The sequence below is a fragment of the Saccopteryx bilineata genome, chromosome 6 (genome assembly GCF_036850765.1).
Source record: "Saccopteryx bilineata isolate mSacBil1 chromosome 6, mSacBil1_pri_phased_curated, whole genome shotgun sequence".
Lineage (NCBI taxonomy): Eukaryota > Metazoa > Chordata > Mammalia > Chiroptera > Emballonuridae > Saccopteryx > Saccopteryx bilineata.
Genome location: NC_089495.1, coordinates 209,721,204 through 209,789,975, shown reverse-complemented (window position 1 = coordinate 209,789,975; position 68,772 = coordinate 209,721,204). Strand labels below are relative to the sequence as shown.

Sequence of the window (68,772 nt, the reverse complement as noted above, 5' to 3'; positions counted from 1 at the left end):
ACAGCAGACGCCTGGCTTGCCCCCCCCCCAAGATCAGGTTGGGCTTTTCAATTAGCCCCAAGTGCCCTTAATATATATATATATATACACACACACACACACACACACACACACACACATTCGTCTCCCAAGACCAAGCTGAGTGACAAAATACAGAAGTGCTTAAAAACCAGACATCATGCTCTCAAACTTCTAGGGCCAAGTGTCACCGTCCCATAACAGAGAAAGCTGCCACCCAGCTCGGCCCCGCGTGGCCATGCCCTCGGTGGCTCCTGGGCCCTGTGTCTGCCCAGGACGGTGGGGGAGGGAGGTGCCGTGGCCGGGGGGCTGAAAGCAGACATTCCCATCACAGCTCAGCCTGGGGGGGGGGGTCATGGTCCAGAGACACCGAGGCACCCAGGCTCCCAGCCCCTCTGAGCCCGAGCGGCGGAGGAGGAAGAAGGCTGTGTCTCCTGCCATCGACAAAGCCAGTATTTATTGAGTGCTTGCTGTATACTGGGCACTTTGCGTTCAGGGCTGCCCAGTGTCTCCGCAACAAGCCCGTGACCGGCTCCGGCGTCAGGCACAGGGGACGAGGACCAGTGGGGACCAGCGGGTGTCAGGACTGAGGCTCCTCCGTGGCTCCCGGAGCTCACGGCTGCCCCCCCCTCAATGGGCCCCCCCTCAATGGGCCTCCCCACCCCCGCTGGCTTCCTGAGCACCAGCGAGCTGGGTATTGACCAACGCAGACTGGACATTGATTGGCTGAAAGGCGAAACCTGAAATAGTCTTCGATGCCAGTAAACAGAATTTTTACTTATTTAGGCAGCTCATCTCTGGTTGCCTCCCAGGAAGTTGTGGGGGGGAGGGGCTCTGATTCGTTTATAGCCAAGCCGAGCGTCCCTGGCAGTCCGTGCTGGCCCAGCGAGGGGGCCTGGTCCCAGGGCCCCAGTGGTCAGGGCAGCCGGTGTGGGACGTGGGACGTGGGACGTGGGACGGGACCCGGTCCCGAGGCAGCTGCAGAAAGGCCACCAGCTCTGCGTCCCAGCGATCCCGGCTGGCCCTGCCCTTTCCTCACCAGGAGTCCCCAGGCGGGTCGTGTAGGCCTCCTCGCACCTCCCCTGTGACTCGGGGATGGGGACCATGGTGATGTCCGCCCGGCTGAGTGACAGCGGGCGTCGCTTGGAGAAGCTTCCGGTTTGGGACGTCTGCTCAGCCCAGGACGGCCATTACTTGGGAAATAAAACCTCCAGCAGAACTCAGAAGTCCCCGAGATTGTGTCCCTGTGCAGCCCAGGGGTTCCTCCCGGTCATCCCGGGCGGCTCTCTCACGGGAACCCTGAGCACGCAGGGGCACGGCTGGCCGCAGGGTCAGCACGCTCAACCCCTCAGCCGGGCAGTGGACAGCGTCCGAGGCCCCTCACAGGCCGGTGTTCATACCTGCTGCAGACGGGGTGGTTTCTGGGGTGCTCAGAGCTGGCCAGGAGCGAGGGCGCCCGGCTCAGGGCCACAGACATCTACAAAACAACAGGAAACTTTGAGGCTCAGGGAACAGATGAGGGAGGGGTAGCCGGGGCGGGGGGTCAGGCGGGGTTGTAGGCAGGGTAAGAAGTCTGATTTCACCCTAAGGTGCGGGGACCTCTGGGTGTATGGACCTAAGAGCTGAGCCCAGAGGAGGCTGGGAGGTGGGTGTCAGGGACTGGTGGGAGCCTCTGCTGCATCCCAGCCTCCCCCACCCCCCAGGAGTGGTGGCCCCCTCCTCCCCCACCCCATCCTCCATTCACCGAGGCCTGGACGGGGGCTCTAAACCCCTCAAGTGCCCACAGAAGTGCCAGGTCTAAAAACCAGAAGGTGTCTCCTTCCTCCACCCCTGTGTCCGGCACCCAAGCATCCCCTGGGTCCAGGACCCCATGCTCCCCCCCCCCAGGGCCCCAGATGCCAGCCGGCCAGGGAGCAGCTCTGCCCACACACCTCCAACTCATTAGGGCCAGCCGACATTTCTCCTGGAAATAATTAACTTTGACATCACAGAGGGCATTTCCCGTTGTGCCAAGGTCATCCCAAGGCTGGCCACGGCCTTTCTGTCCCTGTGGTCCCTCCCCGGTCCGCAGCAGTGACGAATGGGGTGTCCGAGTCCAGGCTGCGTCACGGAGGAGACAAAGCTGCTTTTCCTGCAGAAATAGCTCCTGGTGCCCTGTCAGCTGCAGACGGCCAGGCCGGGGCACTGGCTGCAGGGCTGGGGGACAGGTGAGCAGAGCGGCCTCTGGCTCTACGCCCCGAGAGGCCCTAGGAGCTGCCGGCGTGGGGGTCTCCTCAGGGGGAGGTGTCCCATAACTCCCTTGGGGATTACCATCAGGGTTGTCCGCCCCTGCCCTTTAAGCACATGCTTGTCCCCCAGTCACTTGAGCATGGGAGGCTGGGAGCCGGCAGTCAGTGGGGTGAACGGAGGAGCCACGGGGTGCCGTGTCCTCAGCTGCAAACCGGGTGGCAGTGCAGTGACCACAGGCTGCCCGAGGCTGCAGTGAGGCAGTGTGTGTGGTCACCGCGCACACACACACACACACACACGTGATCACTAGGTCGTGAGGGTCCCGGGACCGCCAGACTCAGCCCCACAGACGGGGGGCTTCAACAACAGGAATGGATCTCCTCTCTGTTCCGGATGCCGGACGTCACCAACACAGGTGTCCACAGGGCGGGTCCCTCCTGAGAGGGGGCGTGTGCTCGGGCCTCTCTCAGCCCCCGCGGGAGGCTGGCATCTCTGGGGTCCCTTGCCCCATCGACACATTGCCCTGTCTCTGCCTCCATCTTTCCCCTGTGTGTGCGCACCTGTCCCAAAGTCTTGTCTTGTTACCAGGACACCGGTCGTGTTGGGCTAGGCCCACCCCACCCCAGGGTGACCTCCCCTGAACTAATTACTGAGGTGACCAACTTTTACACAGTGAGAAGGAGGACAAAAATAAATGGAAGAAAACAGTATCGTAAATAAAAGAAACATTTGATTCATTCCACAAGAATACACTGTAATATGATCAATTCATAATAAAAAAACATTTGTAACATTTTATATTGTCATTATGCTTACAGGCCCGTTAATTTTTAGTAATAACTGTAAGAAAAAAGGCACCCTTTTAGATACAAACACGTCACATCACACGCAACGGGTCGACTGGGCATCGATTGAACACGGACATTTACAGATGAGTCTTCCAATATCAGGTAGGAGGACACTTTTCGAGGGAGGACGGAACTTAGAAAAGAAAGACTGTCTTCCCTAATGGAGGGCGATCGGTCACCTTATAATTACGCCTTCAACAACCCTATTTCTAACTAAGATCACGTTCTGAGGTCCTGGGGGTCAGTTAGGACTTCAGCCCATGAATTTTGGGTGTGGGTCCCCACAGCATGAGGACTTAGAGTGCCTTACAAGCTGATTGCCACACAAGACCCACACACAGGGGGGTTTCTTGCAGCTTTATTCGGAATTCCCCAAAACTAGGAAGCAACCAAGCCGTCCGTTCACAGCCGGATGGGTCAGCGGCGGTCCAGACAGTGGAATGTTATTCAGCGCGGAAAAGAAACGAGCTGTCTAGTCATGAGAACTCGTGGAGGGAGGGACCTGCGATACATACGATAAGGGACAGAAGCCACTCTGCAGAGGCTACACACTGCGTGATTCCAACTCGGTGACGTCCTGGAAAAGGCAGAACACCATGGAGACGGTGAACAGAGCTGTGGGCTCCAGGGTTTGGGGTGGGGGTTGGGGTGAGTAGGGGAGCACAGAGAGTTTTTAAGGCCGTGAGACCACTCTGGGCGACGCTGTCACATGACATTGCACATCAGGCAGGCGAATGATTAGACGGGTGAGGTGAGTACCCGTCCTGGCACAGGCATCCGGCAGCACCAGGTCCTACAAGGCTGCGCCCCGCTGGGTGGCAGACAGACAGGCGTTTGCAGGCTCGGAGCTGCCACACTGTTGAGAGGATGAGGAAGCCCCCCAGTGCCTCCCCGGGGTGCTCCTACGGGGACTGGCCCAGGGCACCTTGATCCCAACCATTGGAGCTATGTAACAGGGGGGCCGCACATGGCTCCCACACTTCCTGGGGCCTCCTGGGGCTCAGCTTGGGGCAGGGCCATTGTGGCACCTCTGTCTGCGAGGTAGCCTGTCCTGGACCAGGAGAACCACCCCACCCGCTGGTTCCAAGTGAGGGATGCAGCCGTCAGCGGTCAAATCCGACAGGCCCAGTGCCCGTCCTGCGCCCGTTCTGGGTCCCGTGCCCAGCTGGCCCTGCTCCCCTCGGGGTTGGAACCGGAGGATCCCCGGTCAGTGGCGTGCACGGCGGCCTGGCCACCTGCTTTGCTGTCCGTGGAGCCCTGAGCACAGCTGCAGGGGCGCTCGCGAGGAGAAGGGCGGCTTGCCTTCAGTCCTGCCTGTCCCTAGACCACGGTGTCCTGCCAGCCGTCCCGCCTGTCCCGACAACTGGGCCAGCAGCTGCCCAGGGCTTCTGCGTGCCGTGGGGGGGAGGCCCCGCAGGACACCCGGGCCCCACAGCTCTGAGTAGCCCTCCCTCAGGGTCCTGGGCACAGGCCGCACTCCTAGAGACAGTGGGGAGGGCTGCTCAGGGGCCCCGAGACACACCCCCACCCCATCACTCAGCAAACGTCATTGCACCAGCTTTGCCGAGCCGTGATGTACGGCAGCAAACCGGAAATGTGGGGTTCTTCGGGACCCTGGGAGCCCTGAGGGGGCCGGGTCATTCCTGCCTGAGAGAAGCTTCCAGTCTGGCAGGCTCCCTAACCAGAAGCCTGCAGCCAAGGCTCATCCTCTGTGCGCCTGCTCTGGCCTGCGAGGGTCAGTGTCCGGAGTTCCCAGGACCCCCCAGCAGGCGCCAGTGTGCGGAGCGGAGAGCCCACAGTCCCGAGGTGGCTAGATGGTAGAGCTAGGTGGCTAGATAGTCCCACGGCTAGATGCCCCCTGTTCTCCACAAGCCCCGCCGCTCCCTGATGCCTCACACCAGCCAGCTCACTCGGTCGTGTCCCACCGGCCCCTCCAGCGTCTGCAGGGTCCGATCGGGGCCCAGCCCAGGGCCCAGAGCGGGTTAGGCTCAGGAGGGCCCGGTTTGGGTCTGGCCACCAGGGTGGGGGATGGAGGAGGAGCTGGGCACCTGCTCCCTCTCCACACACCGGCCTGGACATTCACGCTCGGGACACGGGCCTGGGATGGGCGGGGTTGGCGTGGACACCCCAAACTCAGAGTAGGGGCAGCACCCGCCCATGACCTCTGCCCGGCGGGGCATCACAAGCCCACACTGACAGCCAGGGATCGGACCCCAGGATTGGGATCAAGATAAATTAAGTAGGAATGGTTTTCCTTCGCAGAGATAAGATAAATATTTACAGATTTGCTCTTAACTTGGGGGGGGGGAGGTCACAGTTTACGGCTGCCGTTATGCCAGGGGCTCAATGAAGTTATCGGTCACTTGCGACATTAACGCAGCACCTTTGAAGTCAACGGGCCCACGGCATAAGAAATCCTGAGTCCTCATCTGACTGTGCCTGTGGCCCCCAAGCCCCGGAGCCTGCATGGGGCCCACCCAGGTGGGCACGTGGGCCCGCTGGGGAGGAGTCCACTCAGCCCCCAGTCCCTCCGTGTCAGCCCGCTGGGGAGGGGTCCACTCAGGCCCCAGTCCCTCCCTGTCAGCCTGCTGGGGAGGGGTCCACTCAGCCCCCAGTCCCTCCGGGTCAGCCCGCTGGGGAGGGGTCCACTCAGCCCCCAGTCCCTCCCTGTCAGCCCGTTGGGGAGGGGTCCACTCAGCCCCCAGTGCCTCCGTGTCAGCCCGTTGGGGAGGGGTCCACTCAGCCCCCAGTCCCTCCCTGTCAGCCCGCTGGGGAGGGGTCCACTCAGCCCCCAGTCCCTCCCTGTCAGCCCGTTGGGGAAGGGTCCACTCAGCCCCCAGTCCTTCCAGGTCAGCCCGTTGGGGAGGGGTCCACTCAGCCCCCAGTCCCTCCGGGTCAGCCCGTTGGGGAGGGGTCCACTCAGCCCCCAGTCCCTCCCTGTCAGCCCGTTGGGGAGGGGTCCACTCAGCCCCCAGTCCCTCCGGGTCAGCCCGTTGGGGAGGGGTCCACTCAGCCCCCAGTCCCTCCCTGTCAGCCCGTTGGGGAGGGGTCCACTCAGCCCCCAGTCCCTCCGGGTCAGCCCACTGGGGAGGGGTCCACTCAGCCCCCAGTCCCTCCGGGTCAGCCCGTTGGGGAGGGGTCCACTCAGCCCCCAGTCCCTCCGTGTCAGCCCGCTGGGGAGGGGTCCACTCAGCCCCCCAGTCCCTCCCTGTCAGCCCGTTGGGGAGGGGTCCACTCAGCCCCCAGTCCCTCCGGGTCAGCCCGCTGGGGAGGGGTCCACTCAGCCCCCCAGTCCCTCCGGGTCAGCCCGCTGGGGAGGGGTCCACTCAACCCCCCAGTCCCTCCAGGTCAGCCCGCTGGGGAGGGGTCCACTCAGCCCCCAGTGCCTCCGTGTCAGCCCGTTGGGGAGGGGTCCACTCAGCCCCCAGTCCCTCCCTGTCAGCCCGCTGGGGAGGGGTCCACTCAGCCCCCAGTCCCTCCCTGTCAGCCCGTTGGGGAAGGGTCCACTCAGCCCCCAGTCCCTCCCTGTCAGCCCGTTGGGGAGGGGTCCACTCAGCCCCCAGTCCCTCCGGGTCAGCCCACTGGGGAGGGGTCCACTCAGCCCCCAGTCCCTCCGGGTCAGCCCGTTGGGGAGGGGTCCACTCAGCCCCCAGTCCCTCCGTGTCAGCCCGCTGGGGAGGGGTCCACTCAGCCCCCCAGTCCCTCCGTGTCAGCCCGCTGGGGAGGGGTCCACTCAACCCCCCAGTCCCTCCAGGTCAGCCCGCTGGGGAGGGGTCCACTCAGCCCCCAGTCCCTCCGGGTCAGCCCGTTGGGGAGGGGTCCACTCAGCCCCCCAGTCCCTCCGGGTCAGCCCGCTGGGGAGGGGTCCACTCAACCCCCCAGTCCCTCCAGGTCAGCCCGCTGGGGAGGGGTCCACTCAGCCCCCAGTGCCTCCGTGTCAGCCCGTTGGGGAGGGGTCCACTCAGCCCCCAGTCCCTCCCTGTCAGCCCGCTGGGGAGGGGTCCACTCAGCCCCCAGTCCCTCCCTGTCAGCCCGTTGGGGAGGGGTCCACTCAGCCCCCCAGTCCCTCCCTGTCAGCCCGCACCATGCTCTGTGCTCCGTGCTTCAGGTTGCTCTTCAGGTTTGTAGAAAGCATTTTCCTGTCCCTGTGGGGTTTTCTCATTTCCACCTGCAGGAATCTCCTTCTGCTTCCCCGGCCACGGGCTTTGGTCTGACGGTGAGCGGTCGACGAGCCCGTGTGATGCGTACAGGTCTGCAAAAGCCGTGTCCCCTCCCAACTCACTGCCCACTCCAGTGACCAACAAGGCTCAAGATGATAAGGAAACAAACATAAAACCTTTCTCATCTGAGGCCATTAGATTGGGGGGGGGCGTGTTTGTTACTGAGCCTGACCCCACCTGTCCTGACTGAGACACTTTAGCTACGGCTCCTCTGTCCCCTGGCGTGGCTCCAGGCGTGCCAGGAAGCCACCTCTGTGGTTGAACGGCCGGGTTCCCTGTCCTGATGGGACTCCCGTTCTGTGGGGAGCAGGCAGGCAGCAAGCACATGAGCAGTGAATGTAAATTTCACCTGCCGGTGATCGGATAGGGAAAAACTGAAGGCCGAGAGAAGGGTCGTGATGCCCGGACGGGGGACTCGTCTAAACAAGGTGGTCTGAGACGCCTTCGGGGCTGAGGAGCCAGAGAGACTGAGTGACGTGGGACCTGGTTTTCCACCTCCAGGGAAGGGTCCGTTTGAGGGTCTGATGAAGCTCTCGTCATCTCCCCCAAATCAGCCATGGGCTCGATGTCTCGATGACTCGGTGGGGGTCACGACCCTGTGGCACCTCCCTCGGGCAGCACCCCTCGTGGGCCAGCGACGAGGACACAGCTCTCTCGCCACTTTGGGCACATCCCGAGTGCACGCTTCAGGAGACAGGGGGTCCTCTCAGGCCACAGTGCTGCCCCCAGCCTCCGGGGTCCCAGCCCCCAGCCCCCAGCCCTCCCCCACGCCCCCCACGCCCCGGCCGCCAGGCGTGACTTCAGAGTTATATTAAGGGCCAGCGGCGGCGGCAGGAACGGGCGTCTGTAACCAGATAAGAGCAGCAGGACGCGCTTGTCGGAGGAGACGGATTTATCCCGCCCCGGTCAGCTGATGGGATTCGGTTACAGCCCTCAGCAGCCCGGCCAGTGCAAGCCGAGTGTGTCCACGCAGGGGCAGCTGCAGGCATTGATCAGGAGAGCAGGTTCCTTCTAGAAATGCACTCACCACACTCAGGTTAAAAATAGCCACTCGTCAGGGCACCGAGTGCGGTGGTCGGATCTCTGAGCAGCTCTGAGCAGCTCTGCTTGGGCTGGGGGGGGCCCGGGGGGGATCGTAGCACCTGACAGGCTGCGGCCCGGTCAGTGGCACACCCTCCACCCACACCCAGACCCGGGAGGGACGCCAGGACGCATCCTGACCGGAGCTCTGCACCACCACCAGCCCCAACATGACAGTGCTTGAATGGCCACACTCTTCAGGAGGAGGACGGTGCCTCCCCGGCAGAGGCAAGGGACGGTCACCTCGGGCCCCTCCCAGACATGACAGACTGGCCACCCCCTGCTCAGAACGCTGCCACCCTGACCCTCTGTTATCCTCAAGGTCACAGCCAGCAAGAGGCCACTGTGGTCTGGGACCCAGGCATCCTCCGTCTCTGGCCAGCCAGCCAGCCAGGAATGTCCTCTGGTCATTTCTTGCTGTGCCCTGGGGCTGGCCAGCCTGTCCATGGCAGCGGGAAGGGGCGGCTGTTTTTGGGAAGCCTGTCGTGTGTGCACTGTCTCCACAGGGGAGGGAGGGGCAGAGGTCTCGTCACTGCTATTTAAAGGCCAGGAAGGGACAGGTGCAGGGAGGAGACAGGGTATTCAAGCTGGATGCAGGGGGGGTGTCCCTGGACACTCCTGCATGCCCCACAGTGGAGCCTAGTGGTTTGACCGTGTGCTGTAGCAGGAGGGGCAGGGACCTCGGTGCCACTGTGAGGTGCCCCAGACTGGGCTGGGGTTTGGGCTGCAGCCCCGGGGACAGCTGACCCTTCCTGGGTTAGCACCTGCACAAGAAGCTGAGTCAGGCCTGCAGGTGGAGCTGGCCAGGCCGGCCTGGATGGAGGCCCAGAAGCAGTTTTCAGGCCCCTGAAACGTCCGGAAACACTTGCTCCTGACATCAGGGAACACTCACAACGGGATGGTAGCCTTTCCACTAAGAAACTGTCATCACCATCATGGTGGCCAGAGATTCCCTCCTCAGACCCTCCTGGGGAAGGTTGGGGCCTTACCACACTGGCCAAGTCGTTAATCTGGGTCATTTATTGGTCTTCTTATCCTTAAAATAGGGGGTGATAGCACTCCTTGCATGCAGCCAGGCTGAATGAAGCCCACAGGCACCGGTAAACTGTGGCTGCCACAGGCCCCTGAGAGACAGAAGAGGCTGGTTTAATTCTTACTAAAGTGTAAATGACTTCTAGCATTCCCTCCCCCTCCTCAGTAAAAAGCTACCAGGGACGGAGGTAGAGCAGAGAGAGGCTCCGGGGAGGCTGCCACCCAGGCACCGTGGGCTTCACCCACAAACCCCAGTGCGTCTGGCTCTCAGACCCACACTAGCCCCCGACTCGGACTGACCGGCTCAAGGCAGAGAAAGAAGCTGAGGGTCTGACCTCAGGAACCCCCACCCCCAGGTGCTCAGCTCGACGGTGTCTGCTGCTGATGTTTTCGTGGGGTGGGGGGTGGGAGGGGGCTTGGAAAGTGGCCCCTGCCCCACAGGGCTGCTCCAGCCAGAGGAGAAGCGTCTCAGGACCGGCTCCCGCGCACAGGTGAGGGCGCCAGAGGAGAAGCGTCTCAGGACCAGCACAGGTGAGGGCGCCAGAGGGGAAGGGTCTCAGGACCAGCACAGGTGAGGGCGCCAGAGGAGAAGGGTCTCAGGACCAGCACAGGTGAGGGCGCCAGAGGAGAAGCGTCTCAGGACCAGCACAGGTGAGGGCGCCAGAGGGGAAGGGTCTCAGGACCAGCACAGGTGAGGGCGCCAGAGGGGAAGGGTCTCAGGACCAGCACAGGTGAGGGCGCCAGAGGAGAAGGGTCTCAGGACCAGCACAGGTGAGGGCGCCAGAGGAGAAGGGTCTCAGGACCAGCGCAGGTGAGGGCGCCAGAGGAGAAGCGTCTCAGGACCAGCACAGGTGAGGGCGCCAGAGGGGAAGGGTCTCAGGACCAGCACAGGTGAGGGCGCCAGAGGAGAAGCATCTCAGGACCAGCTCTGCGCACAGGTGAGGGCGCCAGAGGAGAAGCGTCTCAGGACCAGCACAGGTGAGGGCGCCAGAGGAGAAGCGTCTCAGGACCAGCACAGGTGAGGGCGCCAGAGGAGAAGCGTCTCAGGACCAGCTCTGCGCACAGGTGAGGGCGCCAGAGGAGAAGGGTCTCGGGACCAGCACAGGTGAGGGCGCCAGAGGAGAAGGGTCTCAGGACCAGCTCTGCGCACAGGTGAGGGCGCCAGAGGAGAAGTGTCTCGGGACCAGCACAGGTGAGGGCGCCAGAGGAGAAGGGTCTCAGGACCAGCACAGGTGAGGGCGCCAGAGGAGAAGGGTCTCAGGACCAGCACAGGTGAGGGCGCCAGAGGAGAAGCGTCTCAGGACCAGCACAGGTGAGGGCGCCAGAGGAGAAGCGTCTCGGGACCAGCACAGGTGAGGGCGCCAGAGGAGAAGCGTCTCAGGACCAGCACAGGTGAGGGCGTCAGAGGGGAAGCGTCTCAGGACCAGCTCTGCGCACAGGTGAGGGCGCCAGAGGAGAAGCGTCTCAGGACCAGCACAGGTGAGGGCGCCAGAGGGGAAGGGTCTCAGGACCAGCACAGGTGAGGGCGCCAGAGGAGAAGCGTCTCAGGACCAGCTCTGCGCACAGGTGAGGGCGCCAGAGGAGAAGCGTCTCAGGACCAGCACAGGTGAGGGCGTCAGAGGGGAAGCGTCTCAGGACCAGCTCTGCGCACAGGTGAGGGCGCCAGAGGAGAAGCGTCTCAGGACCAGCACAGGTGAGGGCGCCAGAGGGGAAGGGTCTCAGGACCAGCACAGGTGAGGGCGCCAGAGGAGAAGCGTCTCAGGACCAGCACAGGTGAGGGCGCCAGAGGGGAAGGGTCTCAGGACCAGCACAGGTGAGGGCGCCAGAGGGGAAGGGTCTCAGGACCAGCGCAGGTGAGGGCGCCAGAGGAGAAGGGTCTCAGGACCAGCGCAGGTGAGGGCGCCAGAGGAGAAGCGTCTCAGGACCAGCACAGGTGAGGGCGCCAGAGGAGAAGCGTCTCAGGACCAGCTCTGCGCACAGGTGAGGGCGCCAGAGGAGAAGCGTCTCAGGACCAGCACAGGTGAGGGCGCCAGAGGGGAAGCGTCTCAGGACCAGCACAGGTGAGGGCGCCAGAGGGGAAGGGTCTCAGGACCAGCACAGGTGAGGGCGCCAGAGGGGAAGGGTCTCAGGACCAGCACAGGTGAGGGCGCCAGAGGAGAAGGGTCTCAGGACCAGCACAGGTGAGGGCGCCAGAGGGGAAGGGTCTCAGGACCAGCACAGGTGAGGGCGCCAGAGGAGAAGGGTCTCAGGACCAGCACAGGTGAGGGCGCCAGAGGGGAAGGGTCTCAGGACCAGCACAGGTGAGGGCGCCAGAGGAGAAGGGTCTCAGGACCAGCACAGGTGAGGGCGCCAGAGGAGAAGGGTCTCGGGACCAGCACAGGTGAGGGCGCCAGAGGAGAAGCGTCTCGGGACCAGCACAGGTGAGGGCGCCAGAGGGAAAGCGTCTCGGGACCGGCTCCCGCGCACAGGTGAGGGCGCCAGAGGAGAAGCGTCTCAGGACCAGCACAGGTGAGGGCGCCAGAGGAGAAGCGTCTCAGGACCAGCACAGGTGAGGGCGCCAGAGGAGAAGTGTCTCGGGACCAGCACAGGTGAGGGCGCCAGAGGAGAAGGGTCTCAGGACCAGCACAGGTGAGGGCGCCAGAGGAGAAGCGTCTCAGGACCAGCTCTGCGCACAGGTGAGGGCGCCAGAGGAGAAGTGTCTCAGGACCAGCACAGGTGAGGGCGCCAGAGGAGAAGCGTCTCAGGACCAGCACAGGTGAGGGCGCCAGAGGAGAAGGGTCTCGGGACCAGCACAGGTGAGGGCGCCAGAGGAGAAGCGTCTCAGGACCAGCGCAGGTGAGGGCGCCAGAGGAGAAGGGTCTCGGGACCAGCACAGGTGAGGGCGCCAGAGGAGAAGGGTCTCAGGACCAGCGCAGGTGAGGGCGCCAGAGGAGAAGCGTCTCAGGACCAGCGCAGGTGAGGGCGCCAGAGGAGAAGGGTCTCAGGACCAGCGCAGGTGAGGGCGCCAGAGGAGAAGGGTCTCAGGACCAGCGCAGGTGAGGGCGCCAGAGGAGAAGGGTCTCAGGACCAGCGCAGGTGAGGGCTCCAGAGGAGAAGGGTCTCAGGACCAGCACAGGTGAGGGCGCCAGAGGAGAAGCGTCTCAGGACCAGCGCAGGTGAGGGCGCCAGAGGAGAAGCGTCTCAGGACCGGCTCCCGCGCACAGGTGAGGGCGCCAGAGGAGAAGCGTCTCAGGACCAGCACAGGTGAGGGCGCCAGAGGGGAAGTGTCTCAGGACCAGCACAGGTGAGGGCGCCAGAGGAGAAGGGTCTCAGGACTGGCTCCCGCGCACAGGTGAGGGCGCCAGAGGAGAAGCGTCTCAGGACCAGCACAGGTGAGGGCGCCAGAGGGGAAGGGTCTCAGGACCAGCACAGGTGAGGGCGCCAGAGGAGAAGGGTCTCAGGACCAGCACAGGTGAGGGCGCCAGAGGAGAAGGGTCTCAGGACCAGCGCAGGTGAGGGCGCCAGAGGAGAAGCGTCTCAGGACCAGCACAGGTGAGGGCGCCAGAGGAGAAGTGTCTCGGGACCAGCACAGGTGAGGGCGCCAGAGGAGAAGGGTCTCAGGACCAGCACAGGTGAGGGCGCCAGAGGAGAAGCGTCTCAGGACCAGCACAGGTGAGGGCGCCAGAGGAGAAGCGTCTCAGGACCAGCACAGGTGAGGGCGCCAGAGGGGAAGCGTCTCGGGACCGGCTCCCGCGCACAGGTGAGGGCGCCAGAGGAGAAGCGTCTCAGGACCAGCACAGGTGAGGGCGCCAGAGGAGAAGCGTCTCAGGACCAGCACAGGTGAGGGCGCCAGAGGAGAAGCGTCTCAGGACCAGCTCTGCGCACAGGTGAGGGCGCCAGAGGAGAAGCGTCTCAGGACCAGCACAGGTGAGGGCGCCAGAGGAGAAGCGTCTCAGGACCAGCTCTGCGCACAGGTGAGGGCGCCAGAGGGGAAGGGTCTCAGGACCAGCACAGGTGAGGGCACCAGAGGAGAAGCGTCTCAGGACCAGCTCTGCGCACAGGTGAGGGCGCCAGAGGAGAAGGGTCTCGGGACCAGCACAGGTGAGGGCGCCAGAGGAGAAGCGTCTCAGGACCAGCGCAGGTGAGGGCGCCAGAGGAGAAGGGTCTCAGGACCAGCGCAGGTGAGGGCGCCAGAGGAGAAGAGTCTCAGGACCAGCGCAGGTGAGGGCGCCAGAGGAGAAGGGTCTCAGGACCAGCGCAGGTGAGGGCGCCAGAGGAGAAGGGTCTCAGGACCAGCGCAGGTGAGGGCTCCAGAGGAGAAGGGTCTCAGGACCAGCACAGGTGAGGGCGCCAGAGGGGAAGCGTCTCAGGACCGGCTCCCGCGCACAGGTGAGGGCGCCAGAGGAGAAGCGTCTCAGGACCAGCACAGGTGAGGGCGCCAGAGGGGAAGCGTCTCAGGACCGGCTCCCGCGCACAGGTGAGGGCGCCAGAGGAGAAGCGTCTCAGGACCAGCACAGGTGAGGGCGCCAGAGGAGAAGGGTCTCAGGACCAGCACAGGTGAGGGCGTCAGAGGGGAAGCGTCTCAGGACCAGCACAGGTGAGGGCGCCAGAGGAGAAGTGTCTCAGGACCAGCACAGGTGAGGGCGCCAGAGGGGAAGCGTCTCAGGACCAGCACAGGTGAGGGCGCCAGAGGGGAAGCGTCTCAGGACCAGCACAGGTGAGGGCGCCAGAGGAGAAGGGTCTCAGGACTGGCTCCCGCGCACAGGTGAGGGCGCCAGAAGAGAAGCGTCTCAGGACCAGCACAGGTGAGGGCGCCAGAGGAGAAGGGTCTCAGGACCAGCACAGGTGAGGGCGCCAGAGGGGAAGGGTCTCAGGACCAGCACAGGTGAGGGCGCCAGAGGAGAAGGGTCTCAGGACCAGCACAGGTGAGGGCGCCAGAGGAGAAGCGTCTCAGGACCAGCACAGGTGAGGGCGCCAGAGGAGAAGCGTCTCAGGACCAGCACAGGTGAGGGCGCCAGAGGGGAAGCGTCTCGGGACCGGCTCCCGCGCACAGGTGAGGGCGCCAGAGGAGAAGCGTCTCAGGACCAGCACAGGTGAGGGCGCCAGAGGAGAAGCGTCTCAGGACCAGCACAGGTGAGGGCGCCAGAGGAGAAGCGTCTCAGGACCAGCTCTGCGCACAGGTGAGGGCGCCAGAGGAGAAGTGTCTCAGGACCAGCACAGGTGAGGGCGCCAGAGGAGAAGCGTCTCAGGACCAGCTCTGCGCACAGGTGAGGGCGCCAGAGGGGAAGGGTCTCAGGACCAGCACAGGTGAGGGCGCCAGAGGAGAAGCGTCTCGGGACCAGCTCTGCGCACAGGTGAGGGCGCCAGAGGAGAAGGGTCTCGGGACCAGCACAGGTGAGGGCGCCAGAGGAGAAGCGTCTCAGGACCAGCGCAGGTGAGGGCGCCAGAGGAGAAGGGTCTCAGGACCAGCGCAGGTGAGGGCGCCAGAGGAGAGTCTCAGGACCAGCGCAGGTGAGGGCGCCAGAGGAGAAGGGTCTCAGGACCAGCGCAGGTGAGGGCGCCAGAGGAGAAGGGTCTCAGGACCAGCGCAGGTGAGGGCTCCAGAGGAGAAGGGTCTCAGGACCAGCGCAGGTGAGGGCGCCAGAGGGGAAGCGTCTCAGGACCGGCTCCCGCGCACAGGTGAGGGCGCCAGAGGAGAAGCGTCTCAGGACCAGCACAGGTGAGGGCGCCAGAGGGGAAGCGTCTCAGGACCGGCTCCCGCGCACAGGTGAGGGCGCCAGAGGAGAAGCGTCTCAGGACCAGCACAGGTGAGGGCGCCAGAGGAGAAGGGTCTCAGGACCAGCACAGGTGAGGGCGTCAGAGGGGAAGCGTCTCAGGACCAGCACAGGTGAGGGCGCCAGAGGAGAAGTGTCTCAGGACCAGCACAGGTGAGGGCGCCAGAGGGGAAGCGTCTCAGGACCAGCACAGGTGAGGGCGCCAGAGGGGAAGCGTCTCAGGACCAGCACAGGTGAGGGCGCCAGAGGAGAAGGGTCTCAGGACTGGCTCCCGCGCACAGGTGAGGGCGCCAGAGGAGAAGCGTCTCAGGACCAGCACAGGTGAGGGCGCCAGAGGAGAAGGGTCTCAGGACCAGCACAGGTGAGGGCGCCAGAGGGGAAGGGTCTCAGGACCAGCACAGGTGAGGGCGCCAGAGGAGAAGGGTCTCAGGACCAGCACAGGTGAGGGCGCCAGAGGAGAAGCGTCTCAGGACCAGCACAGGTGAGGGCGCCAGAGGAGAAGCGTCTCAGGACCAGCACAGGTGAGGGCGCCAGAGGGGAAGCGTCTCGGGACCGGCTCCCGCGCACAGGTGAGGGCGCCAGAGGAGAAGCGTCTCAGGACCAGCACAGGTGAGGGCGCCAGAGGAGAAGCGTCTCAGGACCAGCACAGGTGAGGGCGCCAGAGGAGAAGCGTCTCAGGACCAGCTCTGCGCACAGGTGAGGGCGCCAGAGGAGAAGTGTCTCAGGACCAGCACAGGTGAGGGCGCCAGAGGAGAAGCGTCTCAGGACCAGCTCTGCGCACAGGTGAGGGCGCCAGAGGGGAAGGGTCTCAGGACCAGCACAGGTGAGGGCGCCAGAGGAGAAGCGTCTCGGGACCAGCTCTGCGCACAGGTGAGGGCGCCAGAGGAGAAGCGTCTCAGGACCAGCACAGGTGAGGGCGCCAGAGGGGAAGGGTCTCAGGACCAGCACAGGTGAGGGCGCCAGAGGAGAAGCGTCTCAGGACCAGCACAGGTGAGGGCGTCAGAGGGGAAGCGTCTCAGGACCAGCACAGGTGAGGGCGCCAGAGGAGAAGTGTCTCAGGACCAGCGCAGGTGAGGGCGCCAGAGGGGAAGGGTCTCAGGACCAGCGCAGGTGAGGGCGCCAGAGGGGAAGGGTCTCAGGACCAGCGCAGGTGAGGGCGCCAGAGGGGAAGGGTCTCAGGACCAGCGCAGGTGAGGGCGCCAGAGGGAAGGGTCTCAGGACCAGCGCAGGTGAGGGCGCCAGAGGGGAAGGGTCTCAGGACCAGCACAGGTGAGGGCGCCAGAGGAGAAGCGTCTCAGGACCAGCACAGGTGAGGGCGCCAGAGGAGAAGGGTCTCAGGACTGGCTCCCGCGCACAGGAGAGGGCACACTCGCTGGCCACACCTGGAACCAGGCGCCATGTCGGCAGTCTGCTCCTCGGCCAGGAGGAAGCTGCCTTGTGCCTCTTGCCCCGGGGTGGGGGGCTCCACTTCTTTTTCTGCTCAGACGAGGGACAGGCTGGTGCACAAGGCCACCAGGGGGGCTGGGTGTCCATGACGCGCCCCTCACCCAGAGCCTGGCTCTGCCTCCCCCACCTGTCCCCAGGGTCACACCCCGTTAAGTCACTTACATACCAGTGGGGAGTCCTCATGCCCCCCCCCGCTAAGAGGGCAGGGTAGTGGTCCCAGCAGGCCCCCCCTGACCCCTCCCCGTCTGGTTGTGGAGTGGCCTGGTGAGCCCCAAGGACCTGAAGCCAGCTGGTCTGGTGGTCGAGGGGTGGCCGTGTCCTCTAGCCAAGCCCGCGCCCCGACCTGGAGGACCACGCGGGGATGGAGGAGCCAAGGGCGAGGTGACAAGCGGAGAAGGAGGGACATAGAGAGAGCCGGAGAGGGGGAAGGAGACAGGAGATGTAAGCCCCGGGAAGCCGGGCGTGTGCGGGAGGGACAGGATGTGCAGGAGGGGACAGGAGGACGGGAAGGGCTGGTGCCCTCTGGGTGGCTGTGTGGGCGGGTGCCCACGGCTCCACTGCAGTCTGATTAAAATGAGGGCACTCCTGTGACAGGTGCCTCAGGCCGTGCGCAGATGGCCGTAGCCTCACTGGTCACCGGGCAGCCGGGCGCCGGCCGTGGCCCCGGAAGTGGACCCCAGCGGCAAGCTGGGGTCAGGCAGGGGAGCCCTCACATTTCACGGCGGGGGCGGGGGCACGGCGTAACCATGGAGGGAAAAGAGGCGTCCAAGGTCACTGGGAGGGTGGGGGCAGGGCAGCACCAGGTCCTGGGACAGCCTCACCCGGGTCAGTCCCACCAGCCCCGCAGCTGGGGAGGGATGACGAGAGGGGGGAGGCGGGGTGACACTTACAGGCTGCGCTCGTCCATGGCGACACCCTCCTCCTCTCTGCCCTGACTGCCCAGCCCCAGAAGTCCTGTCCCAACTCTGCCCCTGACCACTCAGCCCCAGAAGTCCTGTCCCAACTCTGCCCCTGACCGCCCAGCCCCAGAAGTCCTGTCCCAACTCTGCCCCTGACCGCTCAGCCCCAGAAGTCCTGTCCCAACTCTGCCCCTGACCACCCAGCCCCAGAAGTCCTGTCCCAACTCTGCCCCTGACCGCCCAGCCCCAGAAGTCCTGTCCCAACTCTGCCCCTGACCACTCAGCCCCAGAAGTCCTGTCCCAACTCTGCCCCTGACCACTCAGCCCCAGAAGTCCTGTCCCAACTCTGCCCCTGACCACTCAGCCCCAGAAGTCCTGTCCCAACTCTGCCCCTGACCACCCAGCCCCAGAAGTCCTGTCCCAACTCTGCCCCTGACCACTCAGCCCCAGAAGTCCTGTCCCAACTCTGCCCCTGACCAAGTCCAGTCAGCCCCCCATCCGCCCAGCCCAGGGTGCCCACTCTGGTCTCTCCCACGTGGCCCCTGTCTTCTACTGGGTCCCCCCACTCACCCACCCACAGGGCCTCCCCACCAGACCAAGAGAAGGGAGGCGCCCGGTGGTGAGAGGCCCCAGGCGAGGACACGAATCAGCGTGGCCAGAGCTCGTGCAGAGGCAGACGTGTGGGAAACACAGACCACGGGGGCCAGTGGGGGGTCGGGCGAGGACCCTCCTCTGAGCTGCCTTCTGCTGGGGGGGGGCTCCCCGCCACGTCCACTTCCCCCTCCCCCCGTGGCCTGTCAACCGCTGTGTCCAGAAGGGCTTCCTTCTCCGACGTGAACGTCAGCTCTGGGCCGGCTCAGGGAGTGTCGGAGGCTCCTCCTCCACCGTGTGTCTGAAGCACAGAGTCCTCACGCCCCAGACGTACAGCACCCTTGGTCTGCACTCTCTCTGTCTCCAGCCCGGGGGGCGGTCATGCGCTCCAACTGGGCTTAGACACCAGCGTCCCCCGCGGAAGGGCTGAGAACCCGCCCACCAGCTCAACGCGGGCCTGTCCCGTGAAGGGGACCTCCCCTCCACTGTCCCGTCTCAGTGGTCCCCAGCAGACGCCAGCGTGCCCTGCACGGTGACTCAACCAAACCCCAGCCCCGAGCCTACCCTGGACCTCAGCCCACGGACCTGGGCTCTTCCCTGGCCTGGGATCCTTCCTTGGGTGTTTTGACAGGTGACCGTAGCCCATGACGGTCAAAGCTGAAACGACAAGCAGGGGAGAGCCAGACCCCCACCCCCGCTCGGTCTTACACCCCCTCTTCCCCGAGGCGCAGAGCTGACCAGAAGCTGTCTGTGGAAGCCCATCAGGAGACATTAGTCACCTCACTTCTGAGACCAGCCGTCCCCTCTCACCTCGACGGGCCGAGCAGAGCGGCCCCCTCCTGGAAACGCAGCGTGGACGGGGCCGAGGGTGCTGACCAGGGTTGAGGTCAGCACCCACAGCCATGTGCGCCGTGGGAACAGCAAGGGGCCGCTCCTCTGCTCGGTCCCTACAGAGACCCACTGCCCCGTCAAACCAGGAGAAAGTGACCGGACGAACCCACAGCGGTCAGGGTCACCTGAGACGTGGTCACAGCCCAGAGGAGCCTCGGGAGACGGGGGACGTGAGGACTGGATGTCACGTGGGACCCTGGGTGGGGTCCTGGGACAGGAAGAGGGGCTTCGAGGAGAACAGAGGGAGCCGAGTCGACGGCGGACTCGCTGAGGCACGCTGGGTCACAGGGTTTCCCATGTGGTCACACGCGTGCCACACGGCGTCAGGCGTTCATTCAAGAAGGCACCACGGACTCCCTCCCTCCCCTGATTTGCTTGGCATAGGTGGTGTTTTTACATTATTTTAATAAGATGTCAACTTAGAAAACCAGGAGATGGTGCATAACGATCTGGACTTCTGGCTGTTTGAAAGTCTGGGAGACCAGCCACAGTGGCCCGGACGAGGGTCAGCAGTCTGCACGGCCCGCGTTCCCGGGGTGGGGGAGCCCTGCCCTGCCCTGCCCACGTGGCCCCACCCTGCTCCCGGTCCGTCACTGGCCGTGTGGTCTGCCCACCCCTTCCAGGCATTGATTGTGTGGGCTGCCGACCTCTGCACTTGTCCACCTCCCACGGGACAGGTGGGGAAACTGAGGCCTGGGAAGGGGTGGGGACAAGAGAGGTGGGAGAGGGAGGGAGAGAGGAAGGAAGTGCAGGGCACCCCCCCCTCCTCCCACAGCTCCTCCAAATCGTGTATGGGCTTGTATCGCCCCCCACGTCCTCCGCCAGTCCAGCCCTGTCTCAGGCAAATCCAGCACCCCGCGGCCAGCAGAGGGAGACTCGTGCCGCGGTGGTGGTGACCCCGGGCGGGGGTGACCCCGGGCCGAGCCTCCTTTGAGGAATGTGCTGACACAGGAGTCGTGTCCAGTCTGGGTGGACGGGTGGACACGGCTGAGGCAGGCTTGGCCCGGGAAGCGCGGTGTCAAGAGGCTCCTGTGCAGCCAGCCGGCCAGGGCCGTGGGGCAGCCGCCGCCTGCTCAGGGTGCAGCGCAGACCTGAGCCCGCCCAGGGCTCCGAGGGCCTCACACACACCTTGGGGTGGGGCGGCGGGGCGGGTGGGGAGACTCAGCTCAGCCCTGTCCGAGGACTGGGGTGCTTGGGCGAGAAAGCCCCTTTGTCCTTCATTGAAGTCCCTCGGGTGGGGGCTCACCACCTCCCAGCCCCCACCCTGAGGGGCCTGAGATCTCCCCCAGGCTCCCTCCTAACCCCCCCAAACCCCCACAGTGAGGTGGCTGCACCCACAATTCCTGCCCCTGTGTCTCAGCATCCTGTGGTCTTGTCCCCGGACTGATCAATAAATGAGAACTGGGGGCCATTCAGTTTTCAAACACGCTTTACAAAGCTGTGCGTCTCTGTGGCCGGCGCCGGGGCGGGGCCCGGTGAGGAGTTGTCCAGTTTTACACCGAGGCTGTGAGGTCCCCTGGACCCGCACTGGGGTCCACCTGGCGCCGCGGGCTCCGCCTCCCGCCCCACACGGCCACCAGGGGGCGCCCGCCGCCCGCTGGTCCGAGCTGCTCACCCTCAGACTTCACCCTGAGGACCTTCGTGGGGTGAGGGCCCGGAGACCCTCCTGTTCCTTCAGAGACGCTGTGACGTCTAAACCGTTGCGGTGACCTTGACTAACTTTTGCAATTCAGAAAGGAAAGCCGGAAGGGAATCCTCTGGAGGGCTGTGCCTTAGCAAAAAATAATCGTAATCGTAATAAAAAAAAAGAGCGGATCCTTCTCACCTGGGCTCCTGCGGTCTCCCAGATAAAACCCTAGCTCTTCTGCCAGGCGCACCCCACCTCAGGTTTCTGCCTGCCGGCCACCCACACCCCAGCTCCAGCCACTCGGCCCGAGCTGTCCTTCTCCATCTGCTGCCTCCAGACCCTGCTTACCACCCCCTCTGTCCCCTCTGCCCTTTCTTCTCTCCTCATTCAGCACACTCCTACTCATATCTCAAAGCCCTGCCCAGATGCCCTCTGCTCTGTGAGGCCGACAGAAGCTCTGGGGAGGGGGGGTCATCAGACGGACCTGGGGGCCCTTGGCTCTTCCTTGCTGAGTCCTGCCCCGGCCTCATCTACGTTCAGAACTGAATGGACAGGAGCCCCTCCCCCATTTCCTAATGACCCCCAGGGCCCCCTGGTCAGCTGGCCAGCGGAGCTCAGGGCAGCAGTGTCCGTGGGGCAGGGCCGGGTGGACACAGGTTTGCTTCCTCCAAGGCTGCACTTTGACCTGTAGCGTTCAGCTCTCAGGAAGGAGAACCAGGCCTGCTTGTAGCGTTCAGCTCTCGGGAAGGAGAACCAGGCCTGCGCTAACCTTGGTGTTAACCCTGGGAAACCCCCCGGCACGGCCTTGAGTGGTAGGGGGACAGCGCGCAGGGTGGAGGGGTCAGGCAGCTAGAGACAGCTACCCCTCCTTGTGAAAGCTTGATCCAGTTCATCTCCTCTCTGGCCTCAGCTTTCCCCATTTTTAACATTGAGGGGCTGTTCTAGCTCGTCTTGCTGTGGACTGAGGCAGGCTGACCCCATTCCCCAAAGCCAAACAGCTCCAAGTCTACGTCAGGAGCGCAGGGAACCCTGGAAGGGAGCTTCCACGGGCACAAGGGGTGTCCCCACAGTGAGGCTGTCATGTGTAGGAGTCCAGGGCTTGCAGGAGGACCAGCGTGGACAGGACCTGTCCTCCGCAGGGGAGATACGCCCGTCCAGAGCGGCCTCCTCACCTCACTCCCTGAGGCCCCAAGGGAACAGGCGGAAAAGGGGAATTTATTACACCCCTGTTACATTCGCTCTACCCCCAGCTGCCCACGGTGGGGCCAGGAAGGGGGCAGGAGGGAGGTGCTCTCCAGCCAACACCAGAGGATCGCTGGGCCAGATAAGCCCGAGACCTCTGTGTGGTTATCAGACCCCGGGCAAAACCAACAGAGGAAAATGCCACAGCAGGGCTGGGCAAGCAGACCGCCCCACCCCAGCCCTCCCCTCTGTGCAAACCTCCTGGTCCAGGCAGGGGAGCCAGCCCTGACTTCCCCGGCTTATCTCCACGATGAATGGCCTCCTCCTCCTTGAACCAACGGAGGGAATTCTGCCAGCTGCCGGCTGCGTGACTTATCAGCCCCGTAAGTGGGGGAAAGCGTGAGCGGCCTTTGGAGAGAAACCAGAAGAAGGAGCTCTCAAAAGAGGCTGCCTGCGGACAAACTCATGAGGCCCAAGGCATCCGTCCACTTTGAGCTGGTAAATAGACTCTGCCCTTCCCAGAGAAGGTGCCCAAAGTGGGGGGCAGGGGCTTCCCTCCACCATCCTGCTCTGAGACACAACCGACCTTCTTGTCCTGAAAAGATCTCAAGAGGGTTGCTCCTTACTCCCCAGGCTGTGAGCACCTCTTCCCTGACAGATGCACAGAGAAAAACAAGACACACACACACGCACGCACACACACACACACACACCCCATCCAGGACAGACAGGGAAATGACAAGTGTGTAGAGTGCTGCACGTGTCACATTGCTTAGTCTAGTGTTGCTTTAAGAGGGTTTGGGAAACACTCATCCTTTCGAAATGCTTCTCAAAAGAGGATTCCCCGGTCAACACATTTGGAGAGCGAGGGACAGACGGGAGGCTCTCTCCCAGCTCCCCCGAGCTGCTCATTAGCAAATGAAAGACATGTCCTCTGGGAATGTCACCTTTTCAGCCTTTTTCGCTTTGCCTCAACCTCGCTCTTTTGTCCCCAGAGCCTGGAAAAACCCACCCTCTTCCTGCAAGAGCCCTGCTCCACGTTTTCCATTTGTCCAAACCTTTTTAGGGCGCAGAGAAGGTGACCCCGAGGTCTGTCCCCACAGTGGAGAAGGAGCTAAACAGAGAGCCCCTCAAGTCTGAGGGCTGTTTCAAGTCTCCTCAAACCTTCCCACGTCAGGATTGCCTGTCGATGTCGGAGCTATCACGGCTCTCTGTAGCATACGATGATTGAGAAAAGGCATCAAGACCCGGAGTGACACCTGGTCTAGCTGCTCTCAGAGGGGTGTGCATTTTACGGGACCCCCTCCAGGAGCACAGACAGGGGACAACGGCGTACGTGGGTACCAAGTCTCCCGTCACTGGGGGAACCAAGTGTACAGAAGCACTTGCTGGCAGCAGGTGTTGGCTCTGGGTCCACCTTCAACTTGGGTGTCTGTGACCCAAGCTGCAGAATACCCCCTGACAACACAGGCATTCGATCCTCTTAAGAATGAAGAAACCAGGGTTTGGGGAGGTACAGGGTCCCGTGGAAATCGATCAGAAAGTCCAGGATGAGGGTCCCGTCTCCCGAGTCCAGCTCAAGTGAAACTTCTTGCACATGGTGACCTCCCTGTGGGAGAGGTCGGGTCTTTCAATGAAATATCGGAACGGGATGGGGGGTTGGCCACGAAGGGGCTGTGCGGAGAATAGCATGAGACATTAGGGAGAGGTGCAGTCTGCGGCAACCAGGAGGACCCCCTGCCCTTTTTATCTTAAAAAGAGAACTTGGGCCTGACCTGTGGTGGCGCAGTGGATAAAGCGTCAACCTGGGAACACTGAGGTCACCGGTCCAAAACCCTGCACTTGTCTGGTCAAGGCATATATGGGAATTGATGCTTCCTGCTCCTCCCCCCTTTCTCTCTCTCTCTCTCTCTCTCTCTCTCTCCTCTCTAAAATGAATAAATAAAAAATAAAAATAAAAAGAGAACTCGGGTCTGGCGGAAACTTGCCCAGTGTTGTCACAGCGGTCTGGGCTGTTTTTATTCCAAAAGAAAAGAAACCTGGATTTTTATATAAAAATTTCCCACTTTTAAAACCTGAGAGGGCCAGCCCTGACCGCTGCCCGTTTGCAGCCTCTGGTCTCGATGTTTGCAGAGGGGAAGGAGTCTCGGGCAGGGCTACACAGTTGTGCCCGGAGGTGCCAGGGGCGGTGGCTTCTCTTCAGCCTGTGTCAGCACTCCCAGGACCTCTCCGCTCGGCCCGGCCCTGGCAGGAGCGCCTGTATCCCCTATTTCCCTGTGTCTGCCCCCATTCGTTCACCTCCGCCTGGTCAGCCTGTGTCCCCGGGCCCGGCCCGTCACAAACTTGACCAGAGGGGTCAAGAGAGAAGATGTGTGCTCTTCTTTGGCCGTGCCCAGCTCCAGCGACCCCTCTTCCCCCCGCCCCCCAGGAAAGAGCCAGGGCATGTGCCAGTCACCCATTCCGGGCACGTTGCCCTGAGCCGGCTGCAGCGGGCTACTAGGTACAGGCACACCCCCACCCCAGTCTCAGAGGCAACCCACAGGGGGAAGAGGGAGGGAGGGGAGCTGCCCCCTGGGGTCTGCGGCCGCCTCAGGCGCCTCCCTGTCCGCGGGCGGGGCGGGGTCACCGGCCCACCAGAGGCCAGCAGCCCCTTATCTCCGGCCCAGAGGAAGCGGAGGAGCCTGGGCAGGGGGTCGGGGGCCGGGACGCGGGCCCAGGTCTGCAGCGGGAGACGGAGACGCGCTCCCCGTGAACGACCCATCTGAGACACGTTCCAGCTGCAGCGGCAGCGGCGCTGGCGGCACCGACATTCCTTGCGCATGAGGAATGGGCGGGCGGGCGGCTCGGAGGCAGGCGCAGCCTGGGACGGACAGCGAGAGTCGGGCAGGAGCCAGGCGGCCCTGCTGGGGTCAGCCTGGAAGGGCGTCCACCAGCCTGCCCGTCCCGCCCTCCGGACCACCAGGGGTCATTGGCTGGGCGCCTCCCCCAGTGAGCCCTGGGAAGTGTGGGACCCAGGAACCGGGTCTCATCCAAACGGGGGTGGGGGTGGGGGGTGGGCAGTCACTGGGGCACCGCTGACCTGTGAGACCGCCCTCCAGCTCTGGTGGCCGGGACGGCCGCATCAGGGAGACGTTCGCTTCCCTAGTCTGGGGGTGGGGACTTTTCAAACAGTGCCCCCACCCCGCCCCCAGCCGCCAGGGTTCCTGGAAGGGGGAGTCGTTTTCTCATTTCCTGACAACCCCCCCCCACGCACTGCAGATCAGGGAAGTGACCCTCAGAAAATGCCCCACTTGGCAAAGGAGACAACAGCCCGTCGTGACAGAGCCCACAGTGACAGTCCGTCGTGACAGAGCCAGCCGGGACTCCGCGTGACAGGAAGGACCGGCCAGCCCCCAGGCCCCAGAACTGTCCCAGGAGTTTGTCTACTGACCAAGCTCTCAGAAGGAGGCGGCTGGGACCCTTGTCCTGAGATGCAAGGGCTCCCCCTCCCCAGACATGGGACCCAAGGCACAGGACCCGAAGAGGATGGATGGCTTGAGCCTGTCCCCCTCCAAGGTGGCACCCCAATTTCAGCTCAAAACTGTCCTGCTGTGGCCCCTGCACATGACCACGGGCAGATAAGTGTCCTGAGAGGTCAGCGTGCAGTGGCTACTGGCCAGGCCCGGCAGCCTTGCCCAGAGCACAGGAGCCTCCCTGTGGGGGGAGGGGACAGCTCTCTGCTGTCAGTGAAGTGCCTGGAGCCTGCCTGACTCCCCCCAGTCTGTCCACCAAGCCCCTGCTCTGCAGGAGACACGGAGGGGCTACACGGGGCCCCTCCACACCGAGATGCCCCCGAGCCTGGCCCCACCTCCTGGCCACGGGGCAACGCGGGGCTTCCAGTGACCAGGAAGGAGTTTTTCACAAACACCAGACCTACCCAGGAAGCATTAAAGACCCTTCGAGGCCAAAGAGCATCAAGCCGTCCCAGGTGACCCACCCATAGGTCCGTGGTCCAGCCATCTAGGAATAAGGGCCCCAGACAAGTCGCCTTCCCCTGCTTTGGGCTCGGCTGTGGCTCCATAGAAATGAACAGCTGACGAGGACGGAGGCCTTGGGACTTGGGCCAGCGGGCGGCCAGAGAGGAAAGAACCCCTCACCCGAGAGGCATCTACGTGTGTGCTCATGGGTATGTGCAAATGTGTGAACACACACACATGTGTGCAGGCATGCCGGCGTGAGCACACACACACACGTGTGCAGGCATGCCGGCGTGAGCGCACACACACACACACGTGTGCAGGCATGGCAGCATGAGCACACACACACATGTGTGCAGGCATGGCAGCATGAGCACACACACACATGTGTGCAGGCATGGCAGCGTGAGCACGCACACACACACGTGTGCAGGCATGGCAGCATGAGCACACACACACACGTGTGCAGGCATGGCAGCATGAGCACACACACACACGTGTGCAGTCATGGCAGCGTGAGCACACACACATGTGTGCAGGCATGGCAGCGTGAGCACACACACACACACGTGTGCAGGCATGCCGGCGTGAGCACACACACACACACGTGTGCAGGCATGGCAGCGTGAGCACACACACACATGTGTGCAGGCATGGCAGCGTGAGCACACACACACACACGTGTGCAGGCATGCTGGCATGAGCACATACACACACGTGTGCAGGCATGGCAGCGTGAGCACACACACACACGTGTGCAGGCATGCCGGCGTGAGCACGCGCGCACACACACACACGTGTGCAGGCATGGCAGCATGAGCACACACATACACACACGTGTGCAGGCATGCTGGTGTGAGCGCGTGCGCACACACACACACACACGTGTGCAGGCATGCCGGCGTGAGCATGGCCCCCTGCACCTGTGACCTCAGAGCCCAGGATTGGGTTGAGCATAACCCAGATCTGCTCCCCTCTCTGCTCAGGCGGATGGGGGTGTCCGTGAGTCCACAGACTCGGGGGGCGGCTGGATGTGTCCTGACCCCCGGGCACCTCTCACTCGCTGCCCCACAGGGGCCTCCTCTGACCACTGGGGCGCCGTCCACCGAACGGCACAGAACGCACCCGACTTCCAATGCTTTTCACCCACGCACAGAGCATGTGTTCGTTGTGAAAAAAAGGCCAGCAAAAAAAAAATGTAAAAGATGAAAATAAAAGACATGTGTGGCTCCAACTCCTCCTTGTCCCTTTTCTATCCAGACTTTCAGAACCTTCTCCACGTCCCTGGATTGTCATCGAGTCCCCTCCCGCCAGCAGGAGTGGGGCTGCCCTGGTCGGAACAGCCCCCTGGAGTTGGAACACTGAGCAGACGCAGTGGAGTGAGATAAACGTCTGCTCTTGGCTGGGAAACCCCACCAGCCTGCCCACGGAAGGGGGTGGAGGCGGGGAGGTGGGGGTGGGGACGGAGGCTGGCTCCTGGGCCGTCCCCACCTCGGACCCTGGTGGGAAGAGCCAGGACGCAGGCCCCGGGCTCGCTGATCCCCCACCCCCAGGAGACGACCCAGGGCCCAGGACCGGTCCGGATCCGTGATGAGGTGACCGAGTGCCCAGTCAGGAGCCTCCCTGGGGGGACGGAGGGAGAAAAATGAGAAAGGGCCTTTTTAAAGACGAGAGAGCACTGACTGGAGACAGAGGGATGAGAAGAGGGTGCCCACCCCGCGCCCCTGACAGCAGGGCCCACCGCGGCCTGGGCTGCGTCCACACAGGAGTCCAGCCACCACCGCCCCCCCCGTGCCTCCAAACCGCACCCGTCCTGCAATCCTGTGAAGGTAGCCCGGGTGCTGGTCACCCAGCCCAGCCCTGGCCAGCTGACCCCTCCAGCCCCCAGCACCTGGAGAACTAGGTCCCAGGCCACCGATAGCTGGTTATGGGGCCATGATTCATCACCCAGCCCTGTCTGCACCCCCAGGTGGGTGTTGTCGGGGAGCTCCGGGGAGTGGGGCCAAGGGGACTGCAGGGGTGGGGGCCCAGGGACTCACCGAGAGCCCCCGGGCCTTTTGGCTCAAGGTCCGAACAACCCCAGCCCTGCTCCTACCTGGGAGGTGTCGAGTTCTGGAAGCTTCCTTCGATGGGCAACTGCAAGCTGCAAATTAGCAAAATAGACCCCGTGGGCCCAACGGTGGTCTCCCACCGACCCGCCTGGCAGTGTGGTCCAAGTCCAGCACTCCGACAGGACTCCGCAGGGCACCAGGAGCTGGGAACCCCCTTATGGGGCACAGTCTAGTCAGTGGTGCTGGTCTCGCCCCTGGAGGCCGGGCAGGGGGTAACTTACGGGGTCTGACCCAACTGGCACCATCGTCACTGCCCCAGGGCAGCACAAGACAGCAGGGCCCCTCCTGGCCCCCCCCTGGGCCTCCCCCCAGGCCTTGGGCAGACTGGGCTCTCCAATTTGGGGAGCAGGCCCTGTCCCCAAGATCACAGCCCATGCACTGACTCTGACACTTGGCCCTGAGAACCCTGACCCCCCCCGCTGGGCCTCACTGACCCCCTGCACACGGACTGAGGAGTGTGGTCCCCAGAGGTGAGGGCCGGGGGGACACCATGAGGCCCAGTCCTGGCTCCAGTGTGGCTCCAGGGAGGTCAGTCAGTCCCTGTTCGGAGACGGGGGTCCAAGCAGTGTCTCCCCCAAAGCAAGTGCAGCTGAGCCCCAAGCGGCCTGTTGGGAAACCAGCAAACGGCTCAGCGACCAAGGACGCACCGCTGTGGCTCCCGCGGACCACACGGGACCTCGTGGGTAGGCGAGCTCGCGGGCTGCCGGTGTCCCGTACAGCCCAGAACTGGAGTGTGCTGGCTTCGCGGCCACCCCAGCCGGCCAGGACGGTCCACATCACTCGCGTGGGCCACGCTGCGCGCCCCCTCGCTGGGACGGCCTGCCGTGGTCCCCCAGCGCCCACTGCAGGGAGGACGGGCACACGAGGGCACTCACAAGACACGGTGCAGGTTATTGCTTTACAAACAGGGTTCCCGAGACACCCCTCCCCCAACTGCTCGCTTCCAAGTGTGTGCCTGACAGGTAGGAGCAAACCAGGATCCTGGCCCTCAGCTGCTTGGGGCAGAAGCCCTGGTCCAGGGGCCAGAGTGGAGTGGCCGGTGTGTGGAGAGGCCCTCTGGCCGGAGGCCACCGGGAGCACCCCTTTAAGTAAGTCAAACGTTGTCTGTCACTCTGCAGGGTGACATGCGGTTTTCATTTTTATCTTCTCTGGAAAAACCAGGGACCTGCAGTTACGGGGCCCCGGGAACCAGGCGGTGTTGTTCAAGGTCAGGCTGGCGGCGGATCTGACAGGGCCGGGGTCATCACCGAAGCCAGCCGGCATGGCATCAGCGGTGGGAGGTTTTACTACCGGACGGCCCAGGCCGGTTCCCAGGCACCCGGAGCGCTGTTGGGGATGTTTGTTAGAGCACACAGACTGGAGGGGCTGCTGGCCCAGCCCCTCGGTCATTCCCCTGTCCACCCTCCCCGGGAGCTCAGGCCCAGGGGGAGCCAGAGACAGTCCCCCCCCCAAACATCACACCCTCCTCCCCTGTGACGGGCCTGGCCCTGGTGGGCGTCCCCTGGCTGCCTGGCTCCTGTCTCGCCCCCCCCACATCCTCCCTGTGGGCACCCCTCTCAGGGGAGCTCCTTGGCCTGGAAGCCCCTCATAAATATTCCATCGTGGGACAGGACGTGGCCCACACACTCCTGCCTGTGGGGAGATGAACCCGTGTGATGACATCTCCCCCCTCCCCCACCCCCAAAACAAACTCGCCTGGGGCCCCACCCCAGAGGAGCCCTCTCCGAGTGGGCCGTCTGTCTGTCTGATGACCTGGCCTACCAGGGCTGCCGGCTGCGGGGCTGTCGTGAGCGTCAGCGAGGGGCTTTGAAAGCGGATTGGGTTACAGACATGACAGGGCGCCCGGGAACCCGGCGGCCAGCAGCTCGAGGCCCCAGCTTGGGTCATCCGCAGTGCAGGCCGCTCAGAAGGCCGGACGCCTCCCGGTGCACGAATCCTCCCGCTTTGCAGATCAACAGAGGGACAGAGAGAGAGAAGTCACTCACCAGAGACCTCGCAGCCTTGAGAGACGGCGGGCGGGGTGGGGCGGGGCGGGGCCCCGAAGAGGGAGGTCTGACTGCTTTGAGTTCAGAGTCTGACCTGCCACCCCCAAAGCTCTCACTGGGGGCTCAGGCTCCGCCCAGGACAGGGAGGGGGGGAGGAGGCAGAACGGGACACATGCGGCCATCTGACCACAAAACAGGACACACTGGGGAAGGGACAGAGCAACTTACCAAGGAAAGCCACAGACAGAAGGGGCCTCGCAAGCTGGGCCTTGAGGGATGTGTAGGAGTTCAGCTAGTAGAGATGAGGGTAAAGGAAGGGCTCTCCAAGTTAGGGAGCAGCAGGGGGCAAAGGTCGAGGGGAGAGGCAGGCTTACAGCTGGGTGGCTAACCAGGGAGAGTGGGGTCCAAGTGGGCTGGGGCTCCTGGCTCCCTCCTGGGGGGCCCAAGGGGGCCTGGCAGCAACTACAGAAGGGTGACAGGGTCCTTTAGGGCAGTGATTTTCAACCTTTGTTTCTCACGCACTCATAAACTAATTACTAAAGAAAAGGGGGCCCTGACCTCTTCTTCTTTAGTAACTAATTCATTTGTGCCACGAGATGAAAATGGTTGTATTTAGTCAGGGGCACTGACCTTAATAATTAGTGTGTGTTTGTGACATGGAAAAAAGGTTGAAGATCACTGCTTTAGGGTCACAAGGTGACCTGTGGAGGGCAAGGTGGGGGTGGAGCGGGAGAACCTTGGCTTTGGACTTGTGGCTATGATGCCTCTCTCTCTGGTTCCGGGAGAAGGGAACCCGTGAAGTGGTCCAGATGCTGTCACAGATAACCCCCACCCCCACCCCCTCACTGTGCCTGCAGGCTGGCTGGCGAGGGTCTGCAGGGGGTCCAGCCTAAGGGGGCGGGGAAATGCCTCTTGTAGCCTCTGCTTCTGCTGCCCCAAGGTAGTGAACCCTACCTTCAGGGCCCGTGCACAGGAGAGGTAGGTGGTGTTACTTATTACTCAAGAGAATCTCCTTCCCCGAGACAGTTCCTGCCTCTCCACCTCCAGCTCCCCTGCTCTCTTCCGGAAACAGTCTCAGCCTTTTCATTGTAAAAATAAAACAACTGTCCAATTTAGAGGTTTGTGCATGCAGAGACAGCGACCGGGACTTGCCTCTCGGGGTCTCGTTTTGCCGTCTTGGGTTTGTTTTGATTACTTTGTTTCGTGACTGGCTGTGTGACCTTGGGCAGCTTAGCTAACCTCTCTGTGCTTTGTTTCCCCAACTGTAATAGCAATAATGACACCACCACTTACCTCTTAAGATTGACGGGAGAACTAAATGGGCAGTTCCCATCGTACGCTGGTGTTTGCTCTTCAAGGACCTGCTGGATTTTATTCTGAGTGAGAAGTACAAGCTCCTCCCCCCACACACCTCCCCCACCCCACCCCCACAGCCTTCCAGGGTCCTCGATTTGCCGTGAGGATCTTTCCTTTTTCTCTGGGGAGGAGGAGGTGTCTAGCCCCGAGCAAGTCGAGCCTCCCCTTTTTAATGTCTCCTCACCCCGGGCACTAGGTGGGCAGCTTCCTGTTGCATTTAATCTTTCTGGGTCACCTGGGCTCTGAGGGCCACTGGGCACAGCAGTGCAACACAGTTCACCGTCCTGCGGTCTTAGCACAGCAGGTGGAGTGGAGGGGACCCCACCAGAGCCAACCGACCGGGGCCCCTGGCACAGCAAGCTTCCAGGACCTTGAGCAACACCAGGACCCCTCTCTGCCTGCCCTTGTGGGGTGCTCTGGGAGAAGAGAGACAGCCAGAGCTCCCCTGGGGAAGCCCAGCCGGAGTGCGGCTAGAAGGGCCTGATCCTGATTCTGAGAACAGCCAGTGGGGAGAGCCAGAACCACAGGAGTCCCCTCAGCGAGGTGGAGGAGGGCCTGAGAGCGGAGAGGACCGGGTCACTTGGCAAAGGGGCGGGAGGTGCGCTGGAAGCACCCCACCCGGTTGTTCCCCTTCCCAATGGCGCACACCAAGGCTTGTGAAGAGTCTGGAGCCCCCCACCCCATGGAACATTCTGTGGGGTCCCTGGCCCAAGGTGTGAGTGCAGACCCTGCTTGCCACCTTCGGGGACACTCCACCCTGGATGCCTCGATGTGCCCCGGAATCTGTCCCATGTCCTCGAGAAGGGAACCATCCCCCGCCCCTCGGAGTCTAGCGCACTGTGGAGGTGGCCCTGGACCCCGCGTCCTCTGCACCCAGGACAGTGAGCCCAGGGCACATCTCCGCAAAGGGAAAACATTCGAAGCCCCCAACACCACGGACAAGGGTGGCCCGGTGGACCCTGCTCCCTCCCAGCCAGTGCTGTGGGGACTGCGGCGCCCCCTCCCCTCCGAGAGCCTACAGGGGTTGGGGGGTGGAGGAGCTTGGCACATCCATCAGCGTTGCTGAGTAGAAGGCCATTTGGCCACAACGCTGCCACCGCCTCGCCCACCCAGGGAGGTCCAGCGGACACTTCCACGAACCTGTGTCCCCAGAGGGCAGGCGAGTGAAAGTCCCACCTAAGGGTGGGGGGCGAGACCTGTGCTGGGATCTCCTGGAAGTGGAGGTGCATCCAGCTGGACCTGGCAACCCCGCGGTGTCCCCCAGCTGGGAACGCGCCTCACAGTTGCCCTGCTGGGTCAGAAATTGAGACTGTGGCACTCCCGCGGGACTTCGCGCTGTAGCGGGGACATCGTACACTGAGTTCAAGTCAGACACACAGAGGTGGGTGGTCCCCACGGAAACCGAATCCTTGCGCTGGGTCGGGACTCCAGGGGTGCCATGACGGACCCAGCACTGCGTGTCCGTGAGCGCGGTGGGCCTGGGCCGCGGACTCACCCACAGACACTGGAACATACACCAGGCCAGCCTTGCGGAACCTGGGGCTGGCGAGGAAGGAGGAGTGAGGATCCCCAGGACAAATTTAGAGTAGTGTCCGAGCCCCAACTACCCCGGGGGCGCACCAAGCCCTGTCCGGCTCCTGTCGCCTGCGTTGGCCGGCACTCAGACTGGGTGCCCACGCGCCGTGCGCCCTCGTTGCCTTTCCCGCCGAGTCCCGCGGGCCGGGACTGCGCGGGTCACGTGGCGCCATGGCCGCAGCCCCAGGGCTGACCCCGCGGGGAGGGAGGGAGGGGAGGACGCCGCGCGGGAAAGGGCGGTGCGGCGGGGGCGTGCCGGGGCGGGGCAGCGGGGAGGAGGCTGGAGCGCGCGGGACTCCCTGCGGCACCGCGCGGCTCGCGCTCCCAGCCTCTAGAGCGCCTGTCACCGGCCCACCGAAGCCACCACGCCCTCGGGTCCTCGCGACGGGCCGGTGGGTGCTCCAGCCTGGCCTGTCGCCCAGGTGCCCCTCCCCGGCCCGACGCCTTCCCCCGTCGCGGCGGGACCCCAGCGCCCAGGCTTCGCACCCTGCGGACGCGCGTGGGTCGTGCCGGCCCTGGGAACCTCGGAAGACCCGAGAGTGGAGGTGAGCCTGTGCCGGGGCCGCTTGTCCTTCTGCCCCCCCCCCGTGGGTCCGGGACCCTCCCCCCAGACGGCCAGGCTGAGGAGCAGGAAGCACGACCCGAGTGGCCGCCCCTGCCGGGCACCAGCACGGGCGGTGGGTCGGGCGCACCGAGCCCTTGATCTCAACGCCCGTCTCTCTTCCCCGCAGGTCCAGGCCGCGCCCGGGAGGATGTACCAGAGCCTGGCACTGGCCCCGAGCCCCGGCCAGGCAGCCTACGCGGACTCGGGCGCCTTTCTGCACGCGCCGGGCCCGGGCTCCCCGGTGTTCGTGCCGTCCACGCGCGTCCCCGCCGTGCTGCCCTACCTGCCCACGTGCGAGCCGGGCCCGCAGCCCTCCGCGCTCGCCGCGCACCCCGGCTGGACGCCGGCGGACTCGTCAGCCTTCGGCTCCAGCAGCCCGCACGCACCGGCCGCTCAGCCCGGCGGGGCCGCCTCCTTCTCCTTCGCACACAGTCCCCCGGGGCCCGGCGGCGGCGGCGGTTCCGGGAGCCGGGACGGCGGCGCCTACCAGAGCTCCCTGCTGGCTCGCGAGCAGTACCCGGCCCCGCTCCGGCGGCCTGTGGGCGCCTCGTACCCCGCCGCGTACCCGGCCTACGTGAGCACCGAGGTCGCGCCGTCCTGGGCCCCCGGACCCTTCGAGGGCAGCGTCCTGCACAGCCTCCAGGGCCGCTCGGCCGGCTTCCCTGGCCGCAGGGCCACCTTGGGTGAGTGCGGGGCTGGGTTCCCCTCCGTACCCCGGGAGCAGCCCGCACCATACGAAACGCAGAGCTTTCCCCGGGCCAGCGGGCAGGCCCGCGCCTCGGGACACGCAGGGTCTGCCGCACCCTCGTCCGCCCCAAGAGGAGAAACCTGTGTCCTGAACTCTCTCCACACGAGAAGACTGCGGAGTCCCCGCGTCTCCCTTTTCTTCCCCGTACCCAACATTCTGGGAGGTGCCGATAACAGCCTCCGGTCAACCATTTTCATGGAAAGCGTTGGAAGTGATTTTTTATCAAGTTCAAAACAGCGGTTTATTTACGTAAGCCGCCACATTCGTCTCAGTTCTAGAATGTTTACATATTCTAATTTGAGACCTGGTTCCGATGCCTGCCGGGCTATAAATCTGGATAATCAGATTTCAGGCCCATAAAGCTGGGAACACCCCACCCTGTTCCTGTGGAGTCAGGGCCTCCGACACTCTCTCGCCCCTGGCGGGAACTCAGGGCCCTGCCTCCGTTTGCTGCTCGTGGGGCCCCCCTCCGGCCCTCTGTCCCGCGGGCGAAGCCCCACCGCCTCACCTCAGGCCTGCCTGTTGGCTCCGCCGCGGCCTCCTCCACGCAGGAAGTGGGTGGCTCGGCCTCCGTGGCCACCCCGGCTGGGCGATGATGGATCCCCACCCCGCCCCCACCCGGCCAGCCGCCGCCCTGGCGTCGCCAACGTCTGGCGGGGTCTGGAGGGCCGGGGGGTCCTGTGCGCGCACCCCTCCCACTCTCCCAGTGCCCAGTGGAGGCCGCACTGAGCTGCCTCCCGTGATGACCGCCACAACCCCACTGACAGTAAGGCCCCTGGACCTTGTGGGGACTTGAGGTCTGGCGCCTTCGGATCTGCCCTCTTTACAGAGGACAAGGCCCTCGACCCCCTCCCTGTGCCAGTGTTGGCCCTCCCGCCTCCCCAGGAGATTAAAGTTACCCACGGTGGTGCTGGATGCCGGCTGCAGGGGTGGAGGGGGCTGTTCTCCATTTTCCTCCCTGAGGTTTTAGTGTGTGAATCCCCCCCCCCTTATAAAACTAACCTTAAGGAGTGTTTTGATTTTGCACAAGTTTTTACAGTATGTGAACTTAAAATTAGATAAAATATATTTTACAATAAAATGAACCTAAGGCACACACAAAAATATATATAGATAGGGAAGAAAGTGCCTCAGACGCTCTCGGGCTCCAGGGAGGGGTTAGAGCCCGGTCCCAAGAGCTGTGTGTGTTCCCCCCCCCCCCCCCCGCAGCGTCTGACTTCTTGGAGGAGTTCCCGGGCGAGGGTCGCGAGTGTGTCAACTGCGGGGCCCTGTCCACGCCGCTGTGGCGGAGGGACGGCACGGGCCACTACCTGTGCAACGCCTGTGGCCTCTACCACAAGATGAACGGGGTCAACCGGCCGCTGGTGCGGCCCCAGAAGCGCCTGGTGAGTGCGGGTCCGCCAGACGGCGGGGTAGGCGGGAGGGAGGGAGGCCGGGGCTCCTGGGACCCAGACTGGAGACCCCAGACCCGCACGTCAGGGTTGGGGGTGGGGGGCAGGCCGGGGCTCCTGGGACCAAGCCGGGCAGGGACCGGAAATGGAGACCCGAGACCCGCATGTCAGGGTTGGAGGGCAGGCCGGGGCTCCTGGGACCCAGACTGGAGACCCCAGACCCACACGTCAGGGTTGGGGGGTGGGGGGCAGGCCCTGGCCAGAAGGACAGCACCCAGCCCACTGCCAGGGCGGAAAGGGACAGAAGGCCTGACCCCGGAGCTCCAGGCTGGGGTGTGGTCCCATGGTGGGCTCTGTGGGTCTGCCAGGAAGTGCGGTCTCGCCCGACAGGGAGGGAGAAGAGCAGCCACCTGGGGGCTCTGCCTTCGGCTTTGAAGATGGCGTGGTGACTTTTTGTCTGGCTAGGTAGTGGGGGGTGCGAGGGAACCTGGCAATGGGTGGGGTTGCTGGCTGGGTGCTGCTTGGAGGGCACGGGAGGGGGTGTTGGGTTTAACCCCCCCCCACGTCGCCCACCCGGTGGGCTCTTTCTACCAAACCTTGCAGAGAGGGGGCCGGACCTTTGCCTGGTTTATTGTTCTCGGTTGTTTCACTTTTGGTTCCTCCGGTCCTGTGGCTGGGTGGGAGTGGGGACAGTGGGGACAGGGAGCCTGGCTTTTGCCCCCGGCTGGGGGGGAGCAGCAGGGCACGGTCCCTGGAGGCTGTGCAAAGGTGTAAGGTCACTGGCTCCGTACCATTCCACAGACAGACTTGGACGTTCAGGTTGTTTTGTAAACAGGCGAGAGGGTCTCCTTGGTTTCCTAAGGGCAGTCTAAAGGTAGCGAGGCACAGTGGCTCCCAGCGAGGTCTGGGCAAGGGTTCTGCGCTGGGGCTTTCTGAGCCTCCCGGTCTAACGCTGGTATGAGCCCTGTCTGGGTTGGTCGGCCGGTTCTGGCTGGTTCTGGCCGGTTCTGGTGCATCAGGCCCTGGCAGGGGTGGAGAGGGGCTGGTCCTTGGCGGGCGCTGTGGGGTGCCCCAGCCAGCCTGCCTGCACCGTTTTTGGAGCTGGGAGTGGGGAGAGGAATCGGCAGCTGGCTTTCTCTGGAAACCTAAGCCCCCCATTCCCCCCTGGCTATGGGAGCATCGGGCTGGCCCCCAGGCCCCAGACTGGGCAGGCAGGAAGCAGGCAGTTCCGAGGTAGCTGCTGTGTCCTCCATCTGCTCGGGCCTGAAGTTTGGGGCTCTGTGGTTCCCCCAACCTTCCTCTACCCACACTGTTTCAGAGAGAGAGAGGGGGGACCCCATAGAGTCCGCATCACCCCACATTCTGGTCTCGGCCCCTGCGATCATGCCCCACCCCACCCCCGGGTGTGTTGTATTGGCCAGTGTCTGGTGTGGCCCTCACTGATGGGGAGCTAAGGGGGAACTAAGAGGGGAAAGGGTCCCGGGGGGCTGCAGCCCAGACCTCCAGACCCCAGGCAGCAGGCCGGCCCCCTCCTCCGACTCCGCTCCCTCCCCCTGTGCCAGGCCCTGAGCTGGGTGCCAAGGACACACTGGTCATCGGGACAAGAAGCTGTGTCTGCCTTTTGCAGGCCCCCCTCCTGACTCGGGGGTGGGCAGACGGGGCTGCTGAGACCACGGTGTTTATCCTCACAGCAACAACCAGAGCATATGTCCCTGGGCCCACAGCCTGCCTGCAGGCTGGACACAGACCAGGACTGTCCACCTCAGGGTTCCATGGGTCCCTCCGGCCTGCCGGGCGCCCTGCCCCTGTCCTGGGTCTTCTGGCCCAGTTCCCCTGGGAGCTGAGTTCAGGAACTGTCCCCCTGCCGTGTGGTCAAGATTAAACTAGACAGCTCAGCTGTGGCCGGTTCTGTGGGCAGGCCGAGTGCGGGCACGTGGTCTGGTGAGGCCTCGGTTTCCTTGTCCGGGGGACACGGGGTAATTAAGATGCTTGCTAAGGTGGAGGGCCCTGTGTGACCACTCATCTACGCAAGGCCACAGGCCCTGAGGGTGGGCAGTCTGGTCACTGCTGTGTCCAGGGCCATGCAGACCTGAATGTGGAAGGGAGGACCACGCCCAGGAAGTGTTTGCCGAGTGGGGCAGGGGTCGGGGGAAGTCTCTGTCTCTTCCACTCTCACTTGTGTTGGGGTTCCCACCCGGGGCTCAGGGAGGGCGGCCTCAGTGCTTGCCCTGCGGCCAGTCCTGGCAGTGCCCGGCTCACGTGGAACCCCAAGGTTCTCGGAGGGTCCCCGAGGTTCTCAGGGGGTCCTGGCAGTGCTGGGCTCACGTGGAACCCCGAGGTTCTCGGAGGGTCCCCGAGGTTCTCAGGGGGTCCTGGCAGTGCCGGGCTCACGTGGAACCCCAAGGTTCTCGGAGGGTCCCCGAGGTTCTCAGGGGGTCCTGGCAGTGCTGGGCTCACGTGGAACCCCGAGGTTCTCAGAGGGTCCCCGAGGTTCTCAGGGGGTCCTGGCAGTGCTGGGCTCACGTGGAACCCCGAGGTTCTCAGAGGGTCCCCGAGGTTCTCAGGGGGTCCTGGCAGTGCCGGGCTCACGTGGAACCCGAGGTTCTCAGGGGGTCCTGGCAGTGCCGGGCTCACGTGGAACCCGAGGTTCTCAGGGGGTCCTGGCAGTGCCGGGCTCACGTGGAACCCCGAGGTTCTCAGGGGGTCCTGGCAGTGCCGGGCTCACGTGGAACCCGAGGTTCTCAGAGGGTCCTGGCAGTGCCGGGCTCACGTGGAACCCGAGGTTCTCAGAGGATCCTGGCAGTGCCGGGCTCATGTGGAACCCGAGGTTCTCAGGGGGTCCTGGCAGTGCCCGGCTCACATGGAACCCGAGGTTCTCAGAGGGTCCCGGCAGTGCCCGGCTCACGTGGAGCCTGAGGTTCTCAGAGGGCCCTGAAACCTGAGCTTTGTCCGCACGGCTCCCCGCCATGGTGGGGCTGGCAGTGGCCCCAGACGTACCCCCCCTCTTCAGCGCCTTGCTGTCCCTGTGTGGGGCCAGACCTGATACTCCCAGGAGGGGCCTCCCGAGGAAGAACTTCTCCTAACTTTCTTTGAAATGGTCACCAACGCCCTAGAAGCTCGTCACCAAGAATACAGGGATGTGACAATAACAAGCAGGTCCCGGCTCCCTGCAAGCTGTCCCCGGTGCCTCCTTAGTCATTCGCAGCCCGGGGACAGGACAGGACGCACCTTTGACCTGAGGTTTGCATCGGCACAGGTGCGCAGGGGGGATAGTTGTGAGGGGAGTCCCCGATCCCCGTGGGCCTCCCCCTCCGCCAGCTGGTCCGTAGACCGGGTGCACTGCAACTCCAGGTGCCCTCCCCCCCACAGCCAAGGTCAGGGGTCCTCGGCTCATTGGGAAGTGGTCAGTGCTGAATTTGCTGAGGGAATCGGACCTTGTCTGGGGCCCCGAGCGCTCACCAGCCCCCCACCCCGCAGACCCTCCTCCCCACACAGTTTGCCCTCAATGACTTTTATCAGGTTAGACGCCCCCCCCCACCCGTGGGAGATAGGAGCCATTTTGGGGGGCGGTGTCTCCGTAGGTGTGAGGCTAACCTTCCCAGAGGGTCCCTCCGCATGGAGCGTGCTGTCCTGGCCCTCGGAGCCCTTCCCGGTCCAGGCTTCTCCACTGGACAGCCGCCCCCGCCCCCCACTGCCTCGCACTGTCCTGCCCCCGGCCTGACTCCCTCGGATGGTCCAGAGCTCCGGGCGGCTCTGCTGCGGCCAGCAGCCTTTGAAGTCTCCCTTCTTTTGAACAAAACAGACCAGAAAAAAGAGAAAGGAAAATGCAACCGAGAGGCTGGGTGATGAGAGGCCCTGAGAGTGACCACCAGGCTGCTGGCCGGACGGGAGGAAGGCAGAGAGAGAGGCTCGGGATGTGTCCCCACAGCGTGTCCTCGGGGATGAGAGGCCCTGAGAGTGGCCACCAGGCTGCTGGCCGGACGGGAGGAAGGCAGGCAGAGAGGCTGGGTGATGAGAGGCCCTGAGAGTGACCACCAGGCTGCTGGCCGGACGGGAGGAAGGCAGACAGAGAGGCCCTGAGAGTGACCACCAGGCTGCTGGCTGGACGGGAGGAAGGCAGACAGAGAGGCCCTGAGAGTGACCACTAGGCTGCTGGCCGGACGGGAGGAAGGCAGAGAGGCTGGGTGATGTGTCCCCACAGCGTGTCCTTGGGGGATTTTTCTCACGGTTGCTTAGGTCTTTTTTTTTTCTTTCTGTTTTCTTAATTTTAATTTAATTTCCAGTCTTTTAGATTTGTGCTCACTGGGAAAAGATTCCGATACAGTTTCCAGGTGTCCTGTACACTCCGGGGCGGAGGGGGCGGGGTCTGTCTGCTTTGGGAGGGCTGTTTCCCCACATGTACAGACCACCTGCTGCGGAGGGCACCTCCCCATGTGCACAGCTCCTGGCACCGGAGAGGCAGATGGCAGGGGAGGGGGCAGGAAGGGGAGACCCTCGTGTCCAGCGTGAGCAGCTGTTTTCTAGACAAGGGCAGGCTGTGGTCCCAGGCTTCCCAGGGAGGGGCGTTTTCAGGGCTTGAGTTTTCTCGTGAACGGCTGATGCCTGGTACGGAGGCTTCGGGGCAGGTCCCCGAGTCAAGCCTGTGCCCCTGAGTGCCCAGCGCAGCCTTGGGGAAGCAGGCGGTCAGCAAGGCTGCCTGCCCTCAGTCCTTGCGGAAGGGCAGACCGGTGGGGACCAGCCCTTGTCTGCAGACCCCCCCGAACCCAGGTCAGGTTCCTCGTGCAGTTTGGTTTGGTCATCTCCAGATAGATGGCCGTCCGGGCTGTGTCGTGGGCTCAGCAGTACCAAGGAGGGGACAGCCTCCATGGGACAGTTTTGAGAGCGGGGTCCTCGTGGACTTGCCGTGGGGATGACGGCTCTGACACCTGCATCCCTGCGGCCCAGGCGAGGAGGGCCGGGGACCTGTCCAGGCAGAGGCAGTGCACACAGAGGAGAGGATGGGACAAGTTCCGGGTCGTCCAGAGACAGGGCGGCAGCACCCGGGACAAAACCTGGGGCAGGTACCGGGGTGGGGGGTCCCCAGCAGGCTGTGCTGCCGGGATGTGGGCAGGAGCTTTGGATCCGAGGTGCCTTGGGGGGCCCTGTGTCTGGCACAGGTCACCTGGAGCTCCCAGGCTGTGGGTGGTGAGCCCCCTCCAAACACCAATGTGTGAGTCGAACGGGATCCATGCTGAGAGAGGAGCACGGGGCCCCAGAGCTGGGGGACCCCCTGAGCTGATGGGAGGACCCCTCAGGACTCTCTGCCCACATTGGGTCCCCATTCCCGAGCCCGCCAGCCCGCTCTCTCAGGAACCCTGGAGTGAGTGCTGTCTGGGCCCTGCTGGGCACGACACCCAAGTACAGGGACACTTGAGGCCCCCGTTGGGCCTGCAGGATTGGGGTCAGCTCTGCTGGGAGGCACGGAAGGAGGCAGGCCTCGGGGGCATTTCCAGAGGGGCCCAGTCCTGCTCTGACATGATCCGGAACCTTCAGCCCACTGTCCGGTGCAGAGCTGTTGAGTTGTGACCGTGCTGAGGTCAAGGTCTTGGGAGGCAAGTGTCCGTAGGACGAACAGGTCTCCAGACGTCCAGCCCGGGGCCTGACCTCCAGAGGTGCCTCTCCATCGTAGAAATACGGCGTCTCCGTGAGATCCTGACCCTGCAGCAGGCCTGCGGTGGGTACGACGCCGTCCCCGTTTCGCTGACGGGGAAGCCGAGTCCTGAGGGTTAAGCCACCTGTGCCGGGATCATGGGGCCCGGGCCCAGCACAGCCTCACACTCCTCAGCAGCCCCCACTGGGATCGTGGGGCCCGGGGCCCAGCACAGCCTCACACTCCTCAGCGGCCCCCACTGGGATCGTGGGGCCCGGGCCCAGCACAGCCTCACACTCCTCAGCGGCCCCCACTGGGATCGTGGGGCCCGGGGCCCAGCACAGCCTCACACTCCTCAGCGGCCCTCACTGGGATCGTGGGGCCCGGGGCCCAGCACAGCCTCACACTCCTCAGCGGCCCTCACTGGGATCGTGGGGCCCGGGGCCCAGCACAGCCTCACACTCCTCAGCGGCCCCCACGCGGAGCTGGACCTGCCGCCCACCAGTCTGGGTCTCCACTCCCCTCCCTCCTCCTCTGGCTGCGCCCAGCCCAGCAGCCCGGAGCCTTGGGCCCCAGCCCAGCACCGGGTCACACTGGCCTCCCTGTCCCACAGTCCTCCGCCCGCCGCGCCGGCCTCTGCTGCACCAACTGCCACACGACCACCACCACGCTGTGGAGGCGCAACGCCGACGGGGAGCCCGTCTGCAACGCCTGCGGGCTCTACACGAAGCTGCACGGGGTGAGTGCAGGGGGGGCAGGGGGGGGGGTGGAGGGTGGGGGGGTGGGGGTGAGTGAGGGAGGGCCGGCGGGGGGGGGAGTAGAGGGAGGGTGGGGGGTGGAGGGTGGGGGGGAGAGTGGAGGGAGGGCGGGGGGGGGGAGAGTGAGGGAGGGCGGGCGGGGGGAGAGTGGAGGGGGGCGGGCGGGGGGAGAGTGGAGGGGGGGCCGGCGGGGGGGGAGGGAGGGAGGGAGGGCGGGTGGGGGAGAGTGGAGGGAGGGCGGGTGGGGGGGGAGGGAGGGAGGGCGGGCAGGGGGAGAGTGGAGGGGGCGGGTGGGGGGGAGAGTGGAGGAGGGGTGGGGGGAGCGTCACACACACCACCCCACACGCTGTTACTGACAGACCCATGCTGCAGAGGGGCGCCCTGAGGCTCATCACGGCGCTGTGGCTTGCCCACCGCCATTCAGACGGGGGTCAGAGGTTGGACACGTAGTCTGGCCTCTGCACCCCCAGGGTTCCCCCCAGTCCTGACAGCTCTGGGAGGTTGGGGTGAGACAGCTCCTCCACCCGCCTGGAGGAAAGCTCCAAGCCCAGGGGCCGGCAGTCTCCCCACACGGCTGCAAGGGCACGTGGGCTCCAGGAGTGGCCAGCTCAGGGCTGGGGTCAGGGCAGGTGGCCGTGCAGGGGCCCCGGGGTGAGCAAGGAGAGGGAGCCGCCACCCACCCCCGCCCCTCTCTGGCAGGTGCCTCGGCCCCTGGCGATGAAGAAAGAAAGCATCCAGACCCGGAAACGGAAGCCTAAGAATGTCACCAAGGCCAAGGGCTCCTCAGGTGCAGGGCCAGGGCCCACCAGGGTGCTGGGGGCGGGGGCCTGGAACCGCCCAACCACTGGAATCGCCCGCAGACCCTCTGGTGGGGCTCGTAGCCTCCCTATGGAGTCATGTTGAGCGTCTGACATTCCACCATTAGAGATTTACATGTTTGGCGCAAACGTTGTGCCCTGGACCACCAGTGCCCGCACTCTGTCCCGGGACAGCTCTGGCTGGAGGAGGGGCCTGAGCTCACCAGCGGTGAGGCAGGAGGGGCTGAAGAAGCCATAGCAGCCCCCTCGCCCGCCCGCCGTGTGAGAGCGTCTGTAAACACCCCACCTTCCCTCCCAGGGTCCACAGGGAACGCCACCGCCTCGCGGCCGTCCTCTGTCCCCAACCCTGAGAGCTCCGCGGCCACTTTGAAACCCAAGCCCAGCCTGGCGTCCCCGACCTGCCCTGGGCCCAGTGTCACCTCCCAGGTAAGGCGGGCAGGGTGGGCTGGGTGCCCAGAGCTGCTTCCCAGGGGGCACCAGTCTCGGGAAGCCCAGGCTCCCTGGCCAGGTCAGAGTCCCTGCAGGCCTCTCCTGGGAGCTCAGGGCTGGTCACACTGTCGGTCAAGGCTACCGAGAGCTGACCTGTGACAGAGGCGGGCGGGTAGCCAGCCCCGCGTGTGTTATCACAGCGACACTCACGAGGGGTCCCCCCCACCCCGTTCCAGGAGTGAGGAGACTCCTCAGGGTGAGGTCACCCAGCTGTCCCCATGGTGAGGCCGCTGTGCGCCCGCATTCTCTCACACACATGTACCCTGCCCTCCCTGCAGGCCTCCGGCCAGACGGACGACCCCCTGGCCCCCAGCCACCTGGAGTTCAAATTCGAGCCGGAGGACTTCGCCTTCCCTTCCATGGCCCTGGGCCCCCAAGCTGGCCTCGGAGGGGCCCTGCGCCAGGAGGCCTGGTGTGCGCTGGCCTTGGCCTAGGTCCCCGGGCACCCTCTGGACCCACCTCATTGCCTGTGTCACTCCAGCACTGGGGGATCCACCGCCAGAAGAGACAGGAGCTGCCAGCCGTCTCGAGGCGTGGGACACCCCTCAGCGGTCAGGCCCTGGCACGGGAGGAAGGCTGCAGGGACAGGGGCTTGAGCCCCCCACACCCAGCGAGGGACCCCGATGCCGCACGAGGCTCTACGCCACCCCGGCACCCCCCCCCCAGGCTGGCCAGAGGCGCCCGCTGCCAACCTGAGTCCTGTTGTCGACCCTTGCCCTGGCCATGTTTCCAGGTTGCAACTTTTGGGGAAAAAAAAGAACCTTTTGTTGTAAAACCAGGACCACAAGTGGACGGCCAAGGCCAGGCCAAAGCGGCTGAACAACAGCATGGAGGACTTTCCCCCTCCGAGCACGGGACGAGGACGGACGGGGACCAGGGCGCAGGATGCCACCCCCAGCGGAAGCCCTCCACCTCGCCGTCCTCGCGGGCCTGTGCGTCTGGACGGTTTTCCCTGAGGGTCAGATAAAGGGCCTTGTCCTGATCCAGCCTGTGTGCGTGAGCATCTCTGATGGGCAGAGGGAGGCACCTGAGCTCCCTTCTGACCCACGAGCTGCTGGTAGGGCGTGCACACGCCCCGCTTGTCCCCGCGGTCACTAGCCGTACCCCCTTTCTCCGGCGGAAACCCCTCACAGGTCAGACGGCAGAGTAGTTGGTCCTGCTGGCTGGACACAACTCTGCCCTCGGGAGTTGATGGACGGACACTCACACAGCCTGAGGGCGGGGAGGCAATAGGGAGTGGAGGGGTGTGGGGTGCACCCTGCCCAGAGGCCACCGTCACTTCCACCGGGGGGCTGCCTGTCACCCGTAAGACCTAAGTTTTCCAGGGAAGTCAGAAACTGGTTTTTGTTTTTGTTTTTTTATTAATGTAAAGCCTTCCCATTGAAAGTTATCCCCCCCCAACTCCCAGCTTGATCCAAAACTCGTTTAAACTTGGTGAGCCCCCTGAGAGCTGTGTGCCCACTGCCACTGGGCCACTCTGTCCCCCCGGGCACCGGCGAGCAGAAGGGGTCCGCTCACCTGCAGCTGTCCCAGTCTCCACGTGGTGTCTTGTTTTTTGTTTTAAGACAAATGAGGCCCTAAGAAAATATGCAAAATAAAGACCCTGGTTTTACCTTCCTCTCCCCCTCACCTGCGGTTTCCCGGCCTTGTAGTAACCGGCCCAACATGCAAACCATCCCTTTCAGAAATGCGTCGTGGGGGGGGCAGCCTGCTGGACCCCGCTGGCCACGGTGGGTCACGCCAGGGCCCCCTCGGGGCGTCTGAAGACCAGATGCTGCTCACAAACAGAACGAATGCCTTAGAGGTGGCCACCAGCCTTCTCCCTCCTCTGTGAATTGGGGGGACCCCTCCCCCCGTGTGCAGAGCTGCTGCAGGACCCCCCCCACACACACACACACCAGAAGCCAGTTCATCGCAACATCTCAGGGCCGGACCAGTGATGGCCGGGGCCTGGGAACCTGCCTGCTCACCAGGGGTCCCTGTAGGGGCCGCAGAGGGAACCCCTTGGGGCCGGGCCTGTCCGGGAGTTCACGACCAGGACTTTCCGCAGTGGACCGGACAGGAGAGGGGCCAGGCCGCGGCTGTGGGGCTGTGCCCGGGTGCAGCTGCCCGGTGGCCGGATGGGGAGACCGCTGTTGCAGAGAGCTGGCTGCCTCCTCGTCCTTCTGTCCATGGGCTTCTTGTTCACGGTGGGGAAACTGAGGCACAGGGAGGTGAAGGGTTCGCCCAGCGCCCCTTCCCCCTTCAAGGGAAGCTCCGTGCTGCCCACCCCGTGGCTTGCCCTTCCCCCTCTGACACGAGGCACCGGGCCACGGCGAGCGGAGCCCACAGGAGGCCCCTGGCGTGGAGGGCACAGCACAGCGTCTTTACCACACAGTGTCACCATCGGGGAGCCCAGTGGCTTCTGTCAGCACCTCAGTTTCTCCATCTGAGGGTGAGGGAGGGTGCCACGTGCCCGCGGCTGGGTCTGTAGCTCACACGTATGTCTGCCGTGGGGCTGGGAGTCCCCCCAGTATTGGCGAGAGTGGTTGGCGCTGAGCAACCCGAGGAGGCTTCCTGGAGGCGACCACTGCGAGGTAGGCAAATGGGGCAGGGTCCCCCACAGATGGAGGTGAATTTGCCCAAGAGGGAAGAAGCCATCTCTCCCACCTTTTTCTGTCATTTTTAAGGATGTGTCCGGGATGAGGGAGGCTGAGTCCCCCCATCCCTGGCAATGGGCGTGGCTGCTAAATTTAAACCTTTCTCTCTGAGTGCCTCTGAGTCCGGAAGCTGTCAGGACCTGCAGCCTTAATATAGCCGGCGGGCACCCCCTTCCTGCAGCTCTTCCTCCCGCCCCCGCCCCCCAAGGCTCTGCCTGCTGGTCACAAACAACAGGATGCGGGAGGCTGGCAGGCCCCGGGGGGCTGGGACCCCTTATCAGTGACGGGGTGGAAAGGGGAGCTCGACTGGGCCCCACATCCCCTCCCAGCCGCCTAGGGAGCCCCTCGGGGCGCCCCAACCTGCAACCGTCCCTGCCCGTCCCATAGAGTGTCCACCCAGTCCACCCTGGGCTGCGGCGTCCTGGGGAAGGAGAAGACCCTGCTGGGGAAGCCGACACATGGAACACAAGGGGGATAGAAGAGGGGGCGCCCAGGACCCCCACCAGGGGTTCTCGAGCCAGAACAATTCACAGGGCGCCCTTCTCCCCACCGGGCGGGCCCCTCTCCTTCACTGGTCACTTCACTCCAGGTGCAGGGCAGCAGCCGGCCGACCGTGTCCCAGGGACAGTCCTGCCAGCTCGCGTCTGAAAGCAGAGGCAGTGCCTCCCCAACACGCACGCGTGTGCACACATACATGCACACACATACATGCACACACATACATGCACACACGTGCACACATACACGTCGTTCTTTTTTTTAATCACCTATGCAGCTTTTTATTTTTTATTTATTTATTTTTTTCAGAGACAGAGTGAGTCAGAGAGAGGGACAGATAGGGACAGACAGACAGGAATGGAGAGAGATGAGAAACATCAATCATCAGTTTTTCGTTGCGACACCTTAGTTGTTCATTGATTGCTTTCTCATATGTGCCTTGACCGCGGGCCTTCAGCAAACCGAGTGACCCCTTGCTGGAGCCAGCGACCTTGGGTCCAAGCTGGTGAGCTTTTGCTCAAGCCAGATGAGCCCGCGCTCAAGCTGGTGACCTCGGGGTCTCCAACCTGGGTCCTCCGCACCCCAGTCCGACGCTCTATCCACTGCACCACCGCCTGGTCAGGCTACACACGTCGGTCCTGGACGGTCAGCAGAGGCTCCCGCTGGCCGTGCCTGTCTGCCCTCTGGCTGCAGTGCTCAGCGACGCATTGGCTGGACACGGGAAGTGGGTTTCCCCCCTGGGCCCTCGGACAAGCACCACCCCGCACGCCTGCACTGGCCTGGCCGTGCCGGACCCCAGAGCGTCCACGGGGCCGGGTGGAGGGTCGGTTTCCTTTCACTACAACAAGGCCCTCATCAGAGCCACGCACGCAGAGCTCCAGACCAGAAGGCCCGTCACCGCAGACACCGTTGTTCTGCCACCAGACACGGGGGACAGACAGTCTCAGGGAGGGGTGTCTTCACACCCCTCACGGCTCTTCCCTCTGCCACAAGCCTGGGGGCAGTTCATAGCGACTGCCAGGGGCTGCTGTGTGGACAGGGACCCAGAAAGAGGCTGACGAGCCTCCCTCGGGCCCCAGCCCCCATGTGGACCCGTCTGGGCAGACAAGAGGCCAGAGGGCCCGGGGGCCCCCGAGGTCGGGAGGCTGCAGTGCCCTGTCCCTCACCCACATGCGTCTCGGCAGGGCTGAACGGAGTCAGGGTGGGGGTGACTGGGCCTCAGTGGACACGCGGAGGCCATCACGGGCAACCCCCCCTGCAGTGCCCGGCGAGGCCCGCCAAGACGTTGACATGGACGGCTCCAGCCGACTTATTTATTATCTGATAAAGGGCTCTCGGCTGCTGGACGGCGTCTGGCCGCGCCGGGGCCTGAGGGAGGGAGGAGGGTGGGCGGGAGGCGGGAGGAGGCCAGGCCAGGCCTCCGCACTGGACTCCAGGGCAGGATGCACGGAGGAATCTGGGCTCTTCCTCCCTCGGCCCACAGCCTTTCTTCTCCGCTGCCCACTGAGCCGGCTGGCCAAGCGGCCCAGCTTCCCACACGGAGCTGTCCCGGGGGCTTCCCTGCCTGGGTGTCACACCGCGGCCGCCGGGACCTGTGCCCCCTCACAGTGCCAGACCCCGCTCATCCTGGTCCCAGGAAAACCCCCGGTTGGGGCCTCCTCTCCACACCCACCCCTCCCACCCAATCACTGTCACGGCCCATCCCCCCCATCCGCTTGGCCCGGAGCTCGGACTTTCCATGATGCAAATCTAGGGTCTGTGTCTCCTTTGCTTCCAAAGGCTCTGGCCCCCCTGCCGTCCCACCAACCGCTCAGCGGGCCCCCCGCTGTGGCTGCCCATGACCTCGGGGTTCCCCCTTCCCGTGACCTCGGGGGCCCCCCTGCCCGTGACCTCGGGGCTCCCCCTGCCCGTGACTTCGGGGCTCCCCCTGCCTGTGACCTCGGGGCTCCCCCTCCCGGTACCTACACTTACTCTCCACTACAAGGGACACTAGCCAGCCTCCAAACACATCACAAGCTGTTCCCTCTGACCCGTGACACCCTTCCTAGGCTGGGCCTGACCAGTGACGCAGCACTGGGGGGGGGGGGTTGAGACCCTCTGAGGCCGACGCCCCCCCCCCCGTCTTCCTCAGGCAGCCCTGGGGGCGGGTTGAGACCCTCTGAGGCTGACGCCCCCCCCCCCGTCTTCCTCAGGCAGCCCTGGGGGCAGGTTGAGACCCTCTGAGGCCGACCCCCCCCCCCCCGTCTTCCTCAGGCAGCCCTGGGGGCGGGTTGAGACCCTCTGAGGCTGACGCCCCCCCCCCCCCCCGTCTTCCTCAGGCAGCCCTGGGGGCAGGTTGAGACCCTCTGAGGCCGACGCCCCCCCCCCACGTCTTCCTCAGGCAGCCCTGGGGGCGGGTTGAGACCCTCTGAGGCTGACGCCCCCCCCCCCCCCCCGTCTTCCTCAGGCAGCCCTGGGGGCGGGTTGAGACCCTCTGAGGCCGACACACACACACACACCCCCCCCCCCCCCCCCCCCCCGTCTTCCTCAGGCAGCCGTGGGGGCGGGTTGAGACCCTCTGAGGCCGACGCCCCCCCTCCCGGGGTCTTCCTCAGGCAGCGCTGAGAGGTGGCCATGCAGACTCCCTGCAGGCCCAGCCCGTTGTCCCCCTGGGGACATCGTCCCCTTGCATGGCAGACACACGTAGATGCCCGAGGAGAGGGCGTCCGTCCAATGACCAGGGGAACGTGTCCAGTGAGCCTTTTCCGAGATCCGCGTTCCAAGGGCGTCAAACCATTCCAGTTTAGTCTGAAAGGTTTTTCCCTAAACCTTCTCGGGAGCCGGCTTTTACCACCAAGAAGGAGATGGCAAAGGGTCTCCACGGCCAGCCCTGCCCACCGGCCTCAGCGCCTCCTTGTGAAAGGTGGGCCTTGCAGGGGAGGGGCAGGCTTGGGGGTGAGGGTGGGGCTCCAGGACAGGTAGGGGCCGCCTGGGGCTACCAGGTGACCTGGACACAACCTGATAGGTCCCTCCACATGGGAGGGGCTTCAGGTGACCGTCACTGTCCCTTCTGCTTGGACTTTAAGAGGCCAGGGAAAGGCAATGCGGGTCCCCATTGGAAGGGCATACCCAGGCTGCCTGCACCCCCTCCTGGGGCAGGGACACCACTTCCCCACCGCGGGCCACCTCAGCTGAAAGGTCACCTGTTCAAGCAGCCCCCCACGTCTCTCCTGCACCCTTGGCCTGCCTGGCACCTGTCCAGCTATAACCACGGATTGGGACGCTCGCGTACCCCTCTCTCGTGCCCACCAGGAAACACCTTCCCCTAGGGCAGGGCCGCGTCCTGTGTCCCCGTGACAAGCTGGTGCCTGGCTGATACGCAGGGGTGGGGACTAAGTCATGAATGAGCCATCAATCTGTTCCTGGCTGACCTTGGGTGGGGAGGTCTGACCAGCCCTTCCCGGGACCACCCACTCCCCCCTGATGCCTGTCCCCTTGTTATGGGGGTGGTGGTGGAGACAAAGAGGGTGAGGTGAGGTCCCCAGAGGAGGATTGGTATGGGGATGACTCATGAAGGCCGTGCTCTCAGAACTGGGAGAGAGAGGAAGCAGGGAACCCCTCTGGGCCATTTCCAGCGGCACCCTCACCCCCCCCCCCAGCAGATCCTGCAAGAGTGGAGGGAGCCTGTGGCTCTGAGGTTGTCCTGGCCTGAGGCACGGACGGCAGCCCTCACCCTCCAGGCAGTGCGACCCTGTGCAGGCGGTCGGGACAGGACCCAGGAAGGGGGTGTCCAGCTGCTGCTCCCCTCGCCCCAGACCACCTGCCTCCCCATTGGAGCAGGACCCAGGCCAGCTCAGACGACAGGGACCCAGGCATGTCCTGGGCCAGGGGTCTATCTAGATAGGGCAGGATGTCCCCACATCTAGGAAAAGGAAAGGGGCCATTGGAGGGGCCTTCAAACCCCAGCACCCCCAGAATGGCCACCCCGCGGAGCAGCACGGGGCCGGGCCGGCCTCGCTGGAAGCCTGTGCATGCTGGCCGGGCTGAGTCTGCCGGATTCTGGTTTCTAGAAATTCGGAGCTGACTGCATGTGGGGAGGGACAGGAGGCCCTACGCGTGGTCTGGGACCTTCGGGGAGGGACAGGAGGCCCTACGCGTGGTCTGGGAGCTTCGGGGAGGGACAGGAGGCCCTATGCGTGGTCTGGGACCTTCGGGGAGGGACAGGAGGCCCTACGCGTGGTCTGGGAGCTTCGGGGAGGGACAGGAGGCCCTAAGCCTGGTCTGGGACCTTCGGGGAGGGACAGGAGGCCCTAAGCCTGGTCTGGGAGCTTCGGGGAGGGACAGGAGGCCCTAAGCGTGGTCTGGGAGCTTCGGGGAGGGACAGGAGGCCCTATGAGTGGTCTGGGACCTTCGGGGAGGGACAGGAGGCCCTATGAGTGGTCTGGGAGCTTCGGGGAGGGACAGGAGGCCCTACGCGTGGTCTGGGAGCTTCGGGGAGGGACAGGAGGCCCTATGAGTGGTCTGGGACCTTCGGGGAGGGACAGGAGGCCCTATGAGTGGTCTGGGACCTTCGGGGAGGGACAGGAGGCCCTATGAGTGGTCTGGGACATTCGGGGAGGGACAGGAGGCCCCAAGCGTGGTCTGGGAGCTTCGGGGAGGGACAGGAGGCCCCAAGCGTGGTCTGGGAGCTTCGGGGAGGGACAGGAGGCCCTAAGCCTGGTCTGGGACCTTCGGGGAGGGACAGGAGGCCCTAAGCCTGGTCTGGGACCTTCGGGGAGGGACAGGAGGCCCTAAGCCTGGTCTGGGAGCTTCGGGGAGGGACAGGAGGCCCTAAGCCTGGTCTGGGAGCTTCGGGGAGGGACAGGAGGCCCTAAGCCTGGTCTGGGAGCTTCGGGGAGGGACAGGAGGCCCTAAGCCTGGTCTGGGAGCTTCGCGTCTGATCTCCGAACTCATGTTTTCTGAGCCAGTCTCTGGAGTGCAGAACGGGCCAAGTTGTTCAACATAAACATTTTAGAGATTACACAACTGTCACGCCCTGTTCTGGCATGTTCTGTTGTTCGATACGCAGAGAACCTCAGAGCCTGGCCGTGGGCAGGCCCCTTGCTCCTGACCTCCCGGAGGCTCTGGCGGCCAGGCACGGGGTAGATCAAGGCAGACCTGCAGTAGGCCAGGTGCCCGGAGGGGGCAGGGGAGGGAGAGACCCAGATGGACAGAGGCAGGCGGAGAGAGACAGACGAGGACCGAGTGTGACTCTGAGCCCCTGACTGCACTCCACCTTCGGTCTGAGAGCCAGGGCCTCCCCTTTCCTGGTGGCCTGTCCTGGGGTCCACACGTTCCCTCTCACCCTGAGATGCCTGCTGGACAAGGCCCCCGGGTGGAGGGGGAAAGGGCACGATGCTGGGTCCGGCGAGGACCGAGGGGCAGCCGGTGGGAGTGCAGGCTGAGTGGCCAGTGCCCCCCATGGAAGACGGGCAGGTGCAGGGAGGCCGGCCGGGTGTGAGCGACACACAGCCACAGGCGGTAGAGAAACCAGACGAGGCTTTTTCTAAAGAATTGGAAGGAAGTACCAAAAACCCTTGTTGCTGGGTTGAGTAGGACCGCTGACCCTGGGCCAGGACAGGCCGTGTTCCCCGCAAGGGAGCCTCCTTGAAGCAATTTCAAAATAGGGGGAAGTCAGGGAGGGGCCACCACACCCCCGGGCGGGCAGTCCAGCCTGGAAGCCCCCGGCATTCCCACTGATGGGTGTGCCACCCTGGCACATGTCCCTTGACTTCTGTCCCCTCCCGGGCAGAGCTCAGAGGTCACCGGCCAGCTTGAGGTCACCAACATGGTCTGCCCCTGGGGCTGAGTGTGGCCTTGACCTGCCTAATAAACTGTTGGGCCTGGGCCTGGACCGGATGGAGGGTGGTGTCCCCGAGGAGAATGGGCAACGGTCCCCAGCCTGAATGTGGTACCCACCAGCCCATCGTCACCCTCGGGGTCAAGGGCTGGAGAAAGAGGGGTAGGTGGTTCTGGGTACGATGAGTGGTGAGATTTCTTCAGCTAAGCTGGACGGAACCACAGTGAATGGCTGTGGGGGGGGGGCGGTGTGGGGAGGCCCCTCCCTCAGGAACCACCTGCCTCGGTTCCGGAAGGACCAGGTGGGGGACAATTGCCCCCACCACGAGTCCCTCGGGGCAGAGCCTGGGGCACGAGGGAGAATGCAATGACTTATCCTGATGCTTTGAGACCAAACACAGAAAATGTTTATCCCGGCCTGACCCGGCAGTGTGGCGCAGTGGATAGAGCGTCGGCCTGGGACGCAGAGGACCCAGGTTCAAAACCCCGAGGTCGCCGGCTTGAGCACGGAGTCTCTGGCTTGAGAGTGAGACCATCGACATAACCCCAACGTCGCTGGCTTGGCTTGAGCAAGGGGTCACTGGCTCTGCTGTAGCCCCCCAGTCAAGGCACATATGAGAAAGCAATCAATAAACAACTAAGGTGTCACAGCAAAGAATTGATGCTTCTCATCTCTCTCCTCCCTGTCTATCCCTATCTGTCCCTCTCTCTGTCTCTCTCTCTGTCTCTCTGTCTCTCTCTCTGTCTCTCTCTCTCTGTCTCTCTCTCTGTCCCTCTCTCTCTCTCTCTGTCTCTCTCTCTCTGTCCCTCTCTCTCTCTCTCTGTCTCTCTCTCTGTCTCTCTCTCTGTCTCTCTCTCTGTCCCTCTCTCTCTCTGTCTCTCTCTCTCTGTCTCTCTCTCTGTCTCTCTCTCTGTCCCTCTCTCTCTCTCTCTGTCTCTCTCTCTCTGTCTCTCTCTCTGTCTCTCTCTCTGTCCCTCTCTCTCTCTCTGTCTCTCTCTCTGTCTCTCTCTGTCTCTCTCTCTGTCTCTCTCTCTCTGTCTCTCTCTGTCTCTCTCTCTGTCCCTCTCTCTCTCTCTCTGTCTCTCTCTCTGTCTCTCTCTCTCTGTCTCTCTCTCTGTCCCTCTCTCTCTCTCTGTCTCTCTCTCTGTCTCTCTCTGTCTCTCTCTCTGTCTCTCTCTCTCTGTCTCTCTCTGTCTCTCTCTCTGTCTCTCTCTCTGTCCCTCTCTCTGTCCCTCTCTCTGTCTCTCTCTCTCTCTGTCACAAAACAATAAAGAAAGAAAGAAAGTGCTTAACCCAGAGCCTCCCTCAGTCCCCGGCCCTCCAGGCGGACGCGTGCCGCCGTCCGGAGCCGACGGACGCTGCTCCCTGCTCCTCGGAGGGCCGGCATTCTTCCCCGACCCCGCCAGGACCTTCTGGGGAAAGAGCTCTCAGGGCACGGCAGCCTGGCCGGCAGCCCTCCAAACTAGCCTGTTAGATCCAGCCGCTTCCTGCCCGCACGTCACTCGGGAGCACCCCCCCTCAGTCAGGTTCTGAGCGTGTCCTGCGCTGCGGCCCCGGGTCTGCGCAGCGCCTGCAGGAGCTCACAGCCACCCGCACATAAATCTCCCTGTTTATTTTATGAATGAGAGGGGACATTTAAATACTCCCATAAAGCCTCTCGAACGCACTCTCGGGCCGAGAGACACTTAGAGTCACGCCAGCCCCTCTGTGAGGGTCCTCAGGGAATTCACAGCCAGGCCCGGGCGGAGGCGGCGGCCGGGGGTCTCGGAGCAGTGGACAGGGTCCCCAAACCCACGCATCGGGGCCACACTAGGCGAGTCTGCCGCTCTTGGGGAGAGAACATGGGGGTCCGTGACTGGCAGAGTTGACGGGCACTATCGGGGGCACTTAGGGCTTCGCGGCCTGACCGGGTCCAGGCCTGAGTCCCAGGTGCCTCCGAGCGGGTCAGCCTGCTGTGCCTGGTTTCCCGTGGGCAGAGAGCCCGCGAGCTGGCTGTGTAGGGGCAGAGCCTGGGGCACGAGGGAGAATGCAATGACTTGTCCTGATGCTTTGAAACCAAACACAGAAAATGTTTATCCCGGCCTGACCCGGCAGTGTGGCGCAGTGGACAGAGCGTCAACCTGGGACGCAGAGGACCCAGGTTCAAAACCCCGAGGTCGCCGGCTTGAGCACGGAGTCTCTGGCTTGAGAGTGAGACCATCGACATAACCCCAACGTCGCTGGCTTGGCTTGAGCAAGGGGTCACTCCAGGACGCCGGTGCAGACCCCCGGCCCTGGAGGCAGCCCTGGCCGCCTGGGCTCTCCCCTGTCTGTGTCCTCGAAGACCTTCACAGGGACCACCCAGTGCTCCGGCCACCGGAGAAAACGCAGGCTGAAGACCCCAGCGCCCAGTCTCTGCTTCTCATCCACCGAGCGACCCGCCTCGGTCAACAGGCCCGGCCTGGCTCTGGGACGAAGAAGGAGCCCCCTCCCGGGCCCTCGCTGTGTGCCCGCAGAACGGGGTGCCACCCTTGGGAAGCCAGGAGGAGGGAGGCGGCTCACAGATCCCGGAGATGCCCGGGCCCACCCCACCTCCCCTCCTGCCCCCTCGCACGGCTCCTACCCAGGATGGAGCCTCCCACTCTCCTGGGGGGCTCAGCTGCTGCTCCGTCCCCCTCCCCAGCCCTCACATACTGCCTGCCGCCTCCCTAACCACATGGGGGCTGCCTGCGCCTCCCTCCCACCCCCACCCCCCCATCCCGCCTGCTCTCAGCTCAGGGGTTCAGCGGAGAGACTAGTCCAGCGAGGGCCTGGCCCTCTCCCCTCTCCCATCCTGCAGGGATAGACAGAGGCCGGCCCCATGGGCTCCCTGCTCCCCGGGAGACCCAGACCAGCTCAGACTCCCTCCTCAGAGAGATGTCCATCCGTCTGTCCAGAAAAACCTCTGCAGGACAGACAATGGGTGCTAAAAATACCCGCAGGCCGGCAGGATTTCCCAGGAACGTCTGTAAGCTCTGTCCACGGAAGTTATAAATACTAAATCACGCTAATTCGGAGCCATTCGTCATCGGGGGGACAGCCGCGTCCTTTGTGGGGACAAGGGATGTTTTTCCAGATTTGTAATTTATGGCTCTTTACAGTTAAATCCAGCTCAGAGCAAAAAAAAAAAGAAGAAGAAGAAGAAAAGAAAGAAAGAAGTGAACAGCGCAGGGTCTCCCCGGGAGTCCCGGGGAGCCAGGGGTCTGGAAGAGCCGTCACCCCGCCCTGCCTCCGCCAGCACCCCAGTACAGGCAGCCAGACTCATGAGTCCCCTGGGATCTCAGGGTCGACCTTGATGTCCCCCAAACAACCCCCATCGGTCCTGGGTCTGCCTCCCAAGTGACCCTGAAGCCTCTCCCCCCTTCTTGGCCCACCCTGCCCGCTGCTGCTCGCTCTGTCCCCCCCCCAAGGGCTCCGGGGCTCCCCAGATCCGTACGCTCGGCCCTCCAGGCAGTGGCCACTCACAGGCTGTCCCCTGCCATCCCCAGTGACAGCTCACTCCCACCTGTGTGGAGTTGTCTACACAGTTCGGGACACGGGCTGTCGACAACAGTCCACACGTGGCCTGGACCCTTGCCGGCCAGGCCTCAGGGTGGGACGGGGAAGAGCCCGCTGAGCTGAGTGGTAGGGAAAGGGGCGGCCCGCCCCGAGCGGGGCACACAGGAGTGGATGGCCTTGGGGACGGCTGCCCCAGGCCGGCGCGCGGGGATCCCGGTGCAAAGGTCCCTGTGGGAAAAAGAAAAACAGCCATAAACCAAAGGGCAGGGTTTCCCTGAGAGGAGGCTCAGGCGGCCGGTGGAGCCCACTGGGGGCAGACGTGGGTGCTGGGAGCCCCCTGCAGGGCCCAGAGCACGGGTGCTGGGGGGGCAGGAGGTGCACTGGCCCCACGGCTGGGCCCCTCTCTCCCAGCCGCCCTGAGAGGTGGCTCACCACGGGCCCCCTCTTTCGAGAGCAGATGGGGCCAACGAGAGCCCGGCCCCGCCTCCCGGGGTGCCTGGAGACAGGCAGGACACCCCTTGTGGGTGGGTGGGGCGGGGCGGGGCGGGGTGGGGTCCCGTTACGCTGGAGATGCTCACGCACCTTCGCTCACGCCTGAGTGACCACGTGGACGAGTGTGCTGAGTATGACCCAGCCTGTGGTCCGTGCCCGTGCCGTCTGCAGGGGGCAGATTGTGGCTCGGGGGCCAGAGGGCCACACCCGACTCCAAGGAGCAGGTGGGACGAGACCTAGTGCCCACTCCCCTCCCTGGAGGGTTAGGAGAGGAGGGAGAGAGCCCCCCAGGTCCCTCACGACGCTCAGTGGGGCAGGAGGGGACAGCACCTCGCTGACCCCAACCCCAGCCTACCGAGCCCCTGTGACTAGTCTTCACCCCAACGAGGAGGCTGAGCCAGTATTTGGAAATGGGGCCTCTCTGGACAGAACCCCAGGCTCCCGGATCCCTGGGCACAGCCCCTGCCCGTGACAGGACGGGTGTTCCAGGCAGCCACTGGGCGGACACTCCAGAGCGCCGGCCACCCAGCCGGGGTGAGGCTGTGCCCGTCTCTGCTGCCAGGCAGAGGTGTCTGCTGATGCCCACGGTGTGTGTGTGGGGGGGGGGACAGGAACGGGACCTGGCGGGGAGCCAGCAGCCCGGAGGGGGGGAGACTCACATCTTCCGATGAGAACACGGCCGGGCAGCTGGGGGCCTGGCTGATAAGGACAGGGAGCCACTTAATCCCCTCCTGGGTCTGCCTTTCTGAGCGGTGGTCCGAGGGGAAGGAAGGGAGGAGGTGGATGGGCCCAGAGAGGCCCCTGCCAGGAGCCACTAGAGCAGGGGTCCCCAAACTACGGCCCGCTGGCCGCATGCAGCCCCCTGAGGCCATTTATCCGGCCCCCGCCGCACTTCCGGAAGGGGCACCTCTTTCATTGGTGGTCAGTGAGAGGAGCATAGTTCCCATTGAAATACTGGTCAGTTTGTTGATTTAAATTTACTTGTTCTTTATTTTAAATATTGTATTTGTTCCCGTTTTGTTTTTTTACTTTAAAATAAGATATGTGCAGTGTGCATAGGGATTTGTTCATAGTTTTTTTTATAGTCCGGCCCTCCAACAGTCTGAGGGACAGTGAACTGGCCCCCTGTGTAAAAAGTTTGGGGACCCCTGCACTAGAGCATGAGTCCCACTCCCTCTGAGGGGGCAGTGGCTTCCCCAGGGCCCCGGCCGGCCCCAGGCTCCAGAAAGCGGGCCCTGTTGTCCCCACACACACTGAGATGGACAGAGGGGCTCACAGCAGGGACGGATGATGCTTGAAGGGGTGAATGAGTGGAGACGCTCACGCCAGGGCCTCCAGGGAAACACCTGCTCTGCTCCCACATTCCTTCAACAAGACCTGCATTCCGGGCCCCGGCGTGTACCTCATCCACAGGCCAGCAACTGGACAGTGGTGTGTCCAGATCACTGGCCCTGGCTCCACGGATCCCCCCAGACAACCGGGGTGAGACCTGGACGGACGAGCCCATACCTACACGGGCCGTGTCACTGGGAGGGGCGGGTGCAGGCTGGTTAGGAACAGGGACCCACGGCCACCACACAAGTTCAATCCGCAGCTCCGAGCAACCCCAGCTGTGTGGCCTTGGGCAATCTCTCAGCCTCTCTGGACCTTGGGTGATCACAGCCCTGCTTGTCACTCCAGAGAAGCCCTCCAAGGCTGTCAGTGGGGCGGGGGCTCGGACACGCAGGGGCCTGACCACATGGGGACGTCTCATGGATGGTCCACTTGGTGTCAAAACCAAGCTACCAGACGGCGTTCATCGACCTCCACACCTTAGGTCTGCGTTCCTGCTGAGTTCTGCGAAGACCCCGTGGAGGAGGCAGAGCCCCCCCTCCCGAGCAGCATTGGAGGGGGCAGGACAGGAGGAAATGTGGAGAATAGCAGACTGGCCGCTGCACTGGCCGAGCACTGGCCGGGGAGCGGGGAGGGGGCCAGACTTGTCAAGTAGGGGCTGCGGTGGGTTTGAGGATTCAAGGGACACTCTGTGCTGTTCACAGGGACCCTCTGCGGTGGTGCTGGGAACAGACTGCAGGGAGACAGCTGGGGATGACCAGGGACAGCAGTGCAGCCCTCCCACTGACCACCAGGCACCAGGAGCCAGGTGGGCACAGCCAAAGGCCTCCTTCCCTCTTCCCTCCTTCATTCATCCTCTCTTCCGTTGGTTCAGCCCAGCCCAGGGCTGCACGGGCACAGAGGGGAGAGGGGTCCGTCCCGTGTCCCCAGGGCTCACGGGCACAGAGGGCAGAGGGGTCCGTCCCGTGTCCCCAGGGCTCACGGGCACAGAGGGCAGAGGGGTCCGTCCCGTGTCCCCAGGGCTCACGGGCACAGAGGGGAGAGGGGTCCGTCCCGTGTCCCCAGGGCTCACGGGCACAGAGGGCAGAGGGGTCCGTCCCGTCTCCCCAGGGCTCACGGGCACAGAGGGGAGAGGGGTCCGTCCCGTGTCCCCAGGGCTCACAGGCACAGAGGGCAGAGGGGTCCATCCCGTCTCCTCAGGGCTCACGGGCACAGAGGGGAGAGGGGTCCGTCCCGTGTCCCCAGGGCTCATGGGCACAGAGGGGAGAGGGGTCCGTCCCGTCTCCTCAGGGCTCACGGGCACAGAGGGCAGAGGGGTCCGTCCCGTGTCCCCAGGGCTCACGGGCACAGAGGGCAGAAGGGTCCGTCCCGTGTCCCCAGGGCTCACGGGCACAGAGGGGAGAGGGGTCCCGTCCCGTGTCCCCAGGGCTCACGGGCACAGAGGGGAGAGGGGTCCGTCCCGTGTCCCCAGGGCTCACGGGCACAGAGGGCAGAGGGGTCCGTCCCGTCTCCCCAGGGCTCACGGGCACAGAGGGGAGAGGGGTCCGTCCCGTGTCCCCAGGGCTCACGGGCACAGAGGGCAGAGGGGTCCCGTCCCGTGTCCCCAGGGCTCACGGGCACAGAGGGGAGAGGGTCCCGTCCCGTCTCCCCAGGGCTCACGGGCACAGAGGGCAGAGGGGTCCGTCCTGTCTCCCCAGGGCTCACGGGCACAGAGGGGAGAGGGGTCCGTCCCATCCCGTCCCCAGGGCTCACAGGCACAGAGGGGAGAGGGGTCCGTCCCATCCCGTCCCGTCTCCCCAGGGCTCATGGGCACAGAGGGCAGAGGGGTCCGTCCCATCCCGTCCCCAGGGCTCACGGGCACAGAGGGGAGAGGGGTCCGTCCCATCCCGTCCTGTCTCCCCAGGGCTCACGGGCACAGAGGGGAGAGGGGTCCGTCCCATCCCGTCCCCAGGGCTCACGGGCACAGAAAGGAGAGGGGTCCGTCCCATCCTGTCCTGTCTCCCCAGGGCTCACGGGCACAGAAGGGAGAGGGGTCACAGAGGGGAGAGGGGTCCATCCCCAGGGCTCACGGGCACAGAGGGGAGAGGGGTCACAGAGGGGAGAGGGGTCCGTCCCCAGGGCTCACGTGCACACAGGTACTGCTCCTGCTTCTCCTACGCTGCCCCCCCCCCGTAAACATGGGGTCCCGGTGTTTCCAAGCGCCCTGCACACCTGCCCTGCACACCCCACCGGTCCCCTCAGATTCCCGGGCTCTGAGCTCCAGGGCTGTAGCTGCCCTTGGGGGGAACTGTGGGCATCACCGACACCCCCCCACACCTGCTCCCAGACCCAGCGCACAGCCGGTGACCCGTGACACTTAGGAAAACCAGAGCTGACAGCCCAGACCCTCTGGGCTGGTGGCCGACTGGGACGTGTGCTCAGGTGTCCCGACACCCAGGGCTTCACACGGACACGGACACAGGACACATCTTCTGAGGCTCGTGGCGGGGTGGTCCCCTTGGGCTCTGAAGTCGTCAGCGGGACAGGCACCCAGCAGCTCAGGGATGCTCACGGACCAGCTCCGACCCCGCCCCGGTGTGCACCCCGCCCAGACACCCTCGCGGGCGGGGGCACAGACCTCACAGCACCGTGCGTCCTAAGAAGCATCTCCAAGCCTGTCCGCCGAGCCCCGGGGGCGCCTGCGTGGCAAACTGGACTCAGCCGCCTTCCAGGGACCTGGAGGGGCTCTTCCCCCTCCCCCCAGAGGCCCCTTCAGTTCTGCCTTTGATCTTCCCTGAAGCTCTGTGGGTTCTGCTCCCCGACCGCATGACATTGACAATTGTTTATTAGTTCTGAAATAGCTGAAATTCACGTCAAACATTCGCATGTTAGAAAAATGTTTATGAAGTGCTATCGCCGTTTATGTAACTGCGTGTTTGGGAGGGTGACAGGGGGGCTGCGACGGACCACACAGCCTCGGCCCTCGGCTCCAGCCAGCCGGGCAGGGTCCCAGAGCCTCGGACCCCCGCCCCGGGACCCCCGCCCCGGGACCCCCTGCTCCCCGGAGCTCCCACCGGCTCTCCAGGTCAGCGACCTGTCCCCCAGGCCACCTGGCCACTCCCCAGCACTGGGTTCATGAAGGGAGGTGTCCACACACCTCCACCTCTAAAGTAAAAGCCAAGGAGCCCCTTCCTCCCTGTGGGGACATTAATAGAGGTTCGGAGAGTGACTCCCACTGGGTGGATTCCAGCCCCCGTCTGAGGGGGGCACCCGGTCCTGCTCACCTCCCTGGAATGTGGACGTGTCCACTCATCCCACTAGAAAGCTTTCTCCAGAGGTGGACACCCGGCTCCCTCCCTGGTGCTCTGGTGGGTGCTGAGACCAGGGTGGAGCTGGTGGCCCTCGGCTCAGACCTGGAGGGGGGGTGTCCAGGTGGTGGCACCAGAAACGCCCCTCGGTTCACTCCTGCCCCCCTGCTGAGGCCAGGCTGACCTGCAGGTGCCCGCGTGCGGCCCAGGCAGGGCCTCAGGGACAGGGCAGTGTGGTTTCTGCCCTCCTGAGTTGTCCTTCCCAGCAGGACAGAAGAGAGGCAACAGGCCCCTCGTGGACATTTCAGACGTATTATTCGTGGCAGGAATGCCCCAGGGCGCAGGGGGCCGGATGCGTGGGTAAACAACTGCGTCCTTCTGCCCGCGGCCCTGGGCTCTGCCCAGCTGAGAAGGTGACAGTGTGGGGGTGAACCGGAGCAGCCCCGGGCTCTGTCCAGCTGAGAAGGTGACAGTGTGGGGGTGAACCGGAGCAGCCCCGGGCTCTGTCCAGCTGAGAAGGTGACAGTGTGGGGGTGAACCGGAGCGGCCCCGGGCTCTGCCCAGCTGAGAAGGTGACAGTGTGGGGGTGAACCGGAGCGGCCCCGGGCTCTGCCCAGCTGAGAAGGTGACAGTGTGGGGGTGAACCGGAGCAGCCCCGGGCTCTGTCCAGCTGAGAAGGTGACAGTGTGGGGGTGAACCGGAGCAGCCCCGGGCTCTGCCCAGCTGAGAAGGTGACAGTGTGGGGGTGAACCGGAGCGGCCCCGGGCTCTGCCCAGCTGAGAAGGTGACAGTGTGGGGGTGAACCGGAGCGGCCCCGGGCTCTGCCCAGCTGAGAAGGTGACAGTGTGGGGGTGAACCGGAGCAGCCCCGGGCTCTGCCCAGCTGAGAAGGTGACAGTGTGGGGGTGAACCGGAGCAGCCCCGGGCTCTGCCCAGCTGAGAAGGTGACAGTGTGGGGGTGAACCGGAGCGGCCCCGGGCTCTGCCCAGCTGAGAAGGTGACAGTGTGGGGGTGAACCGGAGCGGCCCCGGGCTCTGCCCAGCTGAGAAGGTGACAGTGTGGGGGTGAACCGGAGCGGCCCCGGGCTCTGCCCAGCTGAGAAGGTGACAGTGTGGGGGTGAACCGGAGCGGCCCAGGGCTCTGCTCAGCTGAGAAGGTGACAGCGTGGGGGTGAATCGGGGTGTCCCCAGACGGAGGGAGGGCGGTCGCTGCTGCGGCAGAACCTGGACGTCTGGGGGGCCGGAGGGCGCCCCGCTGGGCGTGGGGAGGCCCTGTGCTGGGGTCTGGGGTCACGGGGCTGTACGCCCCACGGAACCCGTCCCACGGAACGCTCCAGATCAGGCGGGCTGAGCCAACACCTGCCGCTCGCTCGCTCGCTCGGTGGACACTCAATTCAAGTCGTCCTGTAAGAAGCTCCACAGCAGGGGGGAGGAAAGGGGTCTTCGAGCCGAGCAAGACGCCCCAAGTAATTGAACACAGACACCCAGACCCACCCGCCCGAGGGCCACAGACGCACCTCTCGCCGCAGCCACGGGTGGGAACTGCCCGCGTCCGTCGTGGACGCATCGATGGAGGGACTGTGGTCCGTCCGGACCCTGGGACCCTGGAGCGCTCCCTGGGCCTTCGGCCGGAGGGAGGTACAGACAGAGGTTGCCATAGGAATGAGCCTGGGGGGGGGGTGGAGTGGACGAGCCTGGGGCAGGGGAGGGAATGTGGAGTGAGAGGAGCCAGACACCGGGGACCCGTAGGGTAGGGTTCTGTTTGTAGGAAAGCTCTAGAACTGGTAAATTTATCAAGACCAAAGCAGATCGGGGTGGCCAGGGGTTGGGAGAGGTGGAGGGGGGCGCGGAGTGAGTGCTTCATGGTTACGGGCCCCCTTTTAGAATGATGGGAATGTTCAGGAACAAGATGGAGGGGGTGGTTGCACACCATGGTGATTGTGCTCCATGCAACCGAATTGTTCACTTTTAAATGGTTTCATTTTATTTATTTAATTTTTTTATTTTTTTAGGTGAGAAGAGGCAAGATAGAGAGACAGACTCCTCCTGCACGTGCTCCAACTAGGACCCACCCTGCTTCCCCATCTGGGGCTGATGCTCAAGTATGGAGCTATTTTTAGCACCTGAGGCTTATGTGCTCCAACGGATCTATCCTCAGTGCCCAGGGCCATGCTTGAACCAATCGAGCCACTGGCTGCAGGGGTGGGAAGAGAGAGAAGAGAGGGAGGGAGAGGGAGAGGGGGAGAGGCAGAGGGTCACTTCTCTTATGTGACCTGACTAAGAATCAAACCCAGGACGTCCATATGCCAGGTGGACGCTCTATCCACTGAGCCACTGACCAGGGCCATGGTTTCATTTTAGATTGTAGGAATTTCACCTTAATTAAAACACAAAAACAGGCCCTGGCCGGTTGGCTCAGCGGTAAAGCGTCGGCCTGGCGTGCAGGGAACCCAGGTTCGATTCCCAGCCAGGGCACATAGGAGAGGCAGCCATTTGCTTCTCCACCCCTCCCCCTCTCCTTCCTCTCTGTCTCTCTCTTCCCCTCCCGCAGCCAAGGCTCCATTGGAGCAAAGATGGCCCGGGCGCTGGGGATGGCTCCTTGGCCTCTGCCCCAGGCGCTAGAGTGGCTCTGGTCGCAGCAGAGCGACGCCCCAGAGGGGCAGAGCATCACCCCCTGGTGGGCAGAGCGTCGCCCCTGGTGGGCGTGCCGGGTGGATCCCGGTCGGGCGCATGCGGGAGTCTGTCTGACTGTCTCTCCCCGTTTCCAGCTTCAGAAAAACACAATAAATAAATAAATAAATAAATAAAACCCACAAAAACACCTGAGCAAAGTATTGGTAAGAACCTAACCCTGGCCCTGGCCGGTTGGCTCAGCGGTAGAGCGTCGGCCTAGCGTGCGGAGGACCCGGGTTCGATTCCCGGCCAGGGCACATAGGAGAAGCGCCCATTTGCTTCTCCACCCCTCCGCCGCGCCTTCCTCTCTGTCTCTCTCTTCTCCTCCCGCAGCCAAGGCTCCATTGGAGCAAAGATGGCCCGGGCGCTGGGGATGGCTCTGTGGCCTCTGCCCCAGGCGCTAGAGTGGCTCTGGTCGCAACATGGCGACACCCAGGAGGGTCGCAACATGGCGACGCCCAGGATGGGCAGAGCGTCGCCCCCTGGTGGGTGTGCCGGGTGGATCCCGGTCGGGCGCATGCGGGAGTCTGTCTGACTGTCTCTCCCTGTTTCCAGCTTCAGAAAAATGCAAAAAAAAAAAAAAAAAAGAACCTAACCCTGGGTGTGCAGGGGCCCCCGGGGAACACACAGGGGCGGCCTTCCCACTCTGGCTCAGGGTGGGGGTGTGGGGCTGAGAACAGAAGTCATGCACCCCTTCGACCGCATACCCCCGCGTGGAACAAAGCCACCCAGGGAAGGGACAGCCACAAGCAGACAAGAAAAGCTGTTCACCCAGCAAGCCCCTCCCTGGCCCTCTGGGGCTCACAAGCACCCCGGCAGGTAGCTCCTGGGGAGAACAAGGTCCCCGTCTGAGGGCTGGGGACCCCAGGGAGCCGCCCGGACTCCTGTCGGCCCATCCGCAGTATCGCCTAACTTCATTCCTTTGCAACCGAGCCAGAAAATAAAGACAGGTTCTGCTCTGCAGCGGCCCGTTCCCATCTGACTAGAGGCACACGCAGCCCAGAGCGCCTCCTCCTGCGAAGGGCTGGCTGACAGCAAAGTCATCGGAGCATTTGGCCTGCAGCCAGGTGCCCCGGGCTTGCTGGAGGCTGGTGCTGCCCGCCGTGGCCGGGCCCCAGAACGCACGCGTGTCCCCCTCTCCCGAGACTGAGACTGCTTGGACACCCAGCACCCCTCCACCTGAGACTGTGTCTTCCAAACTCTGCCCAGAGAGGCGGCCCCCAGCTGGCCCACAGGGTCACAGAGGGGCTTCCGAGGCCACCACGGCCATCAGAGACGGGCGGCCACCTCCCCGCCTGTCCTTCCAGGATGCGAGACCACCAGTGACAGACACTCTGTCTCCCTCCCCGTGTCCTCGCTGTTTAACCTCTTTTTTTTTTTTTTTTTTTTTTTTGGTCATAAAATTCTGACTTTTAATATTTTCAACTCTCATTTCTCATAAAACAACAATATTAGTATTTCTCGAGAGACACGAGGACCATTACGGTATCTTTACGATGTGTGTGGGATCCGCGGTGCATGCCCCGTGCCTTTCTGACATCAGCGTCCTGGCCGGGAGGCAGCGGGGACAACATCTGGGTCTGACACCATCTCTCCGCGCGCGCAGGAAGACACGGTTTTATTATCTGTGATGTGCCGACAGACAGCCCGGCCCGGGCTGGGTCGCTCCCATCGCGGACAGCTCCTCGGCCGCCCCCACCCCACCCCACGCCGCCCCCACGACTGGGGACCGAGTCACCCCCACCCACCGGGCGGACCATCCACGATGAGAATCCCGCTGTCAAGTTCCCGCGGCTCGCGGAAGTCGGAGGCTGTTCTCGGCAGGCACGCAGGATCTGGGACCGCTGCCATTGGCGGTTGGAGCTGTTTATATCTGAGAACGAGTAAGCAGAAAAACAAGTTTTCAACTTCTCCGGAGTCAGGCAAGGAAGCCCGGAACTCTGGCCCGGCTCCGGCAGGGTCCCGAGGTGAGAGGCTCGCTGCCCAGTGACCAGGACGCCTTCCGGGACGGCCTCGCTCACTAAGTCCGCGTCCCATCTAGCCGACAGCTGTTGACCCCCCCCCCAAAAAAATGGCAACAACAACAAAAGAGTCTAAGAGTGCCCGCTTGGGAGGACGCAGAGGGCTGGACACAGACTAGCGTCCACGGGTAGATCTCTCATCTAGTGCTTACGCCCACCACGGACAGTCACCCCAGTGACCCCTATTGTCCCCAAAAAGAAACTGAGGTGGGATATGCCAGGGACCCCCTGGTGTTCCCCCGGGTTCCTCTGCCCCCAGCTCGGGAGCCCCCACCCCACGGCCAGCAAAGGCTATTTCGGAAGGGTGTGAAAGATTCAACGCAACCCCCATCTGGACCCCAGCACGTTACTTCGTGGACACGGACAAACCGACTCTGAAGTCTCTGTGGAGGCGGAGGACCCAGAACAGCCAGCTGAGTGCGGAGGAGAAGGACAGAGGCGGGGTCTGCCGCCACCCGCCCTCAAGACGTCAGAGATCCAGACAGTGCGGTGCTGACGGAAGAACAGACACACAGGTCTACGGAGCGGAACACAGAGCCCAGAAACAGACCCCCGGAAATACGGTGGACTGACTTTGACAATGGAGAAAGGACAGTCTCCTCCGTAAACGGTGTTGGACCACCGGGCATCCCCAGGCAAGGTAATGAGTCGACACACAGACCTCACCCTTCACAGAATTAACTCAGGGTGGATCAGGACAGAAATGTGGAACGCAAGCTAGGAAACTCCTAGAAGATAACATGGGAGAAAACCCAGCTGACCTGGGGTTCGGCGGCGACTCTTCAGATGCAACACCAAAGGCACCGCCCACGAAAGAGAAAATGGATGAGCTGAACTTATTTAAAAGTTAAAAACTGCCTGGCCTGCGGTGGCGCAGTGGATAAAGCGTCGACCTGGAAATGCTGAGGTCGCCGGTTCGAAACCCTGGGCTTGCCTGGTCAAGGCACATACGGGAGTTGATGCTTCCAGCTCCTCCTCCCGTCTCTGTCTCTCTCTCCCTCTCTCTCTCCTCTCTAAAATGAATAAATAAAATAAAATTTAAAAAAAAATAAATTAAATTTTAAAAGTTAAAAACTTCCGCTCTACGACAGACAATATAGAGAGAACGAGAAGACCAGCCTCAGAGGGGAGAGATATTCACAAAAGACACATCTTTTTGATACAGGACTGTTTTTATTTTCCAAATATACACAAAGAATTCTTAAAATCAGTAAGAAAACAAACAACCCCATTAAAAATGGGCCAAAGACCCTCACAGACGGCTCACCGAAGTCCACAGGCGGCAGATAAGCAAGTGCGAGTTCCCCGTCCTGCATCATCGGGGAACTGCACGTGTGACAGTGAAGAGTCACCACTGCGCACAGATCAGAACGGCCAAAACCCAGAGCTCTGACAACACCAAGTGCTGGCGAGGACGTGGAGCAGCCGGGACTCTCGGTCGCTGCTGGTGGGAACGCAGACGGGCGGCCACTTTCTTACAAAGCTCGGTGCTTTCTTACAAAGCAAAGCAGGCTCCTACGGTCCAGCAATAGTGCTCCCCGGTATTTCCTTGAAGGAGTTGAAAACCGATGTCCACACAGAAACCTGCACACGGACGTTCACCGCAGCTCTGTGCATAACCGACAGCATTTGGAAGCTGGAGAGACATCCTCCAACCGTGGTTCATCCAGACAGTGGAAGATCATTCGGCACGAAAATAATCCCACCCTGAGCGTGAACCCCATGTTCCCCACCCCCTAGTCCTGTCTTTCATTAAAACTTGAATTTTTTTTTAATTCATTGTGGGTTTTTCTATTGATTTTAGTCTATGAAACTATTTCATTAGAATATTGGGTATTCTTTTCTTTTTTTGGGGGGGGGTATTTTTCCAAAGTTAGAAGCGGGGAGACAGACAGACAGATCTGCATGCGCCTGACCGGGATCCACCCGGCACGCCCACCAGGGGGCGATGCTCTGCCCATCTGGGGCGTCGCTCTGCCACAATCAGAGCCATTCTAGCGCCTGAGGCAGAGGCCATGGAGCCATCCCAAGCGCCTGGGCCAACTTTGCTCCAATGGAGCCTTGGCTGCGGAAGGGGAAGAGAGAGACAGAGAGGAAGGAGAGGGGGAGGGGTGGAGAAGCAGATGGGCGCTTCTCCTGTGTGCCCTGGACTTCCACACGCTGGGCCGATGCTCTACCACTGAGCCAACCGGCCAGGGCAGAATATTGGCAATTCTTTACGTACTAAATGAGCATCCACCATAGACCCCAGTGGTTGCACCTTGGACACATATCCACAGAGACAGGAACTCCACCCACACAAAACACTATTCACAAACGTTTGCCACACGTTATGTGGACTCCTCTTCGGTGGGGGATGGATAAAGATGCCATGGTCCGTCTACACCGTGGAGCTCGGCTCAGCAGCCGCAAGGAAGAAGCTAGTGAACAGACACGGAACAACCAGGGAGACCTCGGGGCGTGAGGCTGAGTGGAAGATCCAGCCCTGGACAGTCACAGGCGGTATGAGCCCACGTATAGAATACTCTTGGAATGACGAATTTCAGAAATGGAGACAGAGCAGCAGCTGCCAGGCTTCAGGACAGGGAGCACTGGAAGGTGGTGTGGTTACGAAAGGGCAAGGCCACAGAGGGTGTTGGGAACATTCTCTGTCCCGACCTTGTTGGGAGCAAACAGAGCCGTGCAGAATTTCGTGCGCACACATCAATGCACGTAACATGCCACCGTGGGCAGCACTTTTGGTGAAGAGGGCACACAGGACCTCACCGTGTAACTTCTTAGAGCTGCATGTGACTCCACAATTATCTCTATAAAAATGTGAATGGAGCCCTGGCTGGTCAGCTCAGTGGTAGCGCATCGGCCCAGCGTGTGGAAGTCCTGGGTTCAATTCCCGGCCAGGGCACACAGGAGAAGTGCCCATCTGCTTCTCCACCGCTCCCCCTCTCCTTCCTCTCTCTCTCTCTCTTCCCCTCCCGCAGCCAAGGCTCCATTGGAGCAAAGTTGGCCCAGGCGCTGAGGATGGCTCCATGGCCTCTGCCTCAGGCGCTAGAACGGCTCTGGTTGCAACAGAGCAATGCCCCAGATGGGCAGAGCATCGGCCCCTGGTGGGCATGCCAGGTGGATCCCGGTTGGGCGCATGAGGATCTGTCTGTCTGCCTCCTGCTTCTCACTTAAGAAAAATACAAAAAAATAAAAAATGTGGATGGAAGCACACCCCCCCACATAGGGTGTCACCGTATTCATCTTGACTACAGGGTTTTTG

At 63.5% G+C, this 68,772-nt stretch overlaps 1 protein-coding gene across 1 annotated transcript; it reads left to right on the top strand.

The window, feature by feature from the left end:
* The first annotated feature begins 33,120 nt into the window (after window positions 1–33,120).
* Window positions 33,121–44,844, top strand: GATA5 (GATA binding protein 5). Its single transcript, XM_066235535.1, has 7 exons — window positions 33,121–33,344; window positions 33,531–34,086; window positions 35,361–35,536; window positions 41,785–41,910; window positions 42,629–42,716; window positions 43,046–43,173; window positions 43,515–44,844. The coding sequence occupies exons 2-7, from the start codon at window positions 33,552–33,554 to the stop codon at window positions 43,668–43,670; spliced, it is 1,209 nt and encodes a 402-aa protein (XP_066091632.1). The 5' UTR covers window positions 33,121–33,344; window positions 33,531–33,551; the 3' UTR covers window positions 43,671–44,844.
* The last annotated feature ends 23,928 nt before the right edge of the window (window positions 44,845–68,772 follow it).

Bases quoted from the DNA above. Each gene is read 5' to 3' on its own strand.
- GATA5 (XM_066235535.1), top strand. From the start codon at position 33,552: ATGTACCAGAGCCTGGCACTGGCCCCGAGCCCCGGCCAGGCAGCCTAC. The intron at 35,537-41,784 runs GTGAGTGCGGGT...CCTGTCCCACAG, and splicing joins TGCGGCCCCAGAAGCGCCTG to TCCTCCGCCCGCCGCGCCGG. The intron at 43,174-43,514 runs GTAAGGCGGGCA...CCCTCCCTGCAG, and splicing joins GGCCCAGTGTCACCTCCCAG to GCCTCCGGCCAGACGGACGA.